General features: G+C 36.3%; 1 pseudogene; it reads left to right on the top strand.

Moving 5' to 3' along the window:
- The first annotated feature begins 50,509 nt into the window (after positions 1-50,509).
- Positions 50,510-59,546, top strand: LOC101607885 (annotated as a pseudogene).
- Positions 59,547-72,089: the final 12,543 nt, after the last annotated feature.

Here is a 72,089-nt window from a genome sequence, read left to right as displayed (position 1 = left end):
GGAAAAAATGATGGCAGATTTTACTGTGGAACTGAATCCTTACATTTTATATGATGGATGGTCATTAGTTTATGGGGTCCTGGACAGAATGTGGTACTTTGAATCAGTTGTCTCCTATAAACTCATGTGTTTTGAATCATCAGTCCCCAGATGATAGCAATTTTGGAGGTCCAGTCTTTCTGGAGGGTGTGTTGTTGGGGGTGGGCTTAGGGGTGGTATAGCTGGGTCCTCTTTGCCAGAACTTGGCTCACTTTCTTGCTGTTGCTTTCTACCTGCTGTGGCAAGGAGGTGATATCCAGTGTCTGCTCATTCCATACTTTCCACTGCTATCTTTAAGCTTTCCCTTGAGACTATAATCCACAATCTGTGCTCCCATAAACTGCTTTTGGTAGGTGCTTTACCCCAGCAAATGGGAGGAAACTGCCTTGATTATTTGGTGGAACTCAAACAATGTGGTCCTAAGTTTTAGTATTAGGAATGTATTCATACTTTCATTCTCTTGTTATAGATATACCAAGATTTTTTTATTTCTGCTTTACCTAATATTGGTATTTTGTGGTTTTAAGAAATCTGTCTGTTTTATGTAGGCTATCTAATTTGTTGCCATACAGTTGTTTATATTATTCCCTCAATACTTTTCCTTCTGAACAGTCAATTTTAATGGCTCTAATTTCATTCCTGATTTTATTAATTGAACTTTTCTTTTCTTCCTCAGTGTAGTCAAAAGTTTACCAGTTCAGACATCATTCCAAATTTTGGTTTCATTCATTTTCTTTTCTGTTCTATACTTAATTAACTTTATTAACAACTTCTATAAACATCATACTGTATCATAGTCACCTCCCACTATGCTTTCTGTTCCCTCAAAATTCTTTCCACTGGATCCCTTCTTTCCAACTAGTCTCTCTTCTATTTTGATGCCATCATTTTCTATTCTTTTGCACATGATAGGCAAGCATTCTCTGATACTAAGTCACATCCTGTGGACACCTATTTTGCTCTCTAACCCATTTGCCTGTCTCTTAGCACAGAAAACTGAGGTGAATTTTGTTCAGTCATTTACTACTTTGAATTTTGTTTTCAATAAATCTGTTTATTTAAATTGTATACTTAATTTTTCATAATTATCACTTTCATACAAAAGGTTGTAAGTTAATGAAGGTAATACATTTTGTTGAATTCGTCATGAGGCAGTTTTATGTTGTGAATACTATAGAGTATGCTTATACCATCTAAGATGTTAATAAGGTGTTATAATCTTACAGGATTACCATCATATAAACATACAGACTTTGCTGAGTTTGCAGTCTGGTTGCTTCATCTGTTTTGTCTGAAACTATTGTGAAACTAACCCTCATGGTGAATAACAAGTGATGAAGGAAAGCAGCTCACTTCATAGTGGACAGGAAACAGAAAGGTTGGACCCACTGATGTACTTCCTCCATAAAAGCCCTAATTTCCACCTTCCAAACGAACATTGCCACTAGAAATCAAATGTTCAACCCATGAGTCAATGGAAGGAAAAGTTTATTCAGCTGACTTCATGGCAAAGAAGGCATGGTGGTAAGAGTCCAAAATAAAGATACATTACATCCACAAGCAGGAAGCATGGAAGTTCTCAGCCTGCTTTCTCCTTTTATAGAGCCCAGGATCCCAACCAGTGGAATGGTGCAGCCCACTGTTTAAGTGCATCTCCCCATTTCAGTCAACTTAATCAAAACAATGCCTCACAGACATGCCCAGAGGTTATTTTTCATGGGTGCTTTAAAGTCCTATCAAGTTGACAATATAAACTATCACAGTGGGAGACCTTTCATATTCAAACCATAAAAATCCTTAACAGACTATTTGGGTCTTAATTTTAAATGTAGCACACATTATGTTTCTCATTTACAAACATCAATTGCCATGTAGTTCTTTGTACTGTTCCCTTACATGGTTAATATATATTTTCATATCTGATGTTTTTACTTAAGCTTCTTCTGTTCTTCATTAACCCTGCTGCATGTGTGACTTTGTCATTGTTGGCACTAAGTACCCAGCCAGAACCAGCGTACAGAAGGAATATTTCAGCTTACAGTTTCAGAGGATAGTGTCTATCATAGGAAGGAAAGCATGGCAGGAACCGGAAATCTGGTATCACCTCATCACATCAATGAGTCTATTAGTACCAATACTATTCAGAATTCCAACCCTCTCCTAATATTCAATATTATTTTAATAATATTTTAACTGTGATTTTAACTAATATTTTAACTGTGAGTCCTGTAAAATCAAAACACAAGATACATATAATGACAGAATAAGCATTCCCATTCCAAAAGAAATCAATGGAGGCATAGGAAGGAAATGTTGAACTAAATCAAGACCAATACCCAGAAGGGCAAAAACGGCATCTTGCAGCTCCTTGTCTAGTATCCATGACTTATGACAAAATCCTTTCAGCTCCAAAGGCTTGTGTACTGCCAGCCCTTCCAATGGTGCTACCTGTAGCCTCTTCCCATGGGCTGGATCCAGTGTAATCCCACAGTACGTCTTGATTGATGTCCTGTGTTCTCAGAAACTTTTAACATCCTTCTGTCTTTGTTACAAGTTAGGGTTCATGTAGTGACTTCACAGAGCCTCCTTTCAGAGAACCAATCCTGCCTTACATTCCTTAGCCTCAGTGTCTCTCTACAACTTTGATGCAATATTCCGTGATTTCCTCCATCTTGGATGTTTTATTTTCCAAACCCTTTACCATACAGACAGTCCCGCCAAGTTCACCTGTCACATTGGGATGAAACCTGGTGTCCATGAAACACAGCAGTAGCAAACTTTCTATGCTGACTTGAGAATGAGGAATACATACATTTTCCCTTCAAGCCTTTTCCTTTCAAAAGAATTTGTCTTCTTCCTATCTTGAGCTTTCAGTGGGGTTGGTCTACCCATCCAGGCATCTTTGTCCATGTGCAGAGCAGTTGGCATATTGTTAATGATAATAATGTCCTTTATAATTATACCTAAGCCTCTGCAGTTTCTATGCCTAGGACTCTAAACTTGTTTAATTTCTTTCTGTTTCAAACGTTATATTTTTGTATCTTTTCCCCAGTTTGCATTCTTTCCTTGTAGATTTGAATTATAGACACTAAAAGAATTCAGAGAATTCAAACAACAGCTTCAATGAAGTTAACATTTAGACCATTACTTTAAATATAACTTTGCTCAAGTTGTTGGAACATGAGTAGAATGCAGCCAGGTTCTTTGCCAGAATAGTACCTGAACTTCCTTTTGACCTTTTCTTGATCATGTTCTTTTTTTCCTTTTGAAACTTCATCATGAGCTGAGCTTCCACAGTACTCATTTCTTTCAATCTTCTGGCCTTCTAAACTACCATAACCATAATTGGCATAATGGCTGAGGCAGCACTGCTTACAGAATTATAAGGATTTTCTAGTCCAAAGTTCCAAGACATTCCAAATTACTCCCACATACCGGTTATTACATCATGAGGATCACATGGTCAGGTTTAATCTCATCATTGGCTCCGCTTCTTGGTATCAGTTTTCTTTTTCAGTTACTTTCACATTGCTAGAACAAATATCCCAACTAGAATAATCTTAGACTTATATATCCAGAGTGCAGAGAGACCACTGTGATGGTCAGAGCATAGCAGAAGTAGAAAATGTGACATCCTATCATCATATCAACAGGGAGACTGTAGAGAGAGCAACAAGCAGAGTCTATACATGTCAAGACCCCCCCCCCATGCTTCCTTCAGCAAGACTCCACCTTGTAAACGTTCCATAACTGTCCTACACAGCTGAATATCAATTGCACAAAGATCTTAGCCAAGGCGGACATTTTAAATTTAAACTACTAATCATGCATTATATATTTTAATTTTTTTCTGCTTTTAAATTTTGCTTTATTCAATGTGTATTCTGGTGGATTTTAAACTTTTCTATTTAGAAGCTTTCTCATTTAAGATGATTTAAGCTTTTTCATCTTATAAAATTTAAGAGTTCAAGGCTATTCTATATCCTCTAAGAATTATCTTTATATAAATTTTGGCTTTTTTATTTTTCTAATTTCTACTGTGGTATTTTTACTGACTCCTGTGTGTATTCTTTGGAACTGCTCGCTCTTTTTGTCTCACCTCTTTGAAAAAAGTTTGTTATTGATTTGAATGTATATTTAAAGGTATTTGTAGTAATAACATGTAGGCTGTGTAAGATAATATAACTAAGTTAGTAGAAGTTTCATTAATTTAGAATTCCACACTACAAATCTGAAATTACTTTTTAAAAATTTTTTTTGTCCATTCTTATTTATTTATTTGAGAGTGACAGAAAGAGAGAGAGAATCAGCGTGCCGTGGCTTCCAGCCACTGCAAATGAACTCCAGACGCATGCACCCCTTTGTGCATCTGCCTAACGTGGGTCCTGGGGAACCAAGCCTCAAACCAATGTCTGTAGGATGCACAGACAAGCGCTTAACTGCTCAGCCATCTCTCCAGCCATGAATTTACTTTTTCTACCTTTATATTCAATGTGCTTTTTATCATTTATTTTTATTGTATATATTTCCTCACACACATATACACATGCATATGTGCCTTAGGGATTACAATCAAATACATTTGTAGTATTAAATTAAAATTAGATTGTAAAAGTTCTTATTGAGTTATTTTTTATTATTTCATTGTGTTTTTTAGAAAGAGAGAGAGAATTGGTGCACCAGGGCCTCAGCCACTGAAATCAAATTTCAGACAATTTTGCCACCTAGTGGGCATGTGTGACCTTGTGCTTGCCTCACCTTTGTGCATCTGGCTTACATGGGATCTGGAGAGTCGGACCTGGGTCCTTTGGCTTTGCAGGCAAGAATTTTAACTGCTAAGCCATCTGTCCAGCACAAGCTATTCCTTAATTGCTGCTTTCTAACTTGTTGGGTTTTCCTTTGTGGAAACTATATTAAACACAAATATGTGTGTGCTTTAGGTTTTGCTTTTAAAGAACAGAAATTAAACTCTTCATTGTAAATCCCATAAATCATATTTAAATTAAGCACAAGAATTATTTTCTGCACCCTCTACCTTTTTCATATATTAATCCCCAAAAGGAATTTTGTTAAGAGCACTGTTTTAAGAAATGAAAGTTTAACTACCAATACCCTACAGTTCCCACAATTTGTGATAGCATTTGTTCCTTTTTTCTACTACTTCCTTCTTAAAATAACTAATATTTTAACAGCTTTTAAATTCATCATGAACTATTTTTGATGCTATATCTTTGATATGCATAGAAAATCTGAAAATTAATGTCCATATTTTCCAGGCAATAAAACCAGGACTCTTGATAAATTGAATTAAAAAAATCAGTAAGTTGTTGTTCATTTATATGTACTTAGAATTCAGTACCAGCATTCAAATCTATCTCTCCTCAGTGTGGCCAATTTTATATATTTGCATTAAGTTTTTTTTTTTAATATGGATAATTGTACTAGGCGTGAAGTTTTTAAGAAACATTCTCATGTCAGGCATGATGGTATAATTCTAGCACTCATGAAGTCAAGGCAAGAGAATTTGAGTTTAAGGCCAACCTGATTAACTTTTTCAACAAATGGCAGGATGAATGAAGGGAAGGAAGAGAAAGGAACTAAATAGGAGAAGGGAGGGGAGAGAAAGAAAGAAGTTTAGATCATGGGTGACTTAACACATCCTGATAGGTGGATATTTTTTCCATATTGTTTTTATTCATTTACATTGCAATTTTTAAAGCTACATTGTAGTTCATTTTTATTTACTACTTAATCTGTCATTTTTCTTGAGATGTTACTTTATTAGAAATAAGTGAGCAAAATGTTATCATAAAGTTTGCTTCCATCTCCTCATATAGATTTTCACATTTTTGCATTACACTATAGACACATTACTTGAAATTTTCTTCATTTAGATTTCATTCTTAAGTTTGACATTAAAAGCTAGGTTGAAGAATGTTTCTTTTCTTTTTTTGGAGGTAGAGTCTGTCTCTAGCCCCGGCTGACCTGGAATTCACTATATAGTCTCAGGGTGGCCTTGAACTCACTGCCATCCTCCAACCTCTGCCTCTAGAGAACTGGGATTAAAGAAAGGCGTGTGCCACCATTCCCAGCAGGTTGAAGAATGTTTAATAAAAAGTACACTTGGGCTGGGTTGATGGCTTAGTGGATAAGACTGGCGTGAAGCCTATGGACCCAGGTTCCTTTCCCCAGTACATAAGCCAGACACAAGGTGGTTTATGCTTCTAAATTCGTTTGCAGTGGCTGGAGGCCTTGGTATGCCTATTCTCTCCATCTCCTTCTCTCTCTCTCTCTCAAATAATAATAAAAAAAATAAGAAGAAGTGCACTGGAATTATCAATCTAAACACTTTCTTCCAGAATATGCACTCATGAGTGTGTGTATTAAATTGTGTTTGAGAATAAAGTGGCCTCATATGAGCTTAGTAAGAAATTATTTGGAGGGCTATAAAGATAGCCCAGAAAGTAAATTTTTTAAATGTTATTTATTTATTTATTTGAGAGAGCAAGAGAGGGAAAGAGGCAGAAAGAGAGAGAGAGAAAAAAAAATGGCATGCCAGGGCCTCCAGACACTGCAAACGAACTCTAGACGCATATGCCTCCTTGTGCATCTGGCTTACATGAGTCCTATAGAATCAAACTGAGGTCCTTTGGCTTTTTAGGCAAACACCTTAACCACTAATCCTTCTCTCCATTATGTGCAAGCATGAGGTCCTGTGTCTCAGAATTCACATAAATCTAGGCACATCAGTACATGCATGTATGTCATCTGGGAAGCAGAGATAGAAGTATCTTTAGGGTGTACTAGCTGGTTAATGTTCCCAAATCAGTGAGCTCTTGGTTCAATGAGGGAGCCTATCTGAAATAATAATAATTAACTTGCCTCTAAAAAAAAAAAAAAAAAAAAAAAAAAAAGTTTAAGAGTTACTAAAGAGGACAACTGATACCAACTTCTGGCTTCCACATGCATAGGTGTACCTATACACTTGTGTCTGCACATATATATGAACACACATGCCCACATACCATACCCATATACACATAGTGAAATAGAATAAATTTGATTATTTAAGCTTATAACTTTATTGTAACACACAAGAAGTATTTTCATTAAATCTAGTGGGTGGATGAGTGTGATGATTGAATGAATGGATAGGTTGGTGGGTGGGTGGGTAGGTAAAAGAAAAAAATTTTATATAGTTTACAATATGTATTTTCTTATGTGTGTTTCTTTATGATATTATTGATATTAGAGAGAAAACAACAGAAGAAAGAGTTTTGAATAATGAACCTTGGCCAAAACTTTCCTATAAATATTCTTTCTGATGATTGCTTATTTAAAGGTATGTCTCCATATTTTTCTGCATCATTTAAAAATATTTGAGCTGCCAATGGCTGTTTACATCTGAAAATATTTTCACATGTGAAGAAGTGGGTCAGATAATTGAAGAAAATGATAATTTGATTTTCATATGTGCAATCATACATTTAACAATGCAATATCCAACAGATTTATTTTATGTTTGTGTCATCATTAGTATTAGTTATATGCAGTAAAACAGCTTTACACTTAATGCTTTAAGGTAGTAGAAATTTAATTATTATTAACTATACTAGTAAATATGCTAGCATAATTAAAATGTTATTTAATCACTTCAATTTAAATATAAGTTACCTTTCTTTGAAGAAATATGAAAGAAAATCCTAGCTCTTTAAAGAATTTCTCTGGCACAGTAGTAGCAAGAATCTTGGCTCTTGATTGGTTATATGCTGTGGAGTATTGGGGAGGACACAGATGCGTGGGGTCACATACCCCACCAGGCATGCATACTTTTAAAATCTTTTAGTCATGTTCTTTGGACAGAACCAAATGTCATCCATTATGGCACTTCATAAATTTCCAATTTTTGTCTTTTAACAGTAATTAGGCTTAAATAAATTAGTATGCACTAATAATATATGTACTTGTAAGCTGAATGAGATATACACTGCTGTTATATTCTAGAATGCATTAAGATTTTTAAGGTAAAAATATTTATATTTAGTTTTTATTTTTTGAGGTATTGTCTCACTTTTGTCCAGGCTGACCTGGAATTCGCTATGTAGGTTGCACTTGAACATACAGTGATCCCCCTACCTCAGCCTTCTGAGTATTAGGATTAAAAGCATGCATCGGGCTGGAGAGATGGCTCAGCGGTTAAGCGCTTGCCTGTGAAGCCTAAGGACCCCGGTTCAAGGCTCGGTTCCCCAGGTCCCATGTTAGCCAGATGCACAAGGGGGCGCACGCGTCTGGAGTTCGTTTGCAGAGGCTGGAAGCCCTGGCGCGCCCATTCTCTCTCTCTCCCTCTATCTGTCTTTCTCTCTGTGTCTGTCGCTCTCAAATACATAAATAAAAAATTTAAAAAAAAAATTATAAAAAAGCATGCATCACCACACCTCAATTGTTTTATTTTTGATATCATCTTAATCCCATAATTTGGATAATTTTGCCATTGTGTTAAACAAAAGGCTTTTGTTTGTTTGTTGTTGATATAGTCTTCTTACATATCTCAGGCTGACTGAAATTTGCTATGTAGTCCAGGCTATCCTTGAACTCACAATCCTCTTGTTTTAACCTTCTGAATTCTGACTGTTGCAGTTAGCTTCATGTTGCTGGGACAAATACCTGATTAGAAGCAGCTTATGGGAATAAATAGTTTATTTCAGGTGACAGAATACAGGGGAAACGCCATCAGTGGTGGAAGAAGCCGGCTCACTTCCTTAGAGCCAAGCAGAGAGACACCAACACCAACAGCCAGAGCCCCCACTGCTCCATAAATATTTAGGGATCAAGTTGCAAACTTGAAAAAGAAGAAAACAAAGCAATACATTCAAACCACTACATTGGGATTACAGATGTGTGTCACCATACCCAATTCAGGAAAATACTACTTTTTTTTCTTTATAAAAAATATTTTATTTGTTAGAAAGAGAAATGGGTGGGGGAGGTGCACACACAGGGGCAAAGGTGGGGTGAAATGGATTTACCTGGGTCTCTAGTTACTGCAGATTAACTCTAGATGCATGTGCCACCTTGTGTATCTGGCTTTATGTGGGTCTTGTGGGATAGAACCTGAGTCCTTTGGCTTTGCAGGCAAGCACTTTAAACTGCTAAGCCATCTCTCCAACCCTGTTTCTTTTTATTACTATTGATAGTAGTTTGTTTAATAAGTGTATTCATGTGATTGCTCCCTAAATCTTTCCCTGAGCTAAATCATATGTACCATTTCTACCTGCTCTTCACAAACTTAAAAATGGTTATGCTATGTCTCTACACCTTGCCATTTTACAGTATGGCCATTAGCTTAACCAAGAGACTATATATACTTTCATTAAGATTATTTTAAAAATTAAAAAGGGTACGTAGGATAAGTTTTTGTGTTGGTGCTGCTTCTGTTCATCTCTCCTATTGTTCTTTGTGATTATATTTTTTCTTCTCAGTTTCACAAAGATTTTCAATTTTTAAAATGTCTGAAATTTAATTTAGTCAAGCTGGTTACAAATGAAATGAATAATTCAGAACTTGTTTAGGATGTAGCTTCTTTTAAAAATATTTTATTTATTTATTTATTTATTTATTTATTTATTTATTTATTTAAGACAGAGAGAAAGAGAAGAGAGTGAGAGAGAGCAAGAGGAGAATGGGCATGCCAGGGCATCATCCAATCACTGCAAGTGAACTCCAGATGCATGTGCCATGTACATCTGGCTTATGTGGGTCCTGGGGATTTGAACCTGGGTCCTTTAACACTGCAGGGAAATGCCTAAACTGCTAAGCCATCTCTCCAGCCCAAGATGTAGCTTCTTTAGATAACAAACTCCTTGCCTGTTAGAGAAACATCTTTCACTACTCTATAATTATACTATTATAATGTTAATATCTAGTAGTGCATTCAAGTGATCAGAGGCACTTGGCCATTTCTTTTTTTAAGCTTCTTTATTTTATTTTATTCTATTTTAATTAATTAATTTATTTGACAGAGAAAGAGAGGGAGCGAATCGGCACACCAGGGCCTCCAGCCACTGGAAATGAACTAACTCCAGATGCCTGCTCGCTCCCCCTTGTGCATCTGGCTAACATGGGTCCTGGGGAATTGAACCTGGGTTGTTTGGCTTTGCAGGCAAACACCTTAACCACTAAGCGATACCTCTGGCCTACCATTCCTTTTTTATTTTTCTTTATTTATTTTGCTTCTCTTTTCGTTGTGTCAACCTAATGCTCACAGTGTTGATCTAGGGAGTATACAAAATTTAAAAAGCTGTGTTACAATTTGTACGTATTTGTCTTTTATCCTTTCCTGCCTTCATAGTCATGATCATATCTTGTATTTGGGAGAGGAGTCTATGCTCTCAAGTACAAAAATTTCAAGCATCCTGCTCTTTTGTATGTGCACTGATATCATAATTTTCTTAGCCATTCTCTTATTTATCAGACCATAGATTTATTTCTGATATTCATTATAATTATAACACATTTTCACTTTTTGTATGATACATTATCTCCAAAGACAGGAATTCCTAAAAGTGAAATTCTCAAATTAAAAATCCATGGAAATTTTATTGATGATTTATATCCTTAATTTGATAAAGAACAGTAAGAATGATGTACAATTAGCAGTATGTGAGAATATGTAGATTTGTTTTAAAAATTTGTATTTGTCCTCAATATCTTAAACATTTCTCATATACTTTTATTTCCTTTTGTTTATTAACATCAATTTAATATTCTTTTTTTAAGAAGATTTTATTTTTATTTATTTATTAGAGACAGAGAGGGAAAGAGAGACAGAGAGAATGGACACTCCTCTAGCCACTGCAAAGGAACGCCAGAACGCATGCACCACCATGTGCATTTGGCTTATATAGGGCCTGGAGAATCGAACCTGGGTCCTTAGTCTTCATGGGCATGTGCCTTAACTGCTAAGCCATCTCTCCAGCCTTTTTTTTTTATTATTAGATTTTTATTTCTTTAGTATTTTATTTATTTATTTGAGAGAGAGAGAGAGGAAGAGGCAGATAGAGAAAAAGAGAGAATGGGTGTACTGGGGCCTCCAGCCACTGCAAACAGACTCTAGATGCATGTACCCCCTGTGCATCTGGCTTATGTGGGTCTTGGGGAATCTAACCAGGGTCCCTAGGCTTCACAGGCAAATGCCTTAATCACTGAGTCATTTTCCCAGCCCTTAAGATTTTATTTTTATTTATTTATTAGAGACAGACAGGGAGAGAGAATATACTTTTATCTTTATATCTATGAAGGTTTGAATTTTGATTCACAAATTTGCATGTATGATTGAATATTCATGTTATTTTGCCATGTTGGCTGAAATTATTTTCCTATTTTGTATATTAAATCAAATTTTGTTAATTGATTTTGTTTTTAATATGGTACTAATGTTCAGATTGAGTAAATATAATAATTTGATTTTATCTATATAATCATTTTTATCATTTATACTTCAAAGACATTGGGTGTTTTTCAGAGAAAAACTCCAATATGTTGAAAATCTCTATAATCTTTATTTTTACAAAACCAAAATGCTTTGTGGCTCATGGTTTTTATAGTGCTTACTCAAAATTTGTATATTTTACAAACTTCAAACTATATACTAAACATTGAAATGCTGGATCAATTAATATGGTTTCAAAATGTGCAGCTTTATATGTTAGATTTGATCACTTAAATATGATGGCATTGTTTATATTCTTTCAAGACAAGGATGATATAAAATATTTGGTGATTGTTTTTTGTTTTTTTTTTGTTTCTAATTTCAAACAATGTTTTGCTTTGGAAGTGAGAGATTATTTTTACAAAGGGTTGAATATTAACTTAGAACTTGGTTTGGGACTGTTTAGTAAATAGTAATATTTTAATTTAAAAATTATTACTAGATTTTATGTATGATTCTGTGAGTCTTTGATGTTACTTGTCCTTCCTCCACTGACACCTCTGATAAGTATTTCTAATATTTCATTTGTATATTTATAGGCTAAGAACAAATATACTTTTTAGAAAATTTCTTATATATAAATATGATTGTAAAAGTTTTATAAGTAGGTATACCCGAGTCCTTGGGAATCTGTGAGCTAATCTGAGTAAACTTAGTCTCTTTATGCCTTAACTGCCTAACAGAAATAATGATAATAATGGCATGTGCTGTTAGTAAGGGGGAGACTACAATATTTTTTAACAAGATTTAATATAGGTATTACACTTAGACGTGGTTTTTTTTTTAGGGATTCTGAATGGGCTGTGTATTAATTTATTCAAGAGTGTTGAATTTTTGTTTTTCCTGAAATTGCAGTGCCTCTTTTAATTTCTTTTCCCTTTTTAATAAATTTTTTTCTTTGAAGCATATCCAGATTTTAATTACCCGAGAAGTAAAAATCCATTCAAATTTTCCTGGTGGAAGATAAGGATCTTCAGGAACTTTGCCTGACTATATTACTCTACTTTATTGACCATTGGCCAACATGTTTGTTTTGTGTTTTTTGTTTTGCTGTAGGCCAAATAATGTTACTGTTATGGAAGCAGTCATTGATAATACATAAATGAATGGCTAGGTCTGCAACAATTAAACTAAAAAATAAATTAATGGCTAAATTTGTTGATCATGATAATCCATCATTTAGATGTTACAACTAGTACAAACATGGGCATATTGCTTTTTTTATATTTTTCAATATTTATTTGAGAGAGAGGCAGGGGGAGGGTAGGAGATTGAGGGAGGGAGGGGGAGCATGGGCATACCAGGGCCTCTAGCCACTGCAAATGAACTCTATACGCATGTGCCACCTTGTGCATCTGGCTTGCGTGGATACTTGAGAATCGAACTTGGGTCTTGACTTTGCAGACAAGTGTCTTAACTGCTAAGCTCTCTCTCCATGCCAGTATTGATTTTTAAATTGTGATCTTGGTTTAGTCTTCCTGACTAGTGATTTTTTTTTTTTAAAGTAAAGCTCTTATTCTTATTCTTACTATTTATTTATTTACTTTGTAAACAACAGGAGCTAGAAGAGAGACAGAGAGAATCGGTGTGCCTGGGCCTCCAGCTGCTGTAAACAAACTCCACATGCATGTGCCACTTTGTGCATCTCACTTTATGTGGGTACAGGAGAATCAAACCTGTCCTTAGGCTTTGCAGGCAAGCACCATAACCACTGAGCAATCTCTCCAACTCCATGACTAGTAATTTTAGCCACTACTTTATAGTATACTCATACTGAAAAGAAATCTATGAAAATATTTCATTGCTGTCTTCTAATTTACTCTCATCTAAGATCTTTGACTTACAGCTCCACCCAAACCTGTTATCAGGCAAAATATGTTTGCATAGAACTCATTAATATTTATGGTTCATTATTTAAAAGTCTGCATAAAATGCTAAAGTTTCCAAAATGTCAGCAAGTTATACCTTCTACACTTGTCCACCTCTTAGTTCTCACTAAAGACTTGGTATTCTGTCAAATTCTAGCACACTTCTTTTTGGGAGTAATTTGGTGGTACTAAAGTCCCTTCATTTCCATGCTGATAGTTGCCATATCCACTGTTATTGTTATATGTAAGGTAAATTGCCAAAACATTCAGTGCTTTCACCCCATCCTCAAATGATACCTCTGTGTGAAGATTCCTTTTTTTTCACTATCTTTTCATATCTCATTTCTGTTGGGCAAATCATTGAGAAGATGGTGCTACTTGGAACAGACCTACATTCTTCTTAACAACTTCAACACTCTTATTTGGTTGTTGTTAACATTTTTCTGAGTGTAGGCAATTCTGTCAGCCTCGACCCTATTTGTGCCCATTTGATTTTCTTTGGGCCAATCAAACCTGACAAGTGAACACATCCTCTTCTTACCCACTGATGGGCATGTCAAAGGAGCAATAATTATTTGATAACCACCCATGCTTATTATTGACTTGATTTCCTTATAATATATAATATTCACAAATTTTCTTATACATAACCTACTTGTTTTTGGTCTTTTGAGATAGGGTTTCACACTAGCCCAGGCTGAGCTAGGACTCACTTTCTAGTCTCAAACTCATGGTGATCCTCCTACCTCTGCCTCCCAAGTGCTGGGATTAAAGGCATGCACCACCATACCCGGCTTCATAGCCTACTTTTTTTTATTTTAGTGTATTTCATACCTGAGAATTGAAATTATATATTACATTTACCTTGTGATATCTCAACTCAATAGATATGTGAGAATCTTCTCTTTTGGAAGAGATTGGAGTTGCACAGCTAGCATCTTGAAATAAGAAATTTAGGTACCACCATTTTCCAAAATAAATGTTAAAGGTTTGATAACCATTTCTATCCCAGTCTTTTTATAATCAGCTCCTGCTTGGAGTAATAATAGATGAAGGGGAAGGGGAAGGCAAACATATTTGTTCTTTTGTGTAAAATGCATGCATCAAGAAGAAACCAGCAGACTTCTTTCCTATTTTCTTTTTTTCTTTTTTTTTTGGTTTTTCAAGGTAGGGTCTCACTCTAGCCCAGGCTGACCTGGAATTCACTATGGAGTCTCAGGGTGGCCTCAAACTCATGGTGATCCTCCTGCCTCCCGAGTGCTGGGATTAAAGGCGTGCGCCACCATGCCTGGCCCATTCTTTCCTATTTTCAAATGGTGTAGTATTTTCCACTGTTGGTAAGACAAACATGAAAAATATGGTATGAAACCCATGACACTGGTGGAGCTTAGACTAGGTCTATGTGAATTATGAGTTATAGCCATCAATCAGTTAAGGAAGTTAAACGTATTGAGTTTGTGAGATGCTTCTGTCCTCTTAGCTAGTGAGTATTATCTATTCTGTGATGGAAATCAGACTGCTTTCTTTTAATAGTAGCAATTTAGAGCTTTGCCATGAACATTGAGGATACCTTTCTATAAAAGCAAAAAGTAGGAAAAATCAAGCTCAAAGTGGGAAATTATAAGGATTTTGCAGTACAGAAAATATGAGTTTTCCTATCATTGTGCAAAAACATGTTGTTCCTAGGTTGAATTGTTAATGACTGCTTATAAGGCAAACCGTTGCTGATACAGAAAGGGGGGAATAGGGACATCAAAGCATAAAAAAACCCTAAACTTGGAGTTTTATGGAGTATGGATTTTTCAATGCAAAACTTTGTAGCTCTGAGCCTTTTTCTATTTATGTTCTTTGGGTGTAATACAAAGCAAAACTAAAAAAGATAAACTTAGCATTTAGTTGATGTGCAGGTGATAAGACATTTCTATGTTCCACAGTTAAGCTTATGTGCATGTTAAACTTTTGTAGATAGGGAAGGGACAAGAGATGTTTGTAGTACTATTGATTAATTGAGGTATATTAAATTTTATATATTTTTAATTATTTATTTATTTATTTGAGAGCGACAGACACAGAGAGAAAGACAGGTAGAGGGAGAGAGAGAGAATGGGCGCGCCAGGGCTTCCAGCCTCTGCCAACGAACTCCAGACGCGTGCGCCCCCTTGTGCATCTTGCTAATGTGGGACCTGGGGAACTGAGCCTCGAACCGGGGTCCTTAGGCTTCACAGGCAAGCGCTTAACCGCTAAGCCATCTCTCCAGCCCTAAATTTTAAATGCTACTGTTTTATTAGGTAAGTATTTTATGTTTATATCATGATAAAGTCTCACCTGTTTCTACTTTAGGACTTTCATATTTAGTATTTCTTTCAGATATACTAAACTGTTTTTGCATCTAACAAATGAGCTTTTTTCTCACCAGCTTTTACCCAAGCTGTTTTTCAAATGCAGAATTGACTTCATTTATTTGTGCCTGTACCAATCTTCAGATTTAGATTAGAGATCCTTTTGAAAAGATTTATTTTGTCCTTCTTCATTCAGGACACTTATTTCACATATCCAATCTTGTATTCTCTCTCATTGTATTCGATTTTGGGGAAAATCTCTTAAGAAAAAGTGGTGGTCCTAGTGCCTATCACAGAACATGGCCCATGGATTGGTCCAGTAATTGTTTGTGGAACTGGATACAGCTCTGAGGTAGTTGAACTCATTCTTACTACTGCTATGAAATATTGGTTGATGTTGAAGTATGTTTTCATTATGTTATCAGTAACTGAAACAATGCAGGAGATACACTTTCTCAATATTCATTGATTCTAAGCATGTGTCATGCTCATGCTGAACCAGACACTATTCTAGTGTTTGAATTACCTGTGAGTTTTAAATGTCAAGGAAGTATTTGTAACACCATTTAAGAACCTGTCAGCAATTATTGGTGACAGTAACAACTAAGGTATTTTTATTTTCTTTATAAGTTGTCATTAAACACAGAGCACAATAAAAATCTTGATTTTGACAAATATTTTATATGGTATAAGGTTTTCTTAGGTTCTGATGACTATAAGACTTACTTATCATAAGTATCTGTTTTCAATATGCATTCTAGAAACATTGTTACTTGGGCATATATAGTCTAAGATTTCTTTATACTTACCTATAAGGTAAAAAACAATGAATTTAAATTTTATTTTTTTCAACTGTTACCTACAATTAAAACAAACAAAATGCTATGTTAAGAATGGTGGCACAGGCTTGTAATTCTAGCACTTGAAAGGCCGATATAGGAAACAGTGATTTGAGACCAGCATTGAATACATGTTCTTGGTCAACCTGAGCTACATGGTAAGATCCTGTCTCAAGAAATAATAAAGAAAATGGGAAGAAGGGTAAAGTAAAGAAATAGAATGCTATTCAGTCTTAGATAAAATTTTTGTTCAGATCAGTTTTCCTATACGTGTAATTTCTTCTTACCCCCAATCCACTAAGCTGATCTTCACATACCTGATGGTTATCAACAGTGCCATAAAGTGTTTCCCTATTTGCACAGATTTAACAAATATTTTCTTTTCCCTTTCATTATGAGAATTTGACCTGTTAATTTCCTAATTTATTATATGTAGTATTGCTGGATGATGTTACTAGGCAACATTGCTTATTTTAATACTGTGTTAATTTGTAAATTTTTCTTCTGAAAATTTCAATGTCTTTAAATACATGATAGGAAACTATATCTTTGGACTTCTCTCTTTTAACTCTTTGAAATGGACATGTTCCCTGGAATGATTCTTGATTCTTATCTGTGGAGTTATTACAAGAGACATTGGTACTGATGAATGAATCTCGTAAGCCAATACAGCTTTCACTGTTAGATATGAATGTTATATAACCAAAGCCATGACCTAGAAAGCTGAGTAGTGTCTAGCTTAGTATAGACTTATACAAGAGAAATTACTGAGGGCTTTATTTCCATTTCACATTTCACTGTTTTGTGAAAAACTATGTTGGACATCTTTGGATCATTTGCTTCAGTGATTCTTGTGCTTTTCATCTAACATGGTATGAAAATGGGAAATATAAACGGGATCTAAGAGGTTGAGGCAAAAAATCCGCATCTAGCTGAATTGGTGAGCAGTATTAAATTCAACAAGAGATCTTGTCTCAAAGAACAAAGTGGAGAGTATCTGAGGAAGACTCTGTCAGACTCTGGTCTTCACATGCATATATATGCACAAATGTGAATATGTGTGCACACTAGATACATGTGCCAAAAACAAAAGAAAGATACAGGTGATTTATTTTCTCTTTCATAATTCAGCATTACCCATTTCACTTCTTAAGTTCTTTCAAAATGCTCTGTCTTTGAAATGCATTTGTAAAGAATGAAGCCCATTGTTTTTGTCCTATAGCTATTTCATAAGGGACACTATGCAGGCTCTCTTTTAGCTGAAAACATAAGAAGTTATCGTTTATATGCCAGTTTGCCTCAGTCCAGAAAATTTAATATGCTTCTTTTAAGTACACTGTATTTGAGAATATGAGTAATGTCTCTGTTCATACTTTCTACCATAATAGTATTTGCTGTAGGTCTCAATGTCTGAAAAACACAAGTAACAAAACATTTATATAATGCAACTCTATTCACATAAACCAGAAAATGAGTCATTCCAGTTAATAGTGAAAATTAGTCATTTAAATTTTAAAAAAGTTTACTAAATTATATCATTACAAACATTACTCCTTAGGATAACATTTTTTTATATAAAACATTTGATACAAAACAGATTCCTATTTATAAAGAACATTTGTTTTTAATATGCATGGGTCAAAGCATACACCTTAGTGTTCATTCACACGTAAAACATTTTTTGTAGGGGTCAGCAATGTGGCTTGTTCTATATTTAAATTTTTTTAATATATAAATGTTATGCAGCATAAAAGCAAACATTTCTGTTTGTTATGAGTTAATACTTATATAAATGTTTTCTGTGGAATAAGCTATTTACGACCCAAATATTTTTGAGTGATAAGCAGTATAATTTTTTAGGTTAATAGAAAATACCACTTTCAATTTTTAGGGGCATATGAATTAGCTGTATGGAAACCAAATAAAGTGGTATAGGATTGTCCCTGATTCTATGGTCATTACATTATGTAACAGATTTTTATAGTCTGAGTGCATAGGGATTATTTAAAGTTTTATACTTCCAGATCTTCATGAAATGATGTTTTGCATGTTTTATAAAAGCTAGATCATTTGTATCTGACTGGCTGAGGGTAATATTTCCTTTATTATTGACAAATTGTCCATAAATTTCTCATGTTGTAATAGGATGATTGGATTTTTTTTTTTTTTTGCTTTGAAGGAGAAATACATATTTCTAGTTTTGTTAATGTTCTGAAGTATACATATGTACCTCTAAAGTTCACCTTTTTAACAAAATATAGAAGATGAAGTTATAGACAGCTGAAGGGAATATATTATATAGAAGGTGCAGTGATAGCCAGCTCTAGGAATGTGCCATTTAGAATGCAGATTGATAAACAGTTGGTAGGAATGGTTGTGCTCTTGGCTATCTTAGAAAAACCAAATGCATAACCTCCTCTCATTTGACTGATTAACAGTGCTCATACAGAATTATTCTGTTTCTTTACCTACTTTAGTGTAGTCTGCATTGATTATAGTTATGATCATTTCATGATTTTCTGTTGCTGTCTGCCAAATAAATGATCTAATTTAGACCAAGTCTCACTGTGGTGGTGAAGTCAGTGTAGAGTAGAGAGAAAAGGGCCACAGTTAGCTTACTTGTAGGTTTACCATTTGATGACTAGTATAGGTAAGTTGGGCTTCCCACAAAACATTTTTTTGATAGACAAAATGCTTAGAGTGAACAGGTGAATGCTAAAAGTGATAATTTTGAGGTCATTATTAAAATTCAGTTTCATAATTGTTATTCATGAACTTTATTGAAACTGTATAAGTGATCTTCTAATCATCCTTTCTCTTGGAGTTTTTGTTTTATTTTTGTTGCTCTTTTAAAAAAATTATTCTCACTCTATACAGCTCATAATGGAGTTGAACTCTTAGCCTCCATCCTGCCTTAGAGTCCCAAGTAGTGAGGTTAAGGCATGAGCCACCACTTCGAGCTTCTAACATACTCTTAAAAAAATTATGTAGTGATAATTTGGAAATGCTCACAAGAAGCTAAAGGAATGGTAACCTCCTTCCAGTTTCTATTGTAGTTATTCAAATGTCTTGTGAGAATAAAGACTTCCTCTAGAGAGTCACCAAACAGGAATGTCTTCTGGGGCTATGATTAAACTAGAGGTCTCTGGAGGGAAACTTTGAAGCATAAGTGATTATCAATTTTTAATTAATAATTACACATTCACTGGTAGAGATGTAGTAAAACTTGATGAGATTATTGGAAAGATGGCTCAAAGAAACAGCAGCCCAATGTAGAAGGAAGCAATGAAGAAAAATCACAGATTAATATAGAGGAGTAGTTTATATGTCAAGATGTAACTGAAGATGGAGCTGGTATCTTAGGGCACACTGACATGAACTATGGCTTAGATTCTTCCAGGTTCTTCCTTTCCTTACCTTTTGCCTTTTCCATTCCCTTTTCTTTCCTTCTTTTTTTATAGTCTAACAGAACCAATGATAATTGACTTACTGTTTGAACCAATATTGGTTTAGATCTTGCCCATACTTTTTTCCTGCCTTACTCTTCATGCCATGGCTTATTTTACCCAAAACACTACACTGACCTAAGAGAAATGGAAATAGTCCTTAAAGGATTATACTGTCAAGCTATCAGAACCTTTTAAGTCCGTGTTTCTCTGTGTGCATGTGTGTGTGTGTGATGAAATTTTAAAATAACTATAATGCTGGCGGCAACACATTTCAAGTAGACATTTCAAATGCATCAGTTTTCAGATTTTTTAATTATATGATTGCCTGTTGTTGAATTTCTTTATTTTTTACTTAGTTTCATTTTTTTGAGGTGGTGAGGGAGAGAGGGAAAGAATGGTGTGCCAGGGCCTCCTGTCACTGCAAATGAACTCTAATTGTCTACACTACTTTGTGTTAAGTAGTTACTGGGGAATTGAACCCAGGCCACTAGGCTTTACAAATAAGTGCCTTTAACCACTGAGCCATCTCTCCAGCACTGTTTGCGATTTTATAAATAGCTTATATAATGGGTTGTAAATAAGATATATACATTGCAAATTGAAACTACTCAATTTTTTGTTTAGTGCCCACATAAAATGTATTAAAGATCAAGAATGCTAATTTACAAGAAATGAGGAACCACTAGTAATATCAACTTGTTCAGCTATAAATAGCATACCCTGTCATTTGTATATGAAATGTCCCTGAGAGGCCCATGTATTAAAGGCCTATTTCCAAGCTTGTCAGTATTGGGAGATGATTAGATCTTTGAGTGGTTAGACCTAGTTGGAAGTTTTATATCATTGGATACATGCCCTTTAAACAGATTCAGTCTTTTTCTAGTTTTGGCCAAGGTGTGAATGATATTTGTCAATGCTGCCAAAGTTACTGTTCCTCCATTGCCAACCAATCATGAACAAAACCTTCCAAACTGTGTGATCCACAAAAATCCTTTTCTTTTCATAGATTTCCTTAGGTATTTTTTAAAGCAACAATATAACAGAACATCTATCTAGCTCTTAAATTTACCTTCAAGCCTGGTTATTAAAAATAAATGCTATCCTTATATCTTACTGTAGTTAAAAAAATCATAAATATAAATGTTTTTTGGTTTACTCTAGATGAACAATAGTTTGAAAACTCAGGTTACTTATTTTTTTAACACAGTGATAAGGATGCTTCTGTTATTTATTGATACTGCAGCCAAGTGTTTTCAGTTAGGTTGCATGTAGTCTAAAGATGCAATAATGATCGGTACTATATCAGTCATGATAGGGTGCATTATGAAGTCAAAAGAAACAACCACAAAACCTCAATGGTTTAAAACAACAAAGGTTCATTTCTTGCTCTCCTTGAAAGTCCATCGTGGTCTGCAGGAGCTGAGCTCATAATAGTCACTTAGGGACCTTGTGTAACAGCCACCATTTCAATCACTGCTGATACCATGCTGTGGGGGGGAGGGGGCAGGTGCTGGAAGTTCTCACATCTGTAATTAAATGTTCCAGTCCAGGGGTCACATATCCAGTCACTATTAAGCTGAGGAGTTAGTTGTCTATATCTAGAGACTTACTGGTGAACAGCATAATAGTTCCCCCATGATAACACATCTAGTCATTCATTTGCTTATTCATTATAAAAGGTTTATTGTGACTCAGTGTCCTGGACATTGGAAACATTGAAGGAAACTAAACACAGACCATTCCTCCTTTGTAGGTTTCCACAGTACAGTCGATCAAGAGATGCATAATTCTGTAGTAAAAATTGGCAAACTGTCGCTCAGAGGCTAGTTCTGGCCTGCAGCCTATTTTTTATATCCCATAAGCTAAAAATGCCTCTTTCATTTTTAAAGTCCTAGAAAAACTAAGAGTATAGAATAGACTGTAAGTGGACTACATAGTGAAAAATATTTACTAAGCCTTTCCAGGAAAAAAAAATGCTAAAAATCTGTTCTATAATACCTGTTGTTGAATTTGAAGTTCCTCCAAGAAATTTGTGTCTATCTCATTGTCAGATGAAAGACACACAATTATCTAAAAGTTTTCCATGTCTCTTCTCAGTGTGCCTTTTGTTTACCCTGATAATGAATTTCTAAGCGCCTCTAAATCACATGTGATACTAAGTGCACAAGAGGGGAGAAGGTATTCTGCTTCAGATTTAGGGGAGTGATTATATAAAATAAACCAGGATTCTTCTAAATCAGTTTTGGAGACAGAAACTGCAAAGTATGTAACTTATTGCATGAAGGGAGAGTAAAACCCAGGAGAGAAAATACACTCTTAGCTTCTTACATTAACTACCTGCATTCAAATCAGTTATATAACCACATTTTGTAGAACATGTTATGTTATAGAACTCTGCCAGATTCTGCACTGTTTTGTAGTCTGATATGTGGAATGTAAATTGGCAGTGCCAAGAACACTTGTGTAAAATCGTTCTATAGAATACTAATCTTGACTAAGGTTATCTATCCTATTGAGTTGCTTATAGAAAGTATTGATAAATTTGGGTTCCTTGTATAGAGTCATCATAAATGCATCATTATTTAACAAGGTCATAAGACTGCCCTGTCCATAGTAACTAATATAGTCCAATATAAGTAGCCACTTTTTTCACACATATTTTTAAATTTTTTATTAGCACATGTTAATTATATATGGTGGCTTCATTTGACACATTCTTCTTTTTTTTTTTTTTTTTTTTTTCGAGGTAGGGTCTCGGTCTAGCCCAGGCTGACCTGGAATTCACTGTGGAGTCTCAGGGTGGCCTCGAACACACTGCAATCCTCCTGCCTCTGCCTTCCAAGTGCTGGGATTAAAGGTGTGCACCGCCACGCCTGGCTATGACACATTCATATATATATATATATATATATATATATATATATATATATATATATTTATTTATTTATTTATTTATTTATAACCATATAACTCACTTCTTTTCCTCCTATTTCAGCTGTTCACCTTCTTTTCAACTAGTTCCCCTTCAATTTTTTTTTTTTAACTACTCATTGAATTTCTTTAGGGTTGCTTAAAGGCTACTGGGTTTAAAAATTCTTTATATGACAGTGGGCTACTTACTAGTGGCTACAACACTGAGGAAAATATCTCACCCTTCCCTGGCAACTATAGATACTCAGGGACAGAGGCAGGGCCTCATGGGCCCTTCTTTGCCCATGACAGGATGGCAACTTTTAGATCTTATGATAGTAACCACAACTGCAAAGAGATCAAGAGTGCAAAGGCAGACTCTGAGCTTGTGTGAAGATCTGGGTTCAGATCTCCAGAACCATCTTAAATCTGGACACATAGTGCCCATCTATATCCCAGTACTTCTTCAATGAGATAAGAAGCAAAGACAGGAGGGTCCCTGGAAGGTCAATGACAGCTGTCCTGGCTTGCTCAGTTGAGAGCAACCATGTTTTAAATTAGGTGGAAGATGAAGACTGACTCCAAAGGATGTCCTCTGACCTCTACACATGAGCCAAGGCATACACACATACTTGCTCTGACCCAGAAATGCACACACAAACTTCATACACTCACATGTAAAGATAAGAGAAAAATGTGCAATGGCATAGTCATGGTCTGAAGGCAATTTTCCAGCTCTTACATTCTTTCTGCCCTTCAGTGATGTTTCCTAAGCCTGAAATAAGTGATACAGATGGTCCATTAGTTGTTGAGTATTACACAATCACTTACTCTGAGCACTTTGACTCATACTGAATGTAGCACTTACTAATGCATGTAAACATTATTATTTAGGAGACAATTTTATCGAACATCATTTCTATTAACAAAATAACAGTAGTTTCCCTACTACAGACTCAGACATGGATTTCCCCCTGTGGAACAGGTTTGAATTCCACTTAGAACTCAGTTGTTTGCACCTTTTACTGATTTGCCACTATTGCACCACTGGGCACTTCTTGCCTGCCCAGTCAGTAGTGTAGCTATATATGACTTGTGATGAAAGTTAGCCAGCAGGGAGAAGCTTGCAGTTCAGTTCCATATGATTTTCCTGTCCTACAACCAAAATATGTTATGTCTCCAGAAAGATTTACCATCTAGTTCTGGTGGGCAATCAACACACATTTTTTTATTCTTTCATATTTCTGATTACTAATTATACATGTACTCTCTTTGCTGATAATTGCAAGTTTCTTTTGCAAGTGTAATTAGAATATGATGTAGTAGCCATAATGTGATTTGAATTAACAATATTATTATCTAATTATTCATGGACATGATACTATATAGACTGTAACAACTGGCCTTGCATACTTCATTCTTAAACTATACACAGAAATATAATTAATATAGTTGGCTCATTTCTTACATGTTAGAGATCTTCTTCATATAATTTTATAGCCTTTATTTTGTTCATGGAAACATATTTCTAGTTCAGCATGAATAATGTTTTTAAAACAGAACTAAAATGATCAAGTGTCTGAAGTTAATCATTTCCTCAAATACCAGTTTCTAAGTTTCTAAGTACTAAACCATGATCTCAGAACTGTGAATGGATTTCCTCTGCCTTCCAAACAATAAACGCTGTCCTTTTGCAGCAGTCTCCTAAGTACTATTTGGTCTAATCTGTGTCAGCCTTACCTTTATCAACATTTTCAAATATTTTAGAGACTACTTAATTTTGATAGTACAAATGAAAGAAAATGAACCTGCATAGAATTTCTGGGCATATGTAGAAATATAATATCATTTATAATTCGAAATTTTGAAGTCAGAAGAAGCAGCCTTGCCCCATTATCTGCTTTTGCATCTGAACTTTAACTGAGTATTCTCCCTGTTAGAGCTTGCTTTTGCTCCCTTTCCTTAAATTGTAGATTCTTGAAGCTGTTTAATTTATTAAGCATGCTTTTATTTAATAGTTTATACTTATCAGATGAAGACATAAAGTAAAATAACAATTCTTGAAATTAATAAAATAAAAGCAATACTATCAAAGGATGTTCTTATTACATAAAAGAAGTTTAGGATTGAGATGAAGGTAGATTTAAAGATATGGTACTAATGGCAGACAATAAATCTTGCCATCTGTTATAGCAGGCAGTCATCCGTATGCTAAACTCATGATTAAGTTTTAGTCCTCTGAAGCATTTCTCTCTAGTAAAGCAATCAATGTAATAAAAATACAATCCATCAAGAAGAAAATTATGTATGTATCTATATACATATATATCAGTGTATTTACATATATACACAATTCAGTTTTAGACATTTAAATTGGTATTTTTAGGCATTTTTCCAGATAGCTAAAATTCTAAAAAATGATATAGGAATACTGATTTGTAAGAAAAGTAGACTTGTGATTGTATCAATATTTTCTTTAAAAATCATGATTCTTGGACAGGAGGGATGGCTTAGCAGTTAAGGCATTTGTCTGTAAAGCCAAAGGACCCAGGTTCAATTCCCCAGGACCAACATTAGCCAGATGCACAAGTGTCTGGAGTTCATTTACAGTGGCTGGAAGCCCTGGTGCACCCATTCTCTCTCTCTCTCTCTCTCTCTCAATCTGATAAATAAATAAATACAAAAAAATGTATTTAAAAATCATGATTTTTTTTCCAATTGTTGATTTGTACATTTGGAACTTGCTAATTTACTGGTTGCTTAAAATTTTTTTTAAATGTGATCTCATTGATTCTTCTTTTTATACAACTGCAAATCAAAAGGAGAAATTTGTGGTAGTATGAATATAGTATTTTACTTTGTATAACAATTCTCTTATCTGGCATCTGATTTTGTACCTCACATTACTTAAGTTTAAATCCTTTTTCAGGCCTCAATTTAAAACCTGTTTAGGCTTAAAATGGGCCTTTTTGTTTCCATTCTTAAAGGTTTTATGTCATATGGGGAAAATATAAATACATACTTTGCTCCTTTATTAATTTATATATCCCTTAAGTTTAAATGTAATCATAATTATGAACTAATGTAAAAGGCTTACAGTAAAATTTAAGTGTCATAGGACCTGGAATGATGGCTTAGCAGTTAAGGCACTTGCCTATGAAGCCTAAGGACCCATGTTCAACGCTCCAGGTTCCACGTAGGCCAGACACACAAAGTGGTGCAAGTGTGCAAGGTCACATACACACACACAAGGTGATGCAGGTGTCTGGAATTTTATTGCAGTGGCTGGTGGTCCCGACATGCCAATTCTTTCTTTCTCTCTCACTGTCTTACTTTCTTCAAGCATGGAGTTCTTTTATGTCTTTTTAAATTGTTGTATCCTGGTAGCTAGAATAATTCATAGAACAAAGAACTTAATAAGGATTTATTCAATCAGTGAATTTCAAACAGATGAGGGAGGTATGTAAATAACTCCTAATTATATATGTACAGGCATTTCCAATGTCAATTATTTTATTTATATTCTTCTGTCATTTCTACTTGTTTAGACTGTAAAAGTACAAGGATGTGAAATTTATGATAAAGGTGAAAGATTCCTTGAAATACCTGACAGAAAATGTAGCAACATAGATAGAGTAAAGCAGGCTAAGTTTTCACAGGGAGTTAACATACCCATCACTAATTCCTTAGCACCACCTTGACGTTAATAAGGAACAAGAGTAGAGTAGGTAATAGAGTAGAATTTCGAGTTCTGCTTTCTATAAATGAACCTTGAATTGCAGCACATCCCAAGGTGGCACCACTCAGAAGGCTTTGCAGATAGTTCTGCACTTCCAAAGATGACTGTACCTGTCCCAGATTAGTTTTAACTCTTTTGTTTATTTTCCAATCAACCTGTTGCACTATAACTTATCCTCATGTGGAAATACATGCCAGCTGTTAAAGAACACAGACCTCAAGCCCGGCGTGGTGGTGCACGCCTTTAATCCCAGCACTCGGGAGGCAGAGGTAGGAGGATTGCTGTGAGTTCGAGGCCATCCTGAGACTCCATAGTGAATTCCAGGTCAGCCTGGGTTAGATACCAGGTCAGCCTGGGTAGGTTGAGACCCTACCTGGAAAAGCACAAAAAAGAACACAGACCTCTACAAAACAGCAGTGCCATCTTGTCTTGAAAGTATATTGGTCTGAGAAATAAGTAAGTTAATCTTCCCCACAGCAAATACAGTTGTTTCCTTTATTCATTTCACTATGATTCTATGTAAATCATCCTTGGAGTTTCTGAAAGCCAGAATTCCTACTCTATCTGTAGACTGCTGTAGCTTTATGCTGTAATGGAATCTGTCACTGAGACCTGAGTTTTCCAGTGTCTGTGGTATCTTCCTTTTCCAGATGTTTCCATCAAGTCTCTTCCTTCCTTTTGGTTCTGTTAGTTTCCCTGAATTCCTTACATCTTTTTCTCCTACCTATAACTTACCAGCATCTCATTCTGGATGATCACTTTCTTGTCATTCAGTGGTTACTTGGGATTTACTACAATGTATTTGAGCTATGTTGTGTTAGACTATGTGGATTAAAAAATATTTAATCCTAGGTTTGTATGAAGTCTGCCATTAATTATAGAATAAAAACATTATATATCTCCAATCTAGTATTATATTTGTTCCTTACTTTGCATGTGATCTTGGCCAAGGGTGTTCTTAGGTGTATTTGCCACCTCAAAAGAAGTAAACAATCGTAATGTTTTTTTTCCAGTGGTTTTGGCACAGTTTCAAAACCATCTGCTATGTTCTAGTAATATGAATACTTTATTCTCTGTAAGTCTTACTAGTAGCCATACCAATATTTGTTAGCTACTTTGACTTTTATGGATAGGATCTGCTATAATTTCCACAAGTATGTGATGAGAAAGCTAAGACATAAAGTTGTTACTTGTTCAGAGTCATTCATACACAGTGTGAAAAGACTGGGGATATAAATCCAAGTCTCTTAGGTTAGAACCTTGGCTGTGTTTTCATGTTTACTCATTTCCATCACAAGTTACGTATCTACCATTTTGTTGCTCAGTTTTCTCTTATTATTTATCCAATACTTCTACTCTGTCTGAATATATTAATGAAACTTTGTTTCAGAACTCAATGTATAAATAGTAACCATATCGATAAGGTTGCAATTTAGTTGGCTATTGGTTTACATGTGAATGAGATTATACCTTACATTACTGGGAAATTTGTACTGTCAATGAAAAGTATTTTTTCTGAAAGGATTAAAGTTTTATTTACAAACTAAATTATAGCCAATACCTAATTGATTGTAAGCAAACTTATTTTGTCAAAAGTTATTTTTTATGTGTCAATATACCTATTCATGTATGTAAATATAGGCATATGCATGCCATGGCCCACACATAAAAATCAGAGGAGGACAACTTCAGGTGTCAGACTTAGCCTTCTATCTTATTTGAGTCAGGGTGTCTCATTGTTGTTTACTGCTGAGTTTCTCAGGCTATCTGGCTCTTGAGGTTCTGAGAACTTCCTGTATCTTCACCTCCCATTTTGGTACAGGTGCACTGGGATTACAGATGCCACAACATTATGGTTTTATATGGGTTTCAGGAATTTGAACTCAGGTACTCATGATTGAACAGGAAGTGCTTTGTATACTCCAACATTTTCCCTAACCCTAAAAAGTAATTTCTTAAAAAGATGAGAAGACATATGCATGATTTCTACTAAAGAACATTATATACATTTTTAATACTATAGCATTTACTTGAGCATCCCAGTCTAGGTTTTTTTTTTATTTTGTTTTGCTTTTATTTTTCCAGAAGGAGGGAACATTCAAGATTTATTTTCCAACACACAGCATTATCAGGTAAAACTACATGGCTATCTCTGTGGTTCACACATTCCGTCTCAAGATGTGATTTTCTGTGAGAAAGCCATGTGCCCGTGTGTTCTCTGTGATAATACCCACTTTACAATGTAAACAGGTAAACAAGTGATCACTATTATTGTGGTCATCTAAAATTCCAGAAGGGAAGGCACACTTTTACAATTATTATTTTTTTTTTTTTCCTCCTTTGGAAGAGGACAGATACTACAGTCAGATGCAATAACTAAGGGACAAAACTTTGGTAAAGTTTCCACACTGCTTTCAGCCAGAGCCTTTGAGGAGCTTCTCGGAATTCTCCATCCTTGCCAGTCTATGTCTTACTCTAGTGTCAATAGTTATTTAAACTTATATACTTATTTTCTCATCTTTTCAACTTGTCTTAACTTAAAACATATAGCACCATTAATAGCTTTGGGAAATAGCCATTATTTAAAAACAGGTATCTTATTGTTTACAAAATATTTTTGCTGTTTTTTCTTAATGGAAATGATTGTTTTGATGCCTCCCCCCATTCTTAAGCAACATACATTTTTCATGTATACCTCTTGTTAATAGTTCTTTATTAACATTATTTTCCCTCGTTCCTTATCACTTGTTTTTATGCATGTATCATGTGTGTATGTGTATGTATGTTCACATGCATATGTTTGTATGCATGTGGGTACACATGTCTATTATAGAGGGCAGGGATTAATGTTAGGTGTCTTCCTTGGTTTCGTTCCACCTTACTTACTTAGGCAGGGCATCTCTGTTGAATGCAGGAATCACTGATTCAGCTAATCCTGCTATCTATCTTGCTCTGAGTTCTCCTCTGACTCTGACCCCCATGTGCTAGAGTCACAGGAGGTCTGCTGTATCCCCTGTCACTTACATGGGTATGGGAAATCAGAACTTAGGTCCTCATGCTTGCATGACAGGTACTTCATCTACTGAGCCATCTCCCCAGATCCCATTTTTCTCAATTTATAAGCAAAAGTAAATGTAATGTGAGATGAAAGGACTGCATGAAAGCAGAAATGAGTTTCTTGATTTCAATTATTGAGCAAGAAATTGGACCAAAGGAGTCAGAAGGAAGGAACAGGAAACACTCAGAGTGATTCAGGCTATGAGAGCATCCTTTGTTCTGCATAAATGTATGAGTCTTTGTAAGCAACATAGCAGGTCCAGACCACTGACATGAGGCCCAGAGTGAGCAATACTGGTTAGGTTTAGGGTGTTTTGTTTAAACACAAGAAAGCAAGGGATGGGGGTGGTATTTGTAGCCACTATATGAACATCATTTCCATTTTTACTGGTATTATTGGATGTGGCAAAGACACTAATCTAATTGCATATTATAATGGTATTTTTAAACACTAAGTATAAGAGAAACTTCATTCTTTCATTACTCAGCCCATTTAACTCTTTGGCATCAGAGCAGTGCTTTCAGAGTATTATACCATTGCATTTATACCAACTTTATTGTTGACTACTCAGGAAGTCCAAATTTCTGAATTAAAGGTAACCATCAACCAACCATATGAGGCTATTGTGAAATTACAATAACATTTGCAAAGAAGTGCTCATTGTTTCTTAACTGACATTCTATATTCCACGAGGTTCAGTGGAAAAAACCTACATCTTTATGAATAGGAAAAAATAAAAACTTGACTGAAACTAAATTCTTTTGTTGGCATATTCAGAGCTGATGTTTGGTGAGGTTGCTTATAGGTTTTGTAATTTTTCTTGTAAGTTTTAGATTTATTTTTTATTTTTTTTTATTTTTGAGGTGAGGTCTCACTCTAGCCCAGGCTGACCTGGAATTCATTATGTAGTCTCAGGGTGGCCTTGGACTCACAGTGATCCACCTACCTCTGCCTCCCAAGTTCTAGGATTAAAGGTGTGCACCACCATGCCTGGTAGGTTTTTGATTTTTGATTTCATTTTATCTAGTTGAGAGAGAGAAAGGGGGTGGAGAAAGAAAGAATTGATATGCTAAGGCCTTCAGGAACTACAAATGAACTCCAGATACATGCACTACCTTGAGCATCTGGCTTACGTGGATCCTGGGGAATCATCAGAACTTGGCCTTTGGCTTTGCAGGCAAGCACCTTTACTACTAAGCCATATCTCTAACCCTTTTGCATGTATTTGAATGCAGATGTATTAATGACTCTCAGGTACTACTGCTCTAGTCACTTCTGTGAAAGTTTTATCACATATGGCATGTGTACTGTATTGCTTTTCTAATCTGTATAACTATATTCATTTATATAGGAATATAAATAGATATATATATAGTTTACATATGTGTGCCCATTCATTTTTGTATGTATATGTGTATGTGAACATGTGAGTGCTGGTGCACATGTGTGAGCATACATATAGAGGCCAGACACTGAAACTGTCTTCCTTGATTACTCTCCACTTAATTAACTGAAGCCAGGTCTCTCATTTGAACCTAGGGCCCATTAGTGTGGCTGGTCTTATGACCCAGCTTGTGTTCCAGGTCCTGAGCACCATCTCTACACCCACTCATCATTTATGTGGCTTCTGGAGACCTGAAGTCTACTCATCTGGCTTGTGCATCAGCTTTTTGACTTAACCCCCCATAAAGATCATGAAAACTCATTTGCTCCAAAAGTTTCTAGTGAGAGATCTATGCTTTGACCTTTTTTAAAACTTATTATTATTTGTTATTTTATTTTTAGGTTTTCAAGGTAAGGTTTCACTCTAGTTCAGGCTGACCTGGAATTCACTATGTAGTCTCAGGGTGGCCTCAAACTCATGGTGATCCTCCTACCTCTGCCTCTGGAGTACTGGGATAAAGGCGGGCATTACCATGCCCCTTGTAATTTTCTTTCTTTCTTATTTTAATAAGTAGAAACTTTGTATGAATACATCATGTGTTGTTACCATCATTTTCCTCATCCTTGCCTCAATCCATTGAGGTCCCTCTTTAATAGCATTGCTGGTATTCACCATGGAGTTGTGGGTTATGAGTTGTGAGAGGAGCAGTTAGACATTGCATGTGGGGATGGGCAATGCCTGTGGATCTTCCTTTCCACCCTGTGCCTCTTACATCCTTTCTATCCCCATTGTCCCCACCCCCACAAAATTAACTGAGCCTTGGTGGATATGTTTTAAGTCTACTTTAGTGTTGAGCTGTCAACACTTTCTGAATTTGTGCTTCAGTGCATTTTGAGTATCCTTAGTACCTGTCTTCATCACCCTGGTACAAGTTACCAGGCTTGCCACAAAAGCAGGGTTCTTGCTTATCTCCCCAATTTCTTTGTGATTTCACCCAGCCCTAGCTCTGTGCTAGGTGGTTCATCTGTTGACAGGGAGTAAGCTATCTATTCTTGTCTTTTGATAGACTTTGTGTATATCTACCCTGGCCCTCCCATTCCTTTCCCTCCAAACACTTTCCATTCTTCTTTTTTGTCCCTTGAGTTGCTTGCCAGGATTGAATGCTAAGTAGAGTTCTAGTAAGTATATGTACCACATCTTCATTATCCATTCATCAAACAAGTATCTGGGTTTATTCCAGTTCTTGGCTATTGTGAATTAAGCAGCTATAAACATGAGTGTGCAAATAGCACTAATTAAGGAAGTGAAAGAACTATATAATGAAAACAAAAGCACTCAAGAAAGAAATTGAGGACATAAGGAGATGGAAGGACCTTCCATGCTCCTGAATAGGTAGAATTAATATTATGAAAATAGCATTTCTCCAAAAAAGCAATATACAGACTCAATGTAATACCAATAAAAATCCCAGCATCATTCTTCACAGAGATTGAGAAAATAATCTCAAAATTCATATGGTATGGCAGAAGGCCCCAGATATCCAAAAATAACCTCATCAAAAGAATCACCCCTGTTCAGTATCACCATACCTGATCTAAAGCTATACTATAAAGCAAGCCTTAGTAGTAAAAACAGCATGATACCGGCATAAATACAGACATATAAGCCAATGGAACAGAATTAAAGACCCAGCCCTTAGGTCAAGTAGCTACAGCTACTTGATATTTGGCAAAGGAGCCAATAACATACACTGGAGAAAAGATAGCATCTTCAATAAATGGTGCTGGACAAATTGGATAACCACATGTGGAAAAATGAAACTAGACCTACTCCCCTTACCGTGCACAAAAGTCAACTTTAAATGGGTTAATGACCTCAATATCTTAATTTTTTTAATATTTAATTTTTCATTTTTTCTCAATTTTTCTTAACATTTTCCATGATTATAAAAGATATCCCATGCTAATACCCCCCCTCCCCCCAGCACTTTCCCCTTTGAAATTCCATTATCCATCATATCCCCTTCCCATCTCAATAATTCTACTTACATATATAAAATACAAACCTATTAAGTACCCTCCTCTCTTCCTTTCTCTTCCCTTTATGTCTCCTTTTTAATTTACTAGCCTCTGCTACTGAGTTTTTTCATTCTCACGCAGAAGCCCAATCATCTGCAGCTAGGATCCACATATGAGGGAGAACATGCGGCGCTTGGCTTTCTGGGCCTGGGATACCTCACTTAGTATAATCCTTTCCAGATCCATCCATTTTTCTGAAAATTTCATAACTTCATTTTTCTTTACCGCTGAGTAGGACTCCATTGTATAAATGTGCCACATCTTCATTATCTACTCATCAGTTAAGGGACATCTAGGCTGGTTCCATTTCCCAGCTATTATAAATTGAGCAGCAATAAACATGGTTGAGTCTGTACTTACAAGGAAATGCGATGAGACCTTAGTATATATGCTTACGAGTGCTATAGCTGGGTCATATGGTAAATCAATCTTTAGCTGTTTTAGGAACCTCCACACTGATTTCCACAATGACTGGACCAGATTGCATTCCCACCAACAGTGTAGAGGGTTCCTCTTTTTCCACATCCCCGCCAACATTTATGATCATTTGTTTTCATGATGGTGGCCAATCTGCAGGAGTGAGATGGAATCTCAATGTAGTTTTAATCTGCATTTCCCTGATGACTAGTGACGTAGAACATTTTTTTAGATGCTTATATGCCATTCGTATTTCTTCCTTTGAGAATGCTCTATTTAGCTCAATAGCCCATTTTTGATTGGCTTGTTTGATTCCTTATTGTTCAACTTTTTGAGTTCTTTGTATATCCTAGATATTAATCCTCTGTCAGATATATAGCTGGCGAAGATTTTTTCCCCATTCTGTAGGTTGCCTCTTTACATTATTCACAGTATCGTTTGCAGTGCAAAATCTTTGTAATTTCATGAGGTCCCAGAGATTAATCTGTGGTTTTATTGCCTGAGCAATTGGGGTTGTATTCAGAAAGTCTTTGCCAAGACCTATATGTTGAAGGGTTTCCCCTACTTTTTCCTCTAGCAGTTTTAGAGTTTCAGGTCTGATGTTAAGGTCTTTAATCCATTTGGACTTAATTCTTGTACATGGCAAGAGAGAAGGAATCTATTTTCATACTTCTGTAGATATATATCCAGTTTTCCCAACACCATTTGCTGAAGAAGATGTCTTTTCTCCATTGAGTATTTTTGGCATTTTTATTGAATATCAGGTGGCTATAGCTACTGGGGCTTACATCTGTGTCCTCTATTCTGTTCCATTGATCTACATGTCTGCTTTTGTGCCAGTACCATGCTGTTTTTGTTACTATGGATCTGTAGTATAGGTTAAAATCAGGTATGGTGATACCACCAGCCTTATTTTTGTTGTTCAGTATTATTTTAAATATTCGAGGTTTTTTGTGATTCCAAATGAATTTTTGCATTGTTTTTTGTATTTCCATGAAGAATGCCTTTGGAAATTTGATGGGGATTGCATTAAATGTGTAGATTGCTTTTGGTAAGATTGCCATTTTCACAATATTGCTTCTTCCAATCCAGGGACAAGGGATGTTTTTCCACTTTCTAGTGCTTCTGCAATTTCTTGTTTGAGTGTTTTAAAGTTGTCATTGTAGAGATTCCCTTTTTAAAATTTTTTATTAGTTTTCTGTTCTGCAAGTATAGGCAGTTTGGTACCAGTATTAGGCTCATCTGTGAACTACCCCCTCCCCACTGGCCCCTCCTTCTTGAGGTATATGGGTCGTGCATCGTGGAGTTAGCCCACAGTTATTGGTATGATAAATGTCTCTGCATATCATGACCCAACATGTGGCTCTAACAGTCTTTCCACCACTTCTTCCGCAAAATTTCCCTGAGCCACGTTGGGTTCCTTTTTGGTCTGCTTCAGTGATGAAGCCTCTGGGGCTCTGGCTCTCTGGTTTGGTAGGTGTTGATTTTTCTCTGTGTTGGTCTTCTTGCCCCTTGTGCTGGTATCCGGTTCATTAGGAAAACAGCACCCTTACTTGTTTCGCCAGTTTTCCTTAGTTTCAGTAGGGACCCTTTTGAGGTATGTTGGGGCAGCTCTCTCCTTAGGATCTGCATCTATCTGAAAACGAGAAGCAGATTCTCCAATGGAGAGTACGTTATCACCAGGATAAATGAGATAGCCCTTACTTTTTTTTATAGAGAGTTTACTAGCTGTTGGCCCTCTTGTAACCCACGATTGATGGTAGCTTGATATTGGAGGGTGGGCTTATGTTTGGATATAGTTCTGACTTGTTTCCCAGCTCCAGCTATGGGTCTTGTACCACTGAGGGGATCAGTTAGCCGAATCAAGAGCAGTTGGTTCCCCACCATGACTGTGTGCCACTATTGCACTTGTGTGGGCATCACAGCATGATATTTGCTGATAAGTAGGTTAGACCATGAGTTGCTTGGACAGATATTGGTCATTTCCCCCAGTCGCCCATATAGCACCTTCAGGCACTAGACACAGTGACTGTCTGGGGACTGACTCTCTCCTGACTTCCAGCCATGCCATTCCATTTTACGTGTCAGCTGCGTATGTTGTCTTCAACAATAGGGTCTTACCACTAACCTTTGGTGGGTCATCAAGTACACTGACAGAAATCTGTCATTCTTTTAGAAAACCTTGTAGGTTTCTCTGATCAGAAGCTCTTTGTGGGTGAGAGCCCCGTACTGGTACTGGGAGTTACAGGTCAGTGCCCCCTAAGAAAATTAGGAAATAAGGTAACTAATATATAGGAGTTTAGAGAGGAGAGAGAGAGAGAGAGGGAGAGGGAGAGGGAGGGGGAGGGAGGGAAGATGTAGAGGATTTAGGTTAGACTTGATCTTATGCTCTCCAGTGTCTTGTGGTTCAGGTGTTTCCTGTAAGGGCCTGGTGAAGGTTCAGCCATTTGGTCTGCCTTTTTGAAAGTAGAATTTCATGGTACCATTGCCGTTTGGGTCTAGATTAGTGTTTCTGACCCCTTCTATGCCATCCCTTCCCTCCCCATCCCTCCTAGTGTCTAGTCCATGAGATGCTTGCTGGGTATGTAAGGTATCTTGGATAGATTCAGGTTAGGTGCTGTAAATGAGTGAGAGTATGTGGCTATTTGTTTTCTGTGATTGTGTAAGTTCAATGAGAATGATCTGTTCCAGGTTCAACCATTTTTCCTCAAATTTCTTTGTGTCATTTTTTTCTTACTGCTGTATAGAATTCCATTGTGTAGATATACCACATCTGAGTTATCCATTCTTCTAGTGATGGACATCTGGGTTGTTTCTAGCTCTTAGCTATTAGGACTTGAGCCACTACAAACATGGTTGAGCAAATCTCTCTGGCCTGTGGGTTTGAAGGTTTTAGGGTAGATGCCCAGGAAGGGAATAATTGGGTCTGTTGGTATCTCTGTAGTCAGCTTTTTCAGGAATCTATTGCTTTCCAAAGTGGTTGTACCATCCTACATTCCCACCAACAGTGGATGAGTGTTCCTGCTTCTCCACATCCTTGCCAGCATTTATTTCCATTTGACTTTTTGATGTTTGCTAACCTTATTGGGGTAAGGTGGAATCTCATAGTTGTTTTAATTTGCATTTCTCTGATGATTAAGGATGATGAACATTTTCTTAAGGGTGTGTTTTCCATTTGTATTTCTTCCTCTGTGAACTGTCTGTTCAGCACTTTGCTCCATTTTGTGAGTGGTGTGTTTGACTTCATACTGTTAAGATTTTTGAGTTCTTTGTACATTCTAAAGATTATCTATCAGTTGGATAACCCACTAATATTTTCTCCCATTCTGTGGGTAATCTATTGGCTTTGCTTATTATATGCTTGTGTGTAACGAAACTCTTCAGCTTCATATGATCCCATTGGTTGAGTGACTGATTAAGAACTTGAGCCACTGGGGTTTTGTTCAGGAAGTCTTTTTCCATTCCTATATCATGGAAAGTACTTCCTAAATTTTCTTCCAGTAGTATTTGAGTTTCTGGTCTTATATTGATTTCCTTATTGTTCAACTTTTTGAGTTCTTTGTATATCCTAGATATTAATATTAATTAATAAATAAATATTAATTATTAGTCTTTGATCCATTTGGATTTGAGTGTAGTGCATAGTGAAATGTGTGGATCAAGTTTCAGTTTCCTGCATGTGGTTATCCAGTTTGTCCAGCACCATTTGTTGAAGATGCTGTCTTTTTCCAGCCTATATTGTTTGGGCCTTTGTCTAATATCAAGTAGCTATAGTTGCTTGACTCAAAGGCTGGGTCCTCAAGTCTATTCCATTGGTCTATACTCCTGTTTTTATGCCAGTACCATGCTGTTTTTATTACTATGGCTTTGGAATATAGCTTTAGATTGGGTATGGTGATGCCACCAGAGGTATTTCTTTTGCTGAAGATATGTTTGGATATGCGAGGCCTTCTGCCTTTCCATATGAAATTTGTGATCATTTTTTCTATCTCTGAGAAGAACACTCTACGGATTTTAATTGGAATTGCACAAAATCTGTATATTGCCTTTGATAGGATTGTCATCTTCACAATGTTAATTCTGCCTATCCAGGAGCACGGGAGGTCTTTCCATTTTTTTCAAATCCTCCTCAATTTCTTTTATGAGTGTTTTTTTGGTTTCATTGTATAGATCTTTCACTTCCTTGGTTAACGTTATTCCAAAGTATTTTAGTTTTTTTGTTTTGTTTAGTTTTGTTTTTGCTATTGCACATGGGACTATGTCCCTTAATTCTTTCTCTGTATCTTTGTCATTTGCATATAGAAATGCTGCTGATTTGGGGGCATTAATTTTGTATCCTAATAATTTGCTATAGGAGTTAATCACATTCAGGAGTTTTGGGGTGGAATCTCTCTGGACTGTTAGATACACAATCATGTCATCAGCAAATAGAGCTAACTTAACTTCTTCCTTTTCCAATTATATCCCTTTTATTTTCTTCTCCTGTCTTATTGCTTGAGCTAGGACTTCCAGCACTATGTTGAAAAGCAGAGGCGAGAGTGGACATCCCTGTCTTGTTCCTGATCTTAATGGGAATTCCTCCAGTCTCTCTCCATTAAGTATTATTTGGGCCTTAGGAGCTTTGTATATTGCCTTTATTATGTTAAGATATGAACCAACCATGCCGATTCTCTCCAATGTTTTGATCATGAAGTGATGTTGTATCTTGTGAAAGGCCTTTTCTGCATCTATTGAAATGATCATGTGGTTTTTATGTTTAACCTTGATTATGTGGTGTATTACATTGACAGACTTCCATATGTTGAGCCACCCCCGTGTTCCTGGGATTAATCCCACTTGGTCAAGGTGGATTATGCTTTTGATGTGTTGTTGGATTCGGTTTGTGAGGATCTTTGCATCTAAGTTCCCTAGGGAAATAGGTCAGTAGTTTTCTTTTCTTGTGTCATCTCTGCCTGGTTATGGAATTAGGGTGATACTAGCTTCATAAAAGGAGTTGGGTAGCTTTCCCTGTTCTTCAATTGTGTGGTACAGTTTAAGGAAGATTGGTTTGAGTTTATTCCAAGGTACTTGATTTTTTTTTTTTTTTGGTCTTATTTTCATTTATTTATTAGAGAGAGAGAGAGAGGGAACGAGAGAGAGAGGAGATGATTGGCATGCTGGGGACTCCTAGCCACTGCAATCAAACTAACTCCAGATGCATGTGCCACCTTGTGCATGTGGTTTTATGTGGGTACTGGGGAATTACGTCTGGATCCTTGGCTTTATAGGCCAATTTTTTTTTGTTGTTTTTTAGTTTAACTTATTAGTTTTCTTTTCAGCAAATACAGGCAGTTTGGTACCATTGTTTAGGCTCATCTATGATCTGCCCCCTCCCATTGGACCCTCCTTGTTGATGTAAATGGGTCGTGCATTGTGGAGTTAGCCCACAGTTATTGGTAGGATAAATGTCTCTGCAAATCATGACCCAGCATGTGACTCTGACATTCTTTCCGCCCCTCCCTGAGCCATGTTGGGTTCATTTTTGGTCTGCTTCAGTGCTGAGGTGTTGGGGGCCTCTGAGGCTCTGGCTCTCTGATTTGGTAGGAGTTGATTTTTCTCTGTGTTGGTCTCCTTCCCCTTTGTGCTGGTATCCGGTTCACAGGAAAACATCACCCTTGCTTGTTTCGCCAATTTTCCTTAGTTTCAGTTGGGCCCCTTTTGAGGTATGTTGGGGCAGCTCTCTCCTTAGGATCTGCATCTATCTGAAAAAAGAGAAGCAGATTCTCCAACGGAGAGTAAGTTAGCACCCGGAAAACTGATATAACATTTACTATTTGGATAGAGAGTTTGATAGGCGTAGGCCCTCTTGTATCCCATAATTGATGGTAGCTTGATATTGGAGAGTGGGCTTGTGTTTGGGTATGGTTCTGACTTGTTTCCCAGCTCCAGCTATGGGTCTAGTACCACTGAGGGGATCAGTTAGCCAAATCAAGAGCAGTTGGTTCCCCACCATGGCTGTGTGCCACTATTGCACTTGTGTGGGCTTCACATCAGGTTATTTGTTCCTAATTAGGTTAGACAATGAGTTGCTTGGACAGATATTGGTCATTTCCCCCAGTCGCCCATGTAGCACCTTCTGGCACTAGACATGCTGACTGTCTGGGGACTGACTCTCTCCTGGCTTCCAGCCATGCCATTCCATTTTATGTGTCAGCTGCATATGGAGTCTTCAGCAATAGGGTCTTACTACTGGCCTTTGGTGGGTCATCAAGTACTCTGACAGAAGTCTGTCATTGTTTTGGGAAACCTTGTAGGTTTCTCTGATCAACAAGAACCCCAACGGCAACTGGAAACTGAAAAGCACACTCTTAAACAATAAATGTATAGTGGATGAAATAAAAAATGAAAAAAATTTTTTTGATGCAGTTGTGTTTGTTGTTAGCATATATGAAGGCTACTGATTTCTGTGTATTTATTTTGTATCCTGCTACATTGCTGTAGGTTTTGATCATCTCTAATAGTTTGCTGGTAGAATCTTGAGGGTCCTTTATATATCGAATCATGTCATCTGCAAATAATGATAACTTGATCTCTTCCTTTGCAATCTGTATCCCTTTTATGTGTGTCTCTTGCCTTATTGCTATGGCTAAGACTTCCAGAACTATATTAAATAAAAGTGGGGACTTTGGACACCCTTGTCTTATTCCTGATTTTAGTTGAAAAGCTTCCAGTTTTTCCCCATTTAGTAATATGTTGCCTATAGGCTTGTCATAAAAAGCCTTTATTATATTGAGATATGATCCTTCTATTCCCAGTCTCTGTAGGACTTTTATCATGAAGGGATGTTGGATTTTGTTAAATGCTTTCTCTGTGTCTTATGAGATGATCATGTGATTTTTGTCCTTCAACCCGTTTATATGATGTATTACATTTATAGATTTGTGTATATTGAACCATCCTGGCATCTCTGGGATAAAGCCTACTTGGTCAGGGTGAATAAACTTTCTGATTTATTCTTGTATTCTCTTTGCCAATATTTTGTTGAGAATTTTTGCATCTATGTTCATGAGGGAGATTGGTCTGTAATTTTTTGTTGTTGTTGTTCTATCGTTGTCTGGTTTTCGTATTAGGGTAATGCTGGCTTCATAGAAGGAGTTTGGTAGAATTCCTTCCTTTTGTATTTCATGGAAAAGCTTAAGAAGCAATGGTGTTAGCTCTTCCTTGAAAGTCTGGTAAAATTCAGGAGTGTATCCATCTGGGCCTGGGCTTTTTTTTATTTGGTAGATTATTGATAACTGTTTGGATCTCCATGCTTGTTATAGGTCTATTTAAGTGATTAATCTCATCTTGATTTAATTTAGGTACATCATATAAATCAAGGAACTCATTCATTTCTTTCAGATTTTTATATGTTGAGGAGTATATGCTTTTATAATATGTCCCTATGATTTTTTGAATTTCTCTGGCATCTGTTGTGATGTTACCTTTTTCATCTCTAATTTTATTAATTTGTGTCTCTTTCTCTTTTGGTCAGACTTGGCAGGGTTTATTGATCTTATTTATCCTTTGAAAGAACCAAGTTTTTGTATCATTAATTCTTTGGATTTTTTTTGTTTGTTTGTTTGTTTCTATTTCATTAATTTCTGCCTGATTCTTTATTATTTCTTCCCATCTGCTGATTTTTGGTTTGCCTTGTTCTTCTTTTTCCAAGTCTTTAAGGTAAAGCATTAGGTCATTTACTTGCGACCTTTCTGATTTCTTAATATAGGCGCTTAAAGCTATAAATGTACCTCTTAGAACTGCCTTCACTATGTCCCAGAGATTTTGGTATGTTGTATTCTCATTATTGTTTGACTCTATAATTTTTTGTTTTCCTTCTTGATTTCTTCATTGACCCATTCATCATTTAGTAGTTTATTGTTTAGTTTCCATGATTTTGTGTATGCTGTATAGCCTTTATTGCTGTTGAGTTGTAGTTTGATTGCATTGTTGTCAGAGATAATGCAATTTATTATTTCAAATTTCCTGTATTTGTTAAGATTTGCTTTGTGTCGTAATATATGGTCTATTTTAGAGAATGTTCCATGTGCTGCTGAAAAGAATGTACATTCTGCAGCATTTGGATGAAATGTCCTGAATATATCTGTTATGTCCATTCCTTCTATGACCTCATTTAGTCCAGATGCCTCTCTGTTTTTTTCCCTGGATGACCTGTCAATTGATGAGAGTGGGGTGTTGATGTCACCCACTACCACTGTGTTTGGTGTTATCTGTGACCTTAGTTCTAACAGGGTTTGTTTGATGAATGTGTTGCCCCCATGTTAGGTGCATATATGTTTAGGATTGTAATGTCCTCCTGTTGGTGTGTGCCCTTAATCAATATAAAGTGACCTTCCTTATCTTTCTTGACTAACATTGGACTAAAGTCTACTTTGTCAGATATTATGATAGCAAACCTTGCTTGTTTTTCCATTTGCTTGAAACACTGTTTTCCAACCTTTCACCCTAAGATAATGTCCATCCTTTGTAGAAAGGTGAGTTTCTTGGAGACAATAATTTGTAGGATCCTGCTTTTTACAGCAGTCTGCTAACCTATGTCTTTTGGTTGGGGAATTGAGGCCGTTGATATTAAGTGATATTATTGAAAGGTGTGTATTTATGTTTGCCTTTTTTTTTTTTTTTTTTTTTGTGGTTCCAGTTCTACCTTTGCTCTCTTGTATTGCTTGTTTTTTTTCCAGGTTCCTTATGTGCTTCTCCTTCTCTTTGGCAGGAGTATTCTTTCAAATATTTTCTGTAGAGCTGGTTTTGTCTTCAAATACTCCTGTAGCCTGCTTTTGTCATGGAATGTCCTTATTTCTCTGTCTATTTGAATGGATAGCTTTGCAGGATAAAGTAATCTTGGTTGAAGTTGTTATCTTTCAGAATTTGGAATACATCACTCCAAGCCCTTCTGGATTTTAAAGTTTGTTTTGAGTAATCCGCTGTAATCCTGTTGGGCTTGCTTTGTAGGTAACTTGACTTTCTCTTTGATGCTTTCAATATTTTTTCTTTGGATTGTGTGTTTGGTAGTTTGATTATAATATGTCAAGGAGAGGTTCTTTCCAGGTTTTGTCTGGCTGGGGTTCTAAAGGCTTCCTGTATGGGCATTTGCACCTCTTTCCCAATTTGGGGGGAAGTTTTCTTCTATGATTTTGTTGAGGACATCTACTATGCCTTTCTAGTAAAATTCTTCTCCTTCTACTATGCCCTCTATTCTTAAGTTTGATCTTTTCATAGTGTCCCGAATATCTTGAAATTCTCATTCATACTTTTTTGTATGTCTTTCTCTTTGTTGGACTGTATTAGCTTCTAGCTTAGATGTTCTGTCCTCTCCTTCATCCATACTACTGGTGAGATTTTCCACAGAGTTTTTTATTTCATTAACTGTGTTCTTCATTGCTAGTAATTCTGGCTGTTTTTTCTTTATTATTTCTATTTCTTTATTTATGTCTTGTATTGCCTTCTTTATTTCATTAAATTGGTATCCTGCATCTTGTTTTATTCTTTTGATTTCCTCTTTGTTTCTTTTGACTTGTTCTTTGACTTCTTTGAACATATTTACAATCATTCTTTTGAAATCTTTTTCAGGCATTTCTTCCAACTCGTTCTCACTGAAGGTTATCTCTGATGTACTAATACTTCTTGGTGGATTCATTTTGTCTTGATTTTGGGTATTGCTGGTGTTGCAATGTATATATTTTTGTATCTTATATCAAGTTAATGCTTGGATTTTCTAGTTTGTTGGGTATTCTTAGCTGTATGAACTGATCTGATTTATATATCTTCATGTAGGAGATTAAGTTGTTAGGTGTGTCTCTTAACACTCTCAGATTCTAGAAAAGTGTTCCTAGGGGTCGAGTTTGCCTGCTATGAGAGTTCAAGTAGGCTGAGTGGAACAAAATACAGGTAGATTCTAAAATTTAACTAAACACTATATACATTCAATCCACAACAGCATCGATTATTTATGCAAGAATAAGAGTTATAGCAACCAGATCCTCTAGAAACAAAGAGGTTAAGATTTCTGGTCTGTTGATGGTTCCAAGTCAGCTTGTGACCAAGTGAGACCCTTCCCTGGTACAATCCCAGTTACCTTTCTGGATGATTTTAGTCTCAGTCAAGTAGGCTAGCTGGGTTGCTGGACTGCTGTTCTATTTTCTGGAGCTGGACATTGGCTTTTCCTGTGGGGCAAACCGAGCCTGGCAACTGTGCCGTGCATATGGGCACCCCCGCTGCTGGAACTGCCACTGCTGCTGCTGTACCTGCCGTTGCTGCTGCTGGGCCCACTGCTGCCGCTGCTGAAGCCACCTCTGCTGGTTCCGTCACTGCAGCTGCTGAAGCCACCTCTTCTGTGCCTGCTGCTGCCACTGCTGAAGCCGCCTCTGCTGGGTCCACCGTTGCTATAGCCACTACTGCTGCTGTAGCTGCTGGACCACTGTTGCCGTTGCTGGAACTGTTGCTGTTGCTGCTGTAGCCCATTCGGCCTGCCTGTGTGGGCTCTGGATGCTGTGGGACTCTCTTACTTCTCTGGTGCCATTTTAATTTCTCATACACCTCACTTTTTAGTAAAAGTATGTATTTTTCTGGGTTTTCTTTGGCTTTTTCCTCCCTAGGCTGCTTTGGCATAGTTCCTATGCCTCCATCTTAACTTGAAGTGCTCTCTTTTAATTTTGAATCACTTATTTAACTCTCATTATTTCTCTCAATCTTACCTATCTCAAAAATAATAATGGATTTTTATTATAAATAATGGAAAACGTGACTCATAATGATATGGTTGTCAATTAAACCAAGTAAAACAATTGAGAGTAAAGAGTATTGACTACTACTTCTAGGAAGTTGGAAAGCTAGCTTTTTACATGGTCTTTTGTGTTCTTATAGATTATTAGCTTATATGATAGTTTCTAAAGCATTGAGCCCATTTTCTGTAAAGGATTCCCTAATCACTCTATCATGTGCTCATGTATTATATACACAGTTTTGAACAAATACGTTAGAAAGTACCAAGGGCAACAATCATGTTTTCTCATAAAATTGTTGTTTCACTTTGTCCAATACTTTGGGCACTGTTGAAGTTTTTATTTTATTTTTGAGGTAGAGTCTCACTCTAGCCTAGGCTGACCTGGAATTCACTATGCAGTCTCAGAGTAGCCTTGAACTCATGGTGATTCTCCTACTTCTGCCTTCTGAGGGCTGGGATTAAAGGAGTGCACCAAGCCTGGCTTCTGTTTTTGTTGTTGTTATTTGTTTGTTTTTCCTTTCCTCTTCCTATACACTTTTCTCCTTTGACTATATATTTTAGAAATGCTTTAAGTTATATAGGTCTATAGTTTTATTACTATTTTGTTTTTTTGAGGTAGGATCTCAGTCCACCTCAGGCTGACCTAGAATTCACTATGTAGTCTCAGGGTGGCCTCAAACTCACTATGATCCTCCTATCTCTGCCTCTTGAGTGCTGGGATATTAAAGGCATGGGCCACCACACCCAACTGTAATATTATTTTGATTAATATGTGTGTTATTCATATTGGGTACTTGAGTTTTTTTAAGAATAAAAGTTATTGGGCTGGAGGGTTGGCTTAGTGGTTCAGACACTAGCGTGCAAAGCTAAACAATTCAGATTCAATTCTTCAGGGCCCACATAAGCCAGATGCACAAGGTGGTACATGCTTCTGGAGTTTGTTTCCAACAACTGGAGGCCCTGGCGCACCCATTCTCTCTCTTTATCTGTCAAATTAAAAAAAAAAATTATTGTGATAAACCAACACATTTTATATGCTTTATCTAAATTGTAACCTTGTTGATTAATTTTTACAGACTCTTCAATTTCCAATTAATGTTTCATAAGTCAAGTTTTTATTTTATGCTTTCCTTGCTGTTTTGCCAAAACATATAAAATCTACAAGCAATGCACTTATAGAGGGCTTGGGAGGTTTTGAGTTGTTACAGTAACCCTAAAAGAGAAAGATTAAGGCTGTTAGGAACAGTTGTAGCCTTGTGAATGCTATACTTTAAATGGAAAATCATGTGTTTAATGTATAAGGTGCTATATGCTAATAGAAAGTATATACTCATGATTATGTTACAGGTATTATTATGTGTGTGTATTAAATATTTAGATATTCACAGATTGACTCATTTTGAAGTTGAGGCTCTGGTGCACACCTTTAATCCCAGCACTTGAGAGGCAGAGGTAGGAGGATCGCCATGAGTTCGAGACCACCCTGAGACCTCATAGTGAATTCCAGGTCAACCTGAGCTAGAGTGATATACTACCTCGAAAAAAACAACAACAGCAATAATAAGAAAAGAAAAGAAAAAAACCGCATCCTTGTGTTATTCTATATTCCATCTTAACAGAAATACAAATAAAAATCCAATTACTCAAAAAGTGAGTTATTGCTGACTGCCTCATTTTATGGAGTGCATTTTTTATCCCTTTAATACAACTGCCATCTGTATTTAAGGAAAAATTGTCTTCATGTTAAAGTGCTGTGAAATATTTGGTAACTTTGTTTTTAGGTGCTTAAAATTTATTTCTTATAAAAGGTAGAAACATTTTATTACTAAAGTTAACATTTATAGCTAGGCATGGTGGCGCATGCCTTTAATCCCAGCACTTGGGAGGCAGAGGTAAGAGGATCCATAAATTTGAGGCCACCCTGAGATTGCATAGTCACATAGTGAAATCCAGGTCAGGCTGAGCTAGAGTGAGACACTATCTCGAAAAACTAAAAAAAAAGGTTAATATTCACAATGCTTTCTTAGAATCTGTGATATTATATCAATATATAGTTCTTATGATAAACAATGCTTATATATGCACAATATCTAGTTTTAAATTACATCTGTTACTTTGACTTAAATTTCTTATATCTTGATACTGAATAGTCTTCAAAAATACTCTGAATGAAGAGGATGTTTCAAATAAATAATGTTTGAAATGTTAAATTGTTAAATGTTAATTTGAATTTTCTGATCTATGAAGTCATCTTAAACCATTTTATGTGTGGAGAAAAGAACATTGAAGTTACCCTTTCTTCTTAAAAGAGAATAACGAAAAACTAACTGAAATAGTTAAAAGAGCAATATTATCAATTTTTAATTACCAGTGGACAAATTAGTTAACTTGGCATAATTATTTCAATAATTACATTCTTTCTGGTTCATCTCTTATTATTCCTTGGACTATTTAAAAGTAAATCATAAAAATTGGCCTTTAATCCTAGCATTTGAGAGGCTGAGGCATGAGGATCACTGTGAGTTTGAGGTCAGCCTAAGACGTTATAGTGGATTCCAGGTTAGCCTGGTCTAGAGCAAGACCCTACCTCAATAAAAATTGAAATAAAAGGCAATCATAAGAGAACACAGAAAGTAAGGTTGTGGCAGAGCATAAACATTTACTAAGCTTTGGAAGATGAGTTATGGAAGTGATCACACTGAGTTCCACACTGTGGATCTTCCTTACAAGTAAGCATCAGAGTTCTCAGCTGCAGATGGCTGCCTCAGGGCACCTCTGGCAAGATTTGTACATATTTTTATCCAGTTGAGTATAGATTTAGAATGCTGCTGAGCATCCTACAGCGTGCAGGACAGCCCTCAACAAGAAAAGAATTAGCCAAACTGAAATCCCCACTTTGTGAGGCTCACAAATCCATCATTAGACATCTACTATTTCAAAAATTGTAGAAATAATGGATCATATTGCTTAAGGCCATAAAACTACTAGGTGGTTTAAATCTAAATCTGTGTTTCCTGACAATTTATTTTCCTCCTTTGACTAATTGTTCTTACACTGCAAACTTCTGTTGTCTTTGGCATACTACTAGCCTGAGAGGAGAAAAGAGGAAAGATCTTTGAAGTCAATACAATGTCTTAGTGCATGTGTTATTTACTTATTCATTTATATAGTTTGGCATTTTAAAAATTGGTTGATTTCACTCTTTAACTAAAGTTTCCCTAAAACCCACTGTGTACCCAGGGCAGTCCTGTTACAGGAATGCCTACTGTGAGAGTCATGACTATGTCAGAGTCCTGTAGTTAGCATTCACATTATATCTAAACAACTTAATGAAATTTTTAAAAAATGTGTATCTGGCTCCTATTTGCTTTCTCCAAGTTTAAGAAAGGAAATCTTCAAGGATTAAGTTTCTAGCTATGTCAAAAGCTGCAAAGAAGCAATTATCAAGCAATAACTATTGGATTTACCAATATGAATATGGACCTGTTACCAGGATAATGGTGATTAAAGCCTAGTTGATGTAACTGAGTACTAGTTGATGTAACTGAGTACTAAGTGGGAAATAGAGAAAAGCAGAAAGCCAGTGTCTTCACTCTTTCATGGTGCTCATGAAAGTGGAAAGAATGAAGGGGAATCAAGATTGTATTTTAGGTTAAAAGAAGGCTTACCTGGGGAGGAACTTGGAAGGAGTGGTAGAATGCTGAACACATTCACATCAGAAAGCATAAGAAAAGTGACACTGAAAACCACGGCACAGAAAGAAGCATCTTTTCATTGTAAGAGTAAGGAAGTAGTAAGTATTGGGAATTTCAGAGAAGTGATATGTTGAGTATTACTGTGGAGGATGACCAAGTGTGAAGAAAAGACAGTATATACAGTATTATCAGGCAGTGCTAAAGCCCAAACTGAGAATGTTGACTGGGGATTGTTTTATTTGTTAGAAAGAGAGAGGAAAAGGCAGAGAGGGAGACAGACAATGGGTGTGCCAGGGCCTTCAGCCACTGCAAATGAACTCCAGACATGTGTGCCATCTTGTTGTGCATGTGTGTCGTTGCATGTTTGCGTCACTGTACATCTGGCTTACATGGGACCTGGATATTCAGACATTGAGTTTTTGGCTTCACAGGCAAGCCCCTTAACTGCTAAGCCATTTCTCCAGCCCTTATAGGGGATTTTGTCTACCATTTGCAGTTTATATTTTGCAGGTTTTATTTTAAAACAGTAAGTAGCCCAGGTACACTGTAAGAACAGTGGGCCTGGAAGTTAATATTGGCAGCCAGGTGGTTTAATCAGTGCGCTGGGATATAAAAGCAGAGTAAGGAAGGCAGTGATGAGGAAAAAAAAATATATATATATATAGTCTTTAAAGTGGTTACTAAATCTATACCAATGTATTGATGTTTGTATAAATTATGTTTTATGCTAATATACTTTAGAGTTTATATAAGACATGTATACTTTGTATTGCCTTTGCAAAAAACAATTTTAAAAGTATAACTTAAAATTAATGAAGAAGATGAATCAAACATGAAGAACTTATAAAATATTAGAAAAATACAATTTTTTAAAGATTTCTCAGTGTAAACTACTGAATCAATGTGTACATCCTACTTTGGAGTTAACTTCCCCAAGAACCTATGTATTGTACCCTAATGAAGTGAAAATGTTGTAGAACTGGGAGATCATGATCAATGGGTAAAATGGCTAAATATATTATTTTGATGAAATAGCAGTGATCGTACATAGGATATATCCATGTGAAGGTTGAATTAGTTGCAGAGTCAATAAGATCACTGGGAAAATCAGTAATGGGAGATACATATGTCACTCACATAGTATGCTCATATAAGGGAAAGACTGTGAAAAAGTAGGGTTGGGGAGAGAGTTCAGCAGTTAAAGACACTTGCATACAAAGCCTGATGGCTCAGGTTCAGTTCCCCAGTACCCACATAAACCCAGATGCTCAAAATGGAGCATGCGTCTGGAGTTCATTTGCAGTAGCAGAAGACCTTGGCACACTCATTCTCTCTCTGACTCTCTCTTCCCCATCTCTCTCTGTCAAATAAATAAATAAAAATAATTTTAAAAGATGGAAGGAGTTGTTTGGAAAAATTGCTTAGTAGATGGGAGCCAGGAAATTCAGTAGAGACAGGAGCCTGCAAAACATATAGTGTAGTACCACATGGAAGACTTTTTTATGTAGATCTGTTTGGAATAGGTTTTGTTAATAGTGAAAGACCTTCCTAACTCAAAATTATTTTTCCCTTTCAATAGTGGTTGATTAATCTGAATAAATAAGTCTATCTTCTGTTGATAACCCTAGTAAAGAAAAAAAAAGTATACATTCTAGAGTCAATTGTTATAATGAAATCAGTTTAGTCAGTTTAACTTGTGTGAATTGTGGAAATTATTCATGGAGTATATAATCAGATGTTCTTACTTTCCAAAGAAATGATGATCCATATCACATAGGAACAAATCAATTCATTAATGTGTTCATGTGACATTTTAAAATTTATATTATTTGTGTGATAGACATTTTATAAAACAAGCTGAATGTATGATTTTATAAATGTGGAATACATGATGACCGGTGTGGATAAATTAGATTTTGGATTTGGAGATAATTGTGAAGGCCTACATACATAATAATAAAACAATAGAATGAAATGAGATAGTGTAGAGAAAGGGAAAATAAATTACAGAGAATTGCATCTGATTTGTAGGTTTTTCTGGAACCCAAATGGAGAGTGTTTGCTGCTGAAATTCATCAGACTTGATTAATATAATATAGTTTGGATGCTTTGAATTAAGATAGACTTTTATGGAGAGTGCTAATAGCAGTTTGCCTTTTTTTTCCAGCACTGTCTAACCTGTTCATGTTTCTGAATACTCACTTCCTCCAGTCTTCCATCTTTCCCTTGAATTCTATGTACTCTTCATCAAGAAGAAGTGGAAAATATTTCATTCACATTTCTTTTTCTACCTAATATCTATTCATCACTATTTAGTACTGCATAGTAAGAACAGCTCATGCCCCCACTATGCCTACAACCTAGTGGGCCAAACAATTAAAATGTGGCAATAAATTTACAAAAATTTCATGAGGTGCCCAAATTCCTTCCTTAGCAGATACAAGAATATGACATTTCGTGTGAATCCAAAGTCCTTTCAGAAGAGTAGAATTTTACTAGGTAAAGGTCAATGTGAAATGTGGGTCTGTGAAGAGGAGAACGAAAGTCTCAGGATGAGGGAATACCTATACCATCCTTTTTAAAACTTTTAATTGGTTTTACTTTCTTTAAGAACTTTGTATAATGCTGGACCAGGTGGTACATGCATGCAGCCCCAGCACTCATGAGGGTTCATTGAGCCCTCACAGAAATTCAAAGGAGTCTCTGTTTGAGAGGAGGAAGCCAAGATTGGAAGAATATGATAGCTGGCCTGCATTAAACAGCTATGACATGGTGGTGACAGTAAAATTCTACAACAGGTCAGCCCCTGTTCAGGAACACAGTTTTCAACATCTTTATGTATCAGTATGAGCACTTTTTCCATAACTTTCCAGTTTTCATTTTCACTTACCAGTTGTGCTGAACATTCATCAACTCCATGTACACAGTACGGGACTGTGGTACAGCGCTTTTGGAAGACTAATAAAGCATGAAAGCAGAGTGTTGGCACTACTATGAGCTCACAGTCTGTTTATTGGCAGATTGAATATTCTGTATTTTTAAGCTTTTTATGACTAAAAAGTATACAGAAAAACTGAAAAGCATCATTTGTTATTTGTTGCACAAAGCCAGAACATTCCAAATCCCCAAGAAAGGACAAATGGAAACAATCACAATATATAGTAAATTGCCCATAAGAAAAAAATAATTCTATAAGATACAAGACTATTCTCTTATAACAAATTCCTTAGATAGCCATGTATGAAACATGAAGAAAATAAAGAATATATTATTCACTTCTATTATGTTTTTCATTATTGTACCAAAGCCAAATACATCTCCAACTGTGTTGCTAAATACTGCTTGATCTTTTTGTTATTTTGCTTTCCATCTGTGGCTTTTCTTCTTCAGGGTAACATATCTCTAATGGAGGGGTTTCAATTTTAAAGAGCAAGTTTAATGTAATTGAAAACAATGCAGTTTTGAGAATATCTCAATGTTTAATGTAGTAGCTCATTGGTAAATATTTCTGGAGCCATAACAAAGTCAGAAAATATATGGTTTCTAAGAAGTGCTGCCAGAAGCCAATCACACATACAGGAATGACACTGGAAAAGGAATCTTTTCAGGAAGGCATGAAACATACTGTATTTTTAACATCCTAAGTTAGCAATGTGGCACCATCATTTGGAAACAGTCTCAGAAATAAGTTAAGTACCTTTATTCTGTACAAAAGACAGCCTCCTTTCCCATCACATCAAAGATTCTCTGGTGCTTTCTTCCCAACTGTGCCTTAGGTTTAGGAAACGGAACAAGATGGTCATAATGTATGTTAAAATTTTCACATATTTTAGTCATACAAACCTCTGCAGGTTTTTGTTTTTGGTTTTTTTTTGTTGTTGTTGTTGTTGTTTTGTTTTTTGAGGTAGTATCTCCCTCTAGTCCAGGCTGACTTGGAATTCACTAAGCAGTCTTGTCTTGAACTCTGTGATCCTCCTACCTCTGACTCCCAAGTGCTGGGATTAAAGGCATGCACCACCACACCCAGCTTGAAACCTCTGTAGTTAGATTTTAAAACAATAATGTATTTTTACAAAATTTAAGTATCATTAAAATTCATATTGTTCATATCATTAAAATTTAGTTTCAGAAGTAATTTAAAGCTCTATTTTTATCGACAAATACCACCCTTGACCAATCCAGAAAGACACATGTATGCATAATGAAGTTTGTGACACTGGACAGTGATGACCTACTTTCCCTTTTCCTGAAAAGGCCTCCCTTTACCTCAACACCTCTAATTTCTTAAATGTACAGCTTAGAATTTAGAGATCTGGAGATGTACTGTAATTGATGTGCAAAGTTCTGTCCTACAGCAACTCCTCTGTGCACACCTGTAACTCCCTATGTATCCTTCTGTCCAGGTGCGCCTCCTCCATGTGTACATAGAGCATCATGTGTGTACTTCTATCTTTTGTATCCCCTCCCTGTGCATACATTTACTATGGTGGTTTGATTCAGGTGTCCCCCATAAACTTTGGTGTTGTGAATGCTACGTCCCCAGCTGATGGATATTTGATAATTAATCCCTCGTGGAGGGAGTGTATTTTGGGGGGCAGGCTTATGGGCTTTGTAGCCAGTTATCCCATGCCAGTGTTTGGCACACCCTCCTGTTGCTGCAGTCACCTTATGTTGGCCAGGGGTTGATGTCCACCCTCTGCTCATGCCATCATTTTCCCCTGCCATTGTGGAGCTTCCCCTCGAGCCTGTGAGCCAAAATAAATCTCTCTTTCCCAGAAGCTGCTCTTGGTTGGGTGATTTCTACCACAATGCGAACCAGACTGCAACAGTAAAGTGGTACCAAGGAGTGGGATTGCTACTAAACATCTGACTGTGTGGCTTTGGCCTTTTGGAGCTGATTTTCAAGAGGAATGTGGAAGGATTTGAAACCTTGGCCTAAGAGATGCCTTGCAGTGCTGTAAGTACAGTTTGATGGACTATTATAGTCAGAGTTACAAGACCTGAATGCAATAAGAACTATGGACTGTGAGGTTTGGCTTATAAGGGTGAAAAAGAGCTTTGCTTGGACTGGGCTAGCAGTTTCTGTGAGAAGCTTGCTCTTATGCCCGTGTCCTGAGAAGTTGTGCAGGGTTTCTTGGCGTAGAAATGAACTGGTGTGAGCAGAGGGATATAGTACAGAAAGAAAAATCTTTGGGAGAACTTCTGCCTGCTCAGCTGCAACTGAGAGATTACAACATTTGAGACTGGGCTAGCTGACCTGCGCTGGAGTAACAGGAAGAATGTAGACTCTTTTGAAGGGGCCAGAGTGCTCAAGGAGTGTCCTATTCTTCAAAGTCTGCTTTATTCCCCCTGGATTAAAAAATTGGCACCCTACCTGGTATCATGAAGTATAAGAAATGCTGGGAAGAGTTGTTGAGTTTGCAACACGGTCTTGTGTTTTGGAAATGGCCATGGTCATTGTGAAGCAGGTTTGCTGGTTGCCTGCATAGAGACCCCATGGGGCCATGAGGATGAACCGTGGCTTGCAGTGGAGACCCAGTGGAGATGCCGAAACCATGAGATGTCTGCCAAGGAGCTGCCGGCCCCGATGAAGTTTTCCAGGACTGTGAGTAGCCTAGCTGGAGGGGTGGAATTAGAATGCCAGAGACTTGTTGCCAGTTAGAATTATTAGACTTGGAGATTTGTCACTGGCTAGAGTTGTTAGACTTGAAGTAACAGAGTTTGATGTTTGCCCTGGTTGTTTTAAATCTTGTATTGGTTGAATGTGTCCCATTATGGATTTTTTTAGGTTAATTTTTGGTATTATGGCTCAGTTAAAAGATCTTGGACTATAGGGATGTATGAACATCTTTGGAATTTTAAAAACTTTGGGGACTTTTAAAATGAGATGAATGCATTGCATTTTATATCATGTATGGTTATCAGTTTATGGGGGCCATGGGTGGAATGTGGTGGTTTGATTCAGGTGTCCCCCATAAACTTAGGTGTTGTGAATGCTAGGTCCCCAGCTGATGGATATTTGGGAATTAACACCTCCTGGAGGGAGTGTATTGTTGGGGGCGGGCTTGTGGGCTTTGTAGCCAGTTTCTCCATGCCAGTGTTTGGCACACCCTCCTGTTGCTGTGGTCCACCTTATGTTGGCCAGGGGGTGATGTCCACCCTCTGCTCATGCCATCATTTCCCCTGCCACCATGGAGCTTCCCCTCGAGCCTGTGAGCCAAAATAAATCTCTCTTTCCCAGAAGCTGCTCTTTGTTGGGTGATTTCTACCACAATCTGAACCAGACTGAAACATCTACCCTGGTGCTCCGCCTCTCTTCACACCTTTAACACCCTGTGCGTACATCTACCCTGGTGCTCCTCTGCTTACACCTATAACACCCCGTGCCTACTGCTGACCTAGTGCTCCCCTCTGTTCACACATGTAATATTCAATGAACATGTTTGCCCTAGTGCTCCTCCTCTGTGCATACCTGTAACACCAAGTGCATACTTCTACCCTGGAGCTCCTTTTCTGTACACATACTCAACACCATGTACATACTGTTATCCTGGAGTTCCTCTTCTGCACACCTGTAAACCCTGTGTGTGTGTGTGTGTGTGTGTGTGTGTGTGTGTATGTATGTGTGTGTGTGTATATATATATATATATATATATATATATATATATATATATATATATATATTTGTCCTTGAACTCTTCCTCTATACACACCTGTAACACCTTGTGCACACTTCTGTCCTGGTGCCTCTGTGTACATATCTGTGACACCCTTGCATACATAATGTTAGTAGCTGAATAATATGTGCCTTTGGTCCAAATTTAACTTTTTGGTGGATTTTGTTTTTGTAAAATGTTTATGCTTAAACCTTGGGCTTCCTGAATTAAATCTAAAATTGGGATACACACACATACATACGTATACATATATAGACTTATACACATATGTATTTATATGTATGTACATATATTAAAGTCACTAATACTCTTCATGTATGCTCTTATATTATCTTAAAATTAAATACATGGGAGGTACAATAGTGTTTTTATAAGATATTGGGGTATTATAATGACCCATTTTATAAATGAATAAATATTATTGATAAGTAAGTAAAGAATCTTGATATTAAATAATACTCCTGATTCAAATTTGTTAATAGCTTTTCAAATTTTTCTGTTTCATCTATAGTTGGTTTCAGTAAACTATATTTTGTAGCAATATGTCAATATCATCTGCTTTTTCAAAGTTTTGTGTTGAGATGAACTGTTTTAATATCTTAAATATTAGCTTGATTCTGCAGCATTCATACTTAGAATAGCTTTGGCTAGCAATTTGTTCCTTATTTGCATTCTCATTTCCCTTCTTTTCTTTCCTCTTTCTCTCCCTACCTTCTTATTACTTTTTGGTGCATTTCTTTAGAAGTTCATAAATTTTGTTAGGCTTTTCAGGTTATGCTATGGCAGGTTTGGAATTCTCTTTGAGTTGTGTTGTCAATACCATTCACTACATTTTAATAATTATTTCCTTTTCTCTGCTTATTTAAAGTTTTGTTAGACTTAGTGTTCTCAGATCATTAATTTTCCTCATTCTTTTCCATCATTGGCATTTAACATTATAAAGTCTTCATCAGATTGCTTTGTGCTATGAACTATAAATTCATATTGAGATTACAATTTTTTTTCTAGAAATAGTTTCAATTTCCACTAAGACTTTCGAAGATACTCTATTTCATTCCAAAATAGATTTTTTGTTATTAAGTTACTTATATTCTAGTTTAATCTCATTAATGAATACCATTTTTATAAAATAAATTGTTTTTAAATTTTTTGAGCCTTCCTTTTTTTAGCCTAGTGTGTAATCACACTTTGGGTTTGTTCTGTTTTGGAATTGTACTTGAAACTAAAATATATTATGTAAATATTGGTTCACTTTTATTTTAAAATACATGGATTCACTAGATATGTGCCTACTACATGTGTGTGTGTCAAAATACATTAATATACCCATTACCTAAGGCCACCATCAATGCAGTAGAATGGAGCTGGCTTATCAAAATCCAAAGGCAACAGAGCTGGATTTGATAGCATGCAGTGGTGTACAGTTAAAAAATTTATTATGATAATATCCAGCCAAAATGTTCCAGTGTTCCTTACTGATCCTTTTATTCTTGGATTGGTTAATAAAATCTTTGAAGAAGTCAAAAATACTTCTCATGCCTCCACTTCAGAATGCCAGTTTTTCTGTGTCTCCGGAGACTTCACTCCACTTGCACTGCAGAATCACCTGTGGAAGAATGAGGAAGGCCGGTTTCGCATAGTTGAAAATATGGGGTTTCAGTGCCTAAAGATTGAGAAAGATCCTCGGCTAGATGGGATAGACTAACTTTCTGGAACCGAGATCCCCCTGCACTATATCTGTAAACTGGCCACTCATGCCATCCATTTGGTGGTCTTTCATGAGAGGAGTGGCAGCTCCCTCTGGCATGGCCGTCTATGACTCAAAGGACACATTGACAGGAAGTTTGTTCCGTTTTGAAAGCTACAATTTTGTCGTTATCCTGGAACATTTGACAGGCCAGAGTTACAGCAAGTTACTATTGATGGACTAGAAGTTCTTATTCCAAAAGATCCAGGGCACTTTCTAGAAGAAATACCACCCTCTAGATTTATTGAGTGTAGGTATAAAGAAGCTCAAGCCTTCCTTCAGGTTAGAGACAACCCATTAATTTACTTTTTCAATTATAGAAAATGTTTATATGTAGTATTTCAGGGGGAAATGAAGGGACTTGAGAAAAACAAGTTAAATTTATTTTTCAAAACGATCTATTTTCTTCAGCTTATTTTCCTTTAATTTTTAAAAATGTTAATAACTAAATTTAAAGAATTTTTTCTAGAAGGCCAAGGACTTAGCTCAGTTGGGTAATTTGCTTAGCACACACTAAACCCTGAGTTCAATCCCCAGCACCACATAAACCTGGCAGTGGTAGTGCATAACTATAATCCCAGCAATTGGGAGGCACAGGCAGGAAGATCAGGAGTTCAAGATCATTCTTAAGTATACAAGTTGTAGGCCAGCCTGAGCTATATGAAACCCTGTCATAACATATACATATATACACACGTGTGCACACATACACACACACACACACACACACACACACACACAATCACCACCTCCAGAAAAACAAACAAGAGGCTGAGGGAAGAAGATCTCAAGTTCAAGGTCAGCCTATCCTAGATGGGAAATGGTTGTTTTATTCTAAAAGATGTTGAATTCTGTCTCTGAAGCAATTCAAGGAGAATAAAGCCACTATCTGATCTGGACCATGTGCATTCAGAAAAGGCTTCATGAAAAGTAGTGAGAATTTTTTCTTTTCTTTTTTTTTTAAACATTTGGTACCAAATGTTAATTTTTGTGTTTGTGAAGTTGTTTTTTTTTTTTTTTTTTTAAACAAATGCTGTATAGAAAGAGTGTTTTTGAACTTTTTTATTCTGGTATTTTATCATTCAATTTAATAAACCTTTACTTAAAAAATATATGTGTATATATATCTAATACCTAAGATTAATTAATTACTGATTTTTTATCCTTATGCCATTGCATTCTAAAACTTTCAAATTAAAGTTGTATTAAAAATTATTACATTTTGTACATCTCTTTACTTTGTGATAAGTTTTGCCATACGTGTTTTGTGTTATTAGTTGCATACAAGTTGTAAATTGTTGTTTATTTTTTTCTTTTTTGATTTTTCAAGATAGGATCTTGCTCTAGCCCAGGCTGACCTGGAATTCATTAGTCTCAGGGTGGCCTTGAACTCATGGCAGTCCTACTACCTCTGCTTCCCATGAGCTGGGATTAAAGGCATGAGCCACTACACCTAACTTTTGGTATATCTTTTAATAGCATATACCTTTTATCACTATTGCAAATATCTTTACTTCTGGTAATGAATTGTGCCTTTGAATACCTTTTTGTTGTTGTTGTTCATTTTTTCTTTTTTCCAGGGTAGGTCAGGCTTACTCTGTAGTCTCAGGCTAGCCTGAATTCATAGTGATACTCCTATCTCTGCCTTTCGAATGCTGTGATTAAAGCCATGCACCACCACAACTGGCTTAGAATACATTTTGCCTGGCATTTGTAATTTTGCTGTTTATCATTTTGTCCATCTACTTTATGCATATGTACCTTTTTAAAACTATTCTCAGAATTTTTTAAAATCCAAACCAACATGTTTACCTTTTCACTAGGAAGTATATTTATATTCATTGTAATTGCTGTTAATATTTATAGCATTTTATCTTATTTTTAATTTTTTTGTGTGTGAGAGAGAATTGCTGCACCAGGCTCTCCAGCTACTGTAGTTGAACTCCATACATGTATACCATCTTCTGCTCAGGTGTAACCTTACATACTTGTGTCACCCAGTGAATCTGGCTTACATCGGGTCTGGAGAGTCGAATATAGCTCCTTACCTTCACAGACAAGCACCCTAACTGCTTAGCCATTTTTCCAGCCCCTATTTTGTGTTTTTATTTTCACTTAATTTCTTCTTCCTTTATTTTTTTCTTTATTAGCACTCTTTTCTTTTTTTAAATTTTTTGTTGTTGTTGTTCATTATTTATTTATTTGAGAGCAACAGACAGAGAGAGAAAGAGGCAGGGAGAGAGAGAGAGTGAGAGAGAATGGGTGCACCAGAGCCTCCAGGCACTGCAAACGAACTCCAGACACGTGCGCCCCCTTGTGCATCTGGCTAACATGGGTCCTGGGGAAATGAGCCTCAAACCGGGATTCTTAGGCATCACAGGCAAGCACTTAACCAGTAAGCCATCTCTCCAGCCCACTCTTTTTTTTTTTTATTTGAATTTTTCCCCATTGGTTTTCATTCTACTCATTTAGAATTTAAACAGTCTAATTTTAGATGATTATACTAGAAAGGTTTTCATGTTGTACTTTTCAACTTATGTACATACTTTTATCAAACCAAGACAAACTTTGACCTTAAAACAGAACATATTAACTGACTACTCTTTACTCACTTTTATGCTTTTGTTTGCCATTTTAAATTATGTCAGAAATAGTGATGTTTTTCCTCATCATTCCTCTATTATTTTTAGGTCTTCAATCTGTTACATTTCTTTTACCTTAAAGTATGTTCAGTGATTCTATAGACTAACAATTTTCTCCATCCTAATATCTACAAGACCTATTTTTTATTGTTTTAGTTTGAATTCTTTTACATCAGGGTACTATAAAATTGTACAGTGTAAGTGAACTTCTTTTAATGTACTGAGAATATTAATATTATTGTCTGCTGGTTTCTGTCATTCTTTTAGGAATTCAGCTATTTGCCTCAGTCCTTTGGCTATAAATGATCTCTTTGATGATTTTGTCTTTTTGATTTTTTTTTTCTACAGGTCACCATGCTAGAGATAGTAGATGATTTATTGTGGTTGATTCTCAAGATTCTTGAGTATGTGAATTGAGGCCTTTTGTCATATGCAGAAATTTTGCTTTTGTTCTTTCTTCTGTCTTCACCAGAATTCTAGTGTGTACTAGATTTTGTCATATGCTTCTTTAACTCTCAGAATTACCTTTGGCATCATCTAGTACTTCTCCATTGTTGTTCTTTTAATTATCTTTTCAGCTATATTGACAGAACTGTTCAAATTAACCACTGATTTTTTCTTTGATGTGTTTTAGAAATTTATTTCTTAGTGCTGAGTTCTTTTATGCTAATAGAAGCTCTTCTGTTGTTTTTTTTTTAAATCCATTCTTATTTGTTTTGTTTTTTTTTTATTTTTATTTATTTATTTATTTGAGAGTGACAGACACAGAGAGAAGGACAGATAGAGGGAGAGAGAGAGAATGGGCGCGCCAGGGCTTCCAGCCTCTGCAAACGAACTCCAGACGCGTGCGCCCCCTTGTGCATCTGGCTAACGTGGGACCTGGGGAACCGAGCCTTGAACCGGGGTCCTTAGGCTTCACAGGCAAGCGTTTAACCGCTAAGCCATCTTTCCAGCCCCTCTTCTGTTTTTGAAACATGAATCATGTAGATCTTATATGTGTAAGATACAATAATTCTACTACTTGCAAGTTCCTGCTGATTGTCCTACAATATTTTTATTTCACACAAAGTGTCTTATAAGAAAAGAGAGAGAGAGAAAGAGAGAATGGGCATGTCAGGGCTTCCATGCACTGCAAACAAACTCTAGTCACATGTGCCACCTTGTACATCTGTCATATGTGGGCCCTGGGGAATTGAGCCTGCTTCCTTTGTTATTCCTGGCAAGCATCTTAACTGCTAAGCAATATCTCCAACCCAGAGTCTTAAGTATTTTTTTAGTATTCTATTTATTTATTTTTTATTTATTTATTTGAGAGAGACAAAGAGAGAATTGGCACACCAGGGCCTACAACCAGCACAAATGAACTCCAGATGCATGTGCTGCCTTGTGCATCTGGATTCCGTGGGTCCTAGGGAATCAAACCAGGGTGCTTTGGCTTTGCAGACAAATGTCTTAACTGCTAAGCCATCTCTTCAGTCCTAGAGTCTTTAAAATTTTTTTTTAAGACTTTGGATTTTTGTTGCTGTTGTTGTTCATTTTTATTTATTCATTTGAGAGTGACAGACAGAGAGAGAAAGAGGCAGAGAGAGAGAGAGAGAGAGAGAATGGGCATGCCAGGGCCTCCAGCCCCTACAAACGAACTCCAGACACATGCACCCCCTTATGCATCTGGCTAACATGGGTCCTGGGGAACCGAGCCTCAAACCGGGGTCCTTATGCTTCACAGGCAAGCACTTAACCACTAAGCCATCTCTCCAGCCCAGCCCTAGTGTCTTCAGTTTTAATGAGCACACATTTTTCTGCTCAGGCTTTTTTTTAACGTATGAAAATACTCTGATACTTATGGTGAAAGTGGTTCTTTTCTGAAGATGTGTTTGTTTCTATCAGATGTTGGGGAACAGACAATATGAATGCAATGCTATTATTGTATGGCCACTTCCTATTTTTGGAGTGAGAGTTTATGGCCTGAGGAGGTAGTGGGTATTCATACTACAGACTTTAAGAGAACAAGTTTAGGGTTATATGCTCTATAAAAAACATTTTCCTCATCCACCCAGGGCCCCAGTTCTGTAAGGCAATTTTCCTTACATTACCAGTAGGAAAAGGCCAGGTCAGAAACTATATGGCTTAAAGCTTGAAAGTATAATTTGTGGACACAGACTAAGAATTTGCATTTTGTCTCTACTAATTTTGAGCATATTACCTAACCTTATGCTCATCACTGACTTGATCTCTGGAATAATTGTAATACTGCTCTGAAATATCTTTTCTTGATTTATCCTTTGATATTTTAGAACATAGTAAGTTTTGTGTTTAATACTATTATAATCAACATTGTGTCTTGTTTCTTGTTACTATTAATCTAAGTTGGTCATGTTTTCTGATTTTAACACTATATAAATTCAGCAAAAGGTAAAGTGACTTAGCAAATGTTTTCAAGGTAAAAACCAACTTAATGGCTACAGAAGTAGCTCAGTAGGCAAGAGCATTTGCCATTCACAAGTAAGAGGGCCTGAATCACCCTGAGTTCAGTATTCATGACCAAAGTCAATAGCTGGATGTGCCAGAGACCAGAGTATCTGTGAGTCTTGCTGACCAGCCATTCTGGCTGAAAAAACAGTATCTCCAAGATTAATAAGAGACTTTATCTCAAGGAAACAAGCAGAAGAGTAATAAAGGAGGGCAGCCAATGTTCTACTCTGACCTCTGCAAGCTTGTGTATAGGGTTGCACATATGCTCACATGCATACATGCACCATAAAGCTCTGCACAAAAACACCAAAAAAAAAAAAAAAAAAAAAAAAACAATTCTGTGTACCAATCTTGAAATTTGAAGGAGCTTAGAAATTCCTTGGATATACAGCAAGTATATTTTGTCGAATTTATCCCAGATTTGTCTGGTTGTTTTATGATTTCCCTTAGTCTTTTCTGTAAGTGTTTCTAAACCTGCTTTTTGAACATTAACTGAAAATAGCAGAAATAGAAATTAATGTGCATGAACTGTGTTTCTTTTTCTTTTATTAAATACTTTTGTATTCAGTAATTACAGTCAGTTTGGTACCATTATTAGGCTCATCCGTGACCTACCCTGTCCCCTTGGCCCCTCCCTGTTGAGGTATATGGGTCATGCATTGTGGACTTAGCCCACAGTTATAGATAGGTAAGATAAATGTCTCTGCATATCATGACCCAACATGTGGTTCTGACATTCTTTCCGCCCCCTCTTCCACAAAATTTCCCTGAGCCATGTTGGGTTCCTTTTTGGTCTGCTTCAGTGATGATGTGTTGGGGCCCTCTGGGTCACTGGCTGTCTGATTTGGTAGGAGTTGATTTTTCTCTGTGTTGATCTTCTTCCCCCTTGTGTTGGTATCCGGTTTATCAGGAAAACAGCACTCTTGCTTGTTTTGCCAATTTTTCTTAGTTTCAGCCTGGGCCCTTTTGAGGTATGATGGGGTGGCTCTGTCCTTATCTGTAAAAGAGAAGCAGATTCTCCAATGGAGAGTAGGTTAACACCAGGACAAATGAGATAACCCTTACTTTTTTTTTTATAGAGAATTAAATAGGTGTAGACCCTCTTGTAGCCCATGATTGATGGTAGCTTGGTACTAGAGAGTGGGCTTATGTTTGGATATGGTTCTGACTTGTTTCCCAGCTCCAGCTATGGGTCCCATACCACTGAGGGAATTAGCCAAATCAAGAGCAGTTGGTTCTTCACCATGGCTGTGTGCCACTATTGCACTTGTGTGAGCATCACACCAGGTTATTTGCTGCTAAATAGGTTAGACCATGAGTTGCTTGGACGGATATTAGTCATTTTCCCCCAATCGCCCATGTAGCACCTTCTGGCAGTCACTAGATGCGCTGACTGTCTGGTTACTGACTCTCTTCCAACTTCCAGCCATGCCATCCCATTTTACCTGTCAACCACATAAGGTGTCTTGAGCAGTAGGGTCTTACCACTAACCATTGGTGGGTCATCAAGTACTCTGACAGAAATCTGCCTGTCTTTTAGGAAACCTTGTAGATCTCTCTGATCAAAAATTCATTGTGGATAATAGCCCCATGCTGGTACTGGGAGTTACAGGCCAGTGCCCACTAAGAGAAGGAGGAAAAAGATAACTTTCTTTCCACGGGATTTGCACCATCTTGGCTAGAAGTCTCAAATTGTATTTCTTGATTTCCCTATCTACTTCAGAATTTTTATACAATTTTCTTTTACTTTCAAATGTGATTAAAAAGATGAAATAGGAGCTTCTTACATTCTCATCTTATGCATAAGATTTCCACTGTTTAGTTTATAGAAGCTCAGGAGATTTACTTTTTCCTTAAAATGATATATTATCTTAATTGTATGCCTTACTATGTTTTTATTTTGGGCCTGGGTATGAAATATATTTTTATTTGTTAATTGTTCTTGTTTTAGTTCTTTGTAGTTTGTTATCTTCTACTTTCATTGTTGTTTTTTTTTTTTGTGGCAGCTACTTTTTAACATTTTGTTATGTGAATGTTGATCCTCTCAGACTGGTCCTATAATTGCCTTATTTTATTACCGCTTGTATTATTTATATTCCTCTGTTTTTTTTATGTTCTATGAGAGATTTATTCAACTTTGTCATTTAACCCTCATTTTCTAAATTTATAATGTTTTTAACTCTTCTGATGGCTCTTTTGTATTCTGATGGCTTATTTCAGCAAAGTAATGGTATCATAGAGCTGCATATTTTTTACAAAAAGTGTTTTACCCTTCTCTCTGCACTTCTTGACATCCTTGCCCCAAGCCTACTCTAGATGGTTGAACTTAGATAATATAACCCAGGCGTCCACTGATCTTGTTATTTGCATCTAGAGAGCAGCTGGGACAACAAACTGAAGCCACTATACTCCAGTGCCAAAAAAGAAAGAAAGAAAAATTCCATGATTAAGAAGAACAATTCCAAGGGTAGAGGGATGGCTTTGCAGGTAAGGTGCTTGCCTACAAAGCCAAGGGACCCAGGTTTGATTCCCCACAACCTACATAAGCCAGATGCACAAAGTGGTACATGTGTCTGGAGTTTGCAGTGACTGGAAGCCCTGGCTCACCTGTTTTCTATCTGCTCCTACCCCTCCCAAACATACAAAAAAAATAAATAAATAAATTTTTATTTTAATTATTCCTTTATTTATTTGAGAGGGGGACAGGAGGATGGGTGCACCAGTGTCTCCAGCCAATGTAAATGAACTCTAGATGCATATGCCACCTTATGAATCGGGCTTACATGGACTCCTGGATCCTAATTAAAAAAAAAAAAATTCTGTTTTTTTTTTTTTTTTTTCTGATGTACACTACACATGCTTGCTTTCCTTCTCACTGGTTCTCAACAGTTACATTTTTTGTCTCTTTCTCCCCCTCTCTCTCAATAAACAGATAGATAGGTCTCTTCTCTTACTCTCCCCTCTCCTCCTCCCACCCTCCTTCCCTTATCTCCTTGCTCTTCTCCTACTCTCCTCCTCCTCACTGGGCCCTAATCATCAGGTTATCTTTAATCAATTCAATTCTAAAATTCAGTTGGCAAATTTAAAAAAATACTTTTTTATCTCCTTGGGTTTTTCCCCCCTGTATGTTATGTAGTATTTTTTTAAACTGTGTTTACTGTCACTTAAACAGTGTTGTAGGGAGAAATGGAGATGGATGCATGTTTAATACACAGTGCTTAACTATGTTGGTAATTGTTGCTATCTTTAAATATTTTATTTATTTATTTATTTATGTATTTATTTATTTAACAGAGAAAGAGGGAGAGAAAGAATGGGCACATCAGGGCCTCCAGCTGCTATAAACAAACTCCACATGCATGTGCCCTCTTGTGCATCTGGCTAACGTGGGTACTGGGGAATTGAACCTGGGTCCTTTGGCTTTGCAGGCAAACACCTTACCACTAAGCTTACCTCCAGCCCAGTCATTGCTATCTTTTAAAAAACTATTAAAAGGGGACTGGAGAAATGGCTTAGTGGTTAAAGCACTTGCCTTCAAGGTCTAAGGATCCAGGTCAATTCCCCTGTACGCATGTAAAGATTGATGCCCAAAGTGGCCCATGCATCTGAAATTTGCAGTGGCTACAGGCCCTGGCATGCCCATTCTCTTTCTTGATTTATCTGCCTCTTTATCTCTCTGTCTCCATCTCTCTCAAATGAATTTTAAAAAAAACATAATAAAAGAAGCTGATGAGATCACTTAGTAGATATGTGTTTATAATGCAGCATAAAGACTTGAGTTCAGATACCCAGTACCAGTTAAAAGCTGGGCTTTGGGGAAGCAGAAGCTAGGAATTCCATGGGATCTGTGGATAATTAGTCTCTGAACTGGTCAGTTCTGAATTCAGTGAGAGACACTGTCTCAAAAAACCAGAGAGAGAAACTGCGGAAGACTCTTGACATCAGCTTCTGGCTTCCATGTGTCAAACATGCATGAACACACATATACAAACCATATATTCAACACATACAAAAATATCTAAGAAAAAACTACTGGACTGTTGAGATGTGTCAGAATTTAATAGAGTCCTTGCCGCTTTAATATGAGGGCCTTACATACTGGAGACCACTGAGTTCAAATACCCAGAATTAATGTAAAAAGCAGGGCAGCCCACTCCCTTCTATAACCCCATTTCAAATGGGGTGGACACTAAGGAATCTCTGCAGGTGCCACTAACCCACAGCAGCTCTCGGTTGCAAAGAGAGACCCTTCCTTGTCTCCAGTAAATACGCAGGTGAGCAATAAGAGGACACCTGAATCTCTGGCCTTTGCATACCTGTGCTTTGGAAGCATATCTGTATACACACACATCATACACAAAAATTATAATTCCTATTTTATCACTGAGTTTGGAAGTATTGTCTCTAGTAGGATTTTGCTGTTTGAAGTAATGTTGGCTGTTTTGGACCCTCCATTATTTTTGAAGTATCAAATAATGATAATAATGGATTGTAGCATAATTTTAAACAGGAGCCCCATTAGTTCATACTGATACCTAGTGCAAACTAATTACTTAAAATGGAGAAAGGAAAGTTTTGCTTAGTAGAGGAACATCAGCTAATATAGAAAGTAAAGGAAATAAAGCACCTTTATTTGCAACACTTAATGGATTCAGACAACAGTCATCTGTTGATGTTAACATTGTTGACAAAGCACTTGAAACCAGTCTGTCTACATGTTAGTAAAGTTAGCAAAAAAAATCTGCTCACAGATTGCTTATTAACTAGAAGGGAAGAAATAACTTTGAAATGAAAACATATAGTAATATCTTCTTAATTAAAAGTTGTTACTTTTCAGCATCAGTGAAGAACACTCTGACCTGATGTGCCTTCTAGTACGATGTGCTTTAAAGGGAAAAAGTCATTTTTAGTGTAGTCCAACCAGGAATGTTTAATGCTAGCCTAAATAGAATCATGAAGAATTAGGGGATGGAGGGAAATGGATCAGTCAGTAAAATGCTTGCTGCAAAAGCATGAGGACCAGAGTTTGGATCCCCAGCACCCACTTCAAAGCTAGGGGTATCACCAGAAATCTATTATTATAGTACTAGGGAGGTGGACCCAGCAGTATTTCTCATTATGTTCTGTTTTTGGCTTGTCAATTCTACTAGCTATAATTTGAGTGCTGAATTTGAAAAGAAAAAGGCTTTCAAACTGGTTTCAGAAGTCTCAGGAGGCGAAAGTCTGCCATTGACACTCTTAACCTGACGCATCTGTTAAGAGTCTATAAAGATTTTCTACTTGGTCGTCTGAAAATACCATTAGACCAGATTACCCCGATAATAATCACCTTTTACTTAAACAGTCAGCAAACTGCCCTTGTCTCCCATTCCTAGGTGCTTTCTGCCTGTGTTTACTTCCATAATACAGCCAAAGGTTTGCAGCTGGGGATGAGAAATAGGTGGTATAATGTGCAACTTCAAATCCCCTAGTGCCCTAGAGATTAATGCTTCCCTTTTGCTTACATAATGCCAGATATACTTTTTCCTCTGCTGGAAATATTTCTTTGTGGAAACTTTCTCATTTTATAGTACCTGCTCTCAAGTTTGTTCTGGTGATATTTTTGTCATTTGCTATTGACAGCTTTTAATCTTTCTTAACTATTGATAGGTCAGGCATAGTAGCACATAACTGTAATCCAAGCATCCTGGGCTACATAAAAAAAAAAAACAATCTAAAAATAAAATAAAATAATTAATATTTCTAGTTTTGTTGGAAGATGTGTAGTGGAACCACTTCATAATTTCCTTTTTCCAGAGAAATGTTAGTAAGCTCAGTCTACCTTACTGCTAGCAATGGCTGTTTCAGTATAAAAGCAGCTGCTAGGCCAGTGTAACCATTAGAACAGGATGATGAAGCCAGCCTTACATATGACATGCTCATCGTTTTTTCTTGTACCCCTTTTTATTGACTGAACATTTAAGTATCTTTGGTAAATGTAACACACAAGTTTTCTTCTTTCTGTTTTGCTATGACAAAGTAATACTGTTAGTCATGGAAACTCCGCATAACCTAGAATGAAGCATGCTTAATAAATAAAAATTAAAGCTCTAGAAGTAAGAATAAGTAAGATACTATCTGTTATTGTTAAGAAAATGTTGGGAATTACCAATATAAATGGAAATTAATATCAATGTAACAGAACAGTACAGTTTAACAGTTTATAAAAGCTATGAGCTTTTACAAGGTGGCTGTATACCTAACCTGAAATGCATGGACCAGAAGTGTTCAAGATTTCAGATTTTAAAAAATTTGCATAGACTTCACGAGTTCAGTAGACATAGCCTGAAAAAATATCAAATCTGAAACCCTTGAGTATTATTGTGGATATACAAATTTCAGATTTCCAGGCATTTTAGATTTTGAGTTTGCGGATTAGGAATTCTCAACTACTATAAGAAATGGCTTAATTAGTATAGTTTCTCTCTCTCTCTTGCTTCAAATAGAGATGCCTGTTACTGATTCTAAATAATAAAAATTATATGTATATGTTATCAAAAAATCCAAAATGGTAGAAAGTAAAACATTCTACATATAATGATTTTCTTCAAAGTTTGGTATCCAGGAGAGGATAAATGCATGTCCAAACAAGCTGTTTATATGGGTCAAAGCAGTCTCTCAGGCCAGGCCTTCATTCTTATATAGAAAGTGCATTTAAACACTGAACCATCTTTCCAGTCCTATAACTGTTGTATTGACAGACTATCTTTCAAAGATAAATATATCAAACTTTAAAAAATGTGCATTTATTTATTTATTTCAGGTAGAGAGAAAATAGGCATGCCAATCTCTGTAGCCACTGCAAAGAACCCCTGACACAGGGCACCTCGTGCATTGGGAAAGCAAACTTTTTTTTTTGGATGCTTTTTGTTTTGTTTTGTTTTGTTTTGTTTTCAAGGTAGGGCCTCACTCTAACCCAGGATGACCTGGAATTCACTATGTATTCTCAGGGTGACCTTGAACTCAAGGCATTCCTCTTACCTCTGTCTCCCAAGTGCTGGGATTAAAGGCATGCACCACCATGCTTGGCTGAAAGCATACTTTTAAAAATTGCATATATATGTTCATGTGTCATACATGTATTTATTCAGGTGGGTGCATTTATGATTGAGTATGTGAAGGGGCCAGTTGACAACCTTGGGGATCATCCTTTGGTATGCTTTCTACCTCTTTGGGGGTAGTGTCATTGGTCTTGAACTTAGATTAGGCTAGATTGGTATGATTATAGACACATTACTCTATAGCTGTCATTTTACATGAGTACTGAGGATTGAAATCCAATTTTCATGCTTGCAAAGCAAGTTCTTTACCTACTGAAATATATCCCTAGCTCCCAAACTTTAGAAATATTAGTCAATTCTCCTTTTTTTCTGCATTAGTTCTTCATTAGTTACCATTTGCTCTAATAGGTCACATAAAGGCTTTCTGTTTTAAATTGCTGACTTTTTATATTCATTAATCCTTATTCATGGGGGCTTTTCATTAATGTTGATGGCTCTCTTGGGCTTCTGTATATCTCTATAGATAGTGCTGGCTTCAGAAGTCCCCTAGTAATAGTTGAGGTAGAAGGAGTACATTAATTCCTGAGAAAGGTAAAGGACTCAGATCCTTATATTCATAATTTTTTCACACATTGCAATAGGTAGGTGCCATTCCATGTTACATTGTACTTTTTCTTACAGGTAAGATAATACAATATAAGTTCACAGCTTTCAAGTGTGAAAAGTTTATTCAATAACAATATTTAAAAAGTTGATATTTACACATAGTTTTCTATATATACCATTTCTCTCAGTTTTACAGCAATTACATACAAAAGAGAAGCTAACAGAAAGGCATTTCTATCATCTAAAACTGTCTTTGGAAATTAAGATGAAAAGTTAGAGAAGGCCATAGCTTCTGTGCAATTTTAAAAACAAATAAAAATGTGAATCTCTTGTTGCTATCATGAAGATTATTTTTTTCATGAACCTTTATTTTCACTTCTCTTGAATAACATATACCAAAGTAGTAGAATTGCTAGGTAGCTGTATATTGAACATTTTGAGGAATTTCCATACTATTTTTAAAAGGAGCTATCAGGCTGGTTGTGGTTGCTCATACCTATATTCCCAGCTCTCTGGAGCCTGAAGTAGAAAAATTGCCATGAATCTAAAGCTAACCTGGGCTGGAATGAGATCTCACCTAATTACCCAATTGAATACAAGTGACAAAAGTCTTGACATTAGAGGCAAAGCATAAAACATAAGATTTTAGCTGGGACTTTTTCATTTATGGAAGTTCCTTTCTATTTCTATTCTGTTGATTTTAAATTATGTAGTAATTACTGCACTTTAATACACAATTCAATATTTTATATATTACACATTTACACATTTTATAGTAACCAACATATCCTTTAGCTACATTTGTAAAAGGTGATATAGTAACTGACTTTCCATCTCTGTGAATTTGCATGACTAATTTATTTTTATTTATTTATTTGTTTGTTTATTTATTTATTTATTTTGAGAGAGAGAGACTTGGCCCAGGGCCTCAGCCATTGCAATTGAACTCCAGATGCTTGTGCCACCTAGTGGGCATGTGCTACCCGGCGTTTGTTTCACCTTTGTGCTTCTGGCTAACATGAGATCTGGAGAGTAGAGAACATGGGTCCTTAAGGCTTCTTAGGCAAGTGCCTTAACTGCTAAGCTATCTCTACTAATTTCTTTGTACTTGAATTTTGTCATGTGCAAAACTGAGTGTGTTTTAATACCTATTTTGTTATACTTTGTATGATTAACTTATTATAGGAAAAATACTTACAATACCACTTAACCATTGTAAAAACTTGATATGTTATTAATTATACATAAATTAGTCTCAATACATTTTTCACATATATAACTTGTTGAGACAGGCACTTGAAGAAAATAACATGCTTTGTATGTCTTGAGTTATTTTATTTTATTTTTCTTTACCTTGTGTTTCTTCTAGTGGAGTAGCATAAAAACTTTTGTGTAGCTACATATCTAACATAAAATGAGGGAATATAATATTCAAAAAACCTTGTTCAACTTAGTGGAAATTTTTAAGTTAGTTTGATGTGTTTATACTTTGCCCATTCCTAGAGATAACTTCAATTCTTGAGATAGTTTTAAAATCTGGGTTCTATGGTTTTAAAAAAATCAAGAGGCCGGTTTCTGACTTCAGTTAGTGAAGCTACACCCCCTTGCTTACAGAACCTGAAGGAGATACAGTACAGAGCAACACATCTTGCTAGAAAGGGCTGAATTCATTATGGCTGTCCTTAAATTTAACCAGCTATGTTTTGATTTCTGTACTTTTTAAAGTCATTTTGTGGTCTGAGAATTCCTTTGACCATAAATCGATAGATTAGTAATAGATGGTATGATTTTTAAGTTTGTTACAATTAGTCATAGATATGAGAAAAAATTAAATATGAAAAACTTGGATTTATTTGGCATCAACTATGAGACCATCTAGTTTAGCATGTTAATTTCCTTACATTATGGACATGGCTTATCACTTACTATCATATAATAAACTCTGATCCTATTTCGTAATTATTATTTTAAAGTCTAGATATAACTGACCTCAGTTTTGATAGGAAATCAAACTTCATGCAAGTACTGTTTGATTACTACTCCAATTTGCAATGAAATAATATAAAGATCCAAAACACTGAAAATAGATATCACAAAGCTCATTCCTTTCTTTAACTTTTAACTTCCTCCTCAGATCCTCACTAATTTTTTTGGTTTTTATCCAACTCCCAAGAGTATGAGGCAATACCCAAGTACTGAGATTTGTGCAAACATTGTGGTAGGAAAGTATCCACTTACATGAAACAAACAAACTAACAAGAAGACACACAAAATGATATTATGAAAGTGTATCATCACAGATGGTCCAACTTATTAAATTTAATTTTTCCTCCCTTTTTTAGGAAAATAGGGATGGACATGATTTTTTATAGAATACATTTCTTCAAGAATAGTTCATTTAATGTTTTAAAATATTTGTTTGAAAGAGAAGCAGGAGAGAGATAATGATCATACAAAGGCCTCCTGTGACTGCAAGTGAACTTGAGATACATTTTGTGCATTTTATTTGTGCTTACTGGGGAATCAAATCCAGGACATCAAGCTTTGTAAGTAAGCCTGTTTAACAACTAAAGTGTCTGCAGCTCCTTCTCAAACTTTTTTTTAAAAGTGAGGAGGTGATTACTTTACAAATTAGTTTATCAAGCACTTCATTTTCTAAGAACTGTGTAAATGACATATTTTATTTTCACAATTGTTTCTTCAGGCTTGTTTGATTAAATAAAACCAGTGTCTTTTTTAGGTTGACTTAAACCTTTTGCCTGTATTCATTAAAGAATGCTATGTAAGATTCAAAGTGTCAGCTAAAAGGACATAAATAGGCTTAATGTGGTGAACTTCAGTG

Source organism: Jaculus jaculus, chromosome 4 (genome assembly GCF_020740685.1).
Source record: "Jaculus jaculus isolate mJacJac1 chromosome 4, mJacJac1.mat.Y.cur, whole genome shotgun sequence".
In the NCBI taxonomy this organism is placed as follows: domain Eukaryota; kingdom Metazoa; phylum Chordata; class Mammalia; order Rodentia; family Dipodidae; genus Jaculus; species Jaculus jaculus.
The sequence above is the reverse complement of the archived record's forward strand: the minus strand, read 5'-3'. Positions and strand labels throughout refer to the sequence as shown.